Source organism: Brachyhypopomus gauderio, chromosome 10 (assembly GCF_052324685.1).
Source record: "Brachyhypopomus gauderio isolate BG-103 chromosome 10, BGAUD_0.2, whole genome shotgun sequence".
Taxonomy (NCBI): Eukaryota; Metazoa; Chordata; class Actinopteri; order Gymnotiformes; family Hypopomidae; genus Brachyhypopomus; species Brachyhypopomus gauderio.
The window spans coordinates 453,382-523,199 of NC_135220.1; the positions used below are offsets into that span (position 1 = coordinate 453,382).

The 69,818-nt window shown below is 43.4% G+C and overlaps 5 protein-coding genes across 14 annotated transcripts; 3 read left to right on the forward strand and 2 right to left on the reverse strand.

Annotated features, from left to right (window-relative positions):
* The first annotated feature begins 3,568 nt into the window (after positions 1-3,568).
* myt1a (myelin transcription factor 1a) lies at positions 3,569-18,194 on the forward strand. 8 transcript variants are annotated; one of them, XM_077018426.1, is made up of 23 exons: positions 3,569-3,632; positions 7,944-8,035; positions 8,674-8,728; positions 8,964-8,994; positions 9,142-9,204; positions 9,323-9,546; positions 9,649-10,611; positions 10,823-10,957; positions 11,042-11,132; positions 11,253-11,372; positions 11,541-11,755; positions 11,919-12,109; positions 12,284-12,508; positions 12,723-12,880; positions 12,980-13,042; positions 13,481-13,549; positions 14,037-14,099; positions 15,057-15,140; positions 15,282-15,503; positions 15,870-15,961; positions 16,051-16,154; positions 16,311-16,454; positions 16,784-18,194. In XM_077018426.1, the coding sequence occupies exons 1-23, from the start codon at positions 3,608-3,610 to the stop codon at positions 16,925-16,927; spliced, it is 3,573 nt and encodes a 1,190-aa protein (XP_076874541.1). In that variant the 5' UTR covers positions 3,569-3,607; the 3' UTR covers positions 16,928-18,194. The 8 variants fall into 8 exon arrangements, with proteins under 8 accessions (XP_076874541.1, XP_076874542.1, XP_076874548.1 ...); XM_077018427.1 differs by having other exon boundaries at positions 16,787-18,194; XM_077018433.1 differs by having other exon boundaries at positions 12,401-12,508.
* Positions 18,195-18,698: 504 nt separating this feature from the next.
* On the forward strand, positions 18,699-23,258 carry pcmtd2a (protein-L-isoaspartate (D-aspartate) O-methyltransferase domain containing 2a). Of its 2 annotated transcripts, none has more exons than XM_077018436.1 (6): positions 18,699-18,986; positions 19,519-19,705; positions 20,168-20,270; positions 20,368-20,539; positions 20,813-20,936; positions 21,097-23,258. In XM_077018436.1, the coding sequence occupies exons 2-6, from the start codon at positions 19,531-19,533 to the stop codon at positions 21,522-21,524; spliced, it is 1,002 nt and encodes a 333-aa protein (XP_076874551.1). In that variant the 5' UTR covers positions 18,699-18,986; positions 19,519-19,530; the 3' UTR covers positions 21,525-23,258. The 2 variants fall into 2 exon arrangements, with proteins under 2 accessions (XP_076874551.1, XP_076874550.1); XM_077018435.1 differs by having other exon boundaries at positions 18,700-18,986; positions 19,519-19,837.
* Positions 23,259-23,707: 449 nt separating this feature from the next.
* On the reverse strand, positions 23,708-38,315 carry asxl1 (ASXL transcriptional regulator 1). Of its 2 annotated transcripts, XM_077018438.1 has the most exons (13): positions 37,458-38,315; positions 33,563-33,645; positions 33,398-33,400; positions 33,094-33,211; positions 32,836-32,998; positions 31,885-31,958; positions 31,028-31,112; positions 30,130-30,249; positions 29,134-29,300; positions 28,884-28,980; positions 28,558-28,663; positions 27,550-28,471; positions 23,708-27,443 (listed from the first exon to the last, which is right to left on the reverse strand). In XM_077018438.1, exons 1-13 carry the CDS (start codon positions 37,512-37,514, stop codon positions 24,372-24,374), a joined length of 5,067 nt encoding a protein of 1,688 aa, XP_076874553.1. In that variant the 5' UTR covers positions 37,515-38,315; the 3' UTR covers positions 23,708-24,371. The 2 variants fall into 2 exon arrangements, with proteins under 2 accessions (XP_076874553.1, XP_076874554.1); XM_077018439.1 differs by lacking the exon at positions 30,130-30,249 and having other exon boundaries at positions 37,458-37,723.
* Positions 38,316-38,769: 454 nt separating this feature from the next.
* thap3 (THAP domain containing, apoptosis associated protein 3) lies at positions 38,770-40,567 on the forward strand. Its single transcript, XM_077018437.1, has 4 exons — positions 38,770-39,049; positions 39,174-39,369; positions 39,458-39,649; positions 39,735-40,567. Exons 1-4 carry the CDS (start codon positions 38,976-38,978, stop codon positions 40,071-40,073), a joined length of 801 nt encoding a protein of 266 aa, XP_076874552.1. The 5' UTR covers positions 38,770-38,975; the 3' UTR covers positions 40,074-40,567.
* A 1-nt stretch (position 40,568) lies between these two features.
* dnajc11a (DnaJ (Hsp40) homolog, subfamily C, member 11a) lies at positions 40,569-47,835 on the reverse strand. The gene is made up of 16 exons (XM_077018434.1): positions 47,693-47,835; positions 46,537-46,666; positions 46,301-46,374; positions 46,006-46,107; positions 45,794-45,922; positions 45,482-45,604; positions 45,331-45,404; positions 44,406-44,595; positions 43,669-43,754; positions 43,429-43,545; positions 43,182-43,337; positions 42,677-42,746; positions 42,420-42,477; positions 42,198-42,340; positions 41,916-42,045; positions 40,569-41,776 (listed from the first exon to the last, which is right to left on the reverse strand). Exons 1-16 carry the CDS (start codon positions 47,762-47,764, stop codon positions 41,751-41,753), a joined length of 1,680 nt encoding a protein of 559 aa, XP_076874549.1. The 5' UTR covers positions 47,765-47,835; the 3' UTR covers positions 40,569-41,750.
* Positions 47,836-69,818: the final 21,983 nt, after the last annotated feature.

Consider the following 69,818-nt stretch of genomic DNA (forward strand, 5'->3'; position numbering starts at 1 on the left):
ATGTTCACAACAAGACGTCTGTGGTTGACGCCTGCAACATCTCTCCAATTTACTCTTTAGAGCAGCTGTGAATTAGGTCCTTATAGATTTTGATGGATATACTTTCTATACCACTAAGATCTGAGACAATTTGCATACAGATGCTTAGCCAATCTGACTATGGACCTGAAAGGGGGGGGGAGGAGAGATGCAGTCGGGCAGGGGAGACTTGCTGACTAGCCCATATATTCAACCCATAGTTCATAGCATGATGGCGACCTCATTCTCCTCACTGGGAAGGCACAGGTGCCATCTCAATAACCAGGGTTATTTTGGAGGGGTGAATGGGGCAGAAGGACGTTTCGAGTATGTCACTCAGTGCCCCGGTCTTCTCAAACTACCATTAAACCCAGTTAGGATCATTAGATTTAAAGGTGGTGGCAATCCAGTATTATGTAATTGCAAAGCTAAGACTTACCGCAGATGGGGTGAGTGGCGAGAGGCGTGGGTGTTGTTGGGGTGAAGTTATTCATCATACCGGGGGGTAAATTGGCTAATCAAGCCCTGACTTGTGTCCAGAAAGTGAGCGTGTTTAATTAATGGAGAGGGCTGGGGGGAGGGGGGGGGGTGTATGAGCAGGTGGAGGAGAGGCGAGATGAAGGGAGATTGTCTCGTGGAAAGAGAGCAGGCAGGAGGGGCACGGACGTCTGAAAGGAGCTGCTCGACTGCCTCTACAGCCACTTTTGTGTTATTCTCTCAGTGAGACAAGAAAACCTGTACTTTAGGACATCTGCTAAGCTGATTTTCCCAGAGCTTAGCAGCTCAAAGGGCTTATCACCAAAATGACGGCCATTTTCTTGGCATGGTAGTAGTTCAGAAAGTTTTTTTTTCTCCTTTCTGTTTTTTTTATAGATTCTGCAAGTTCATATGGAGTGTTTCGTCTTCCAAGAGCAATCAAGATGTCTGTGCCACCAATTGTGTGAATATGCTTCCAAAAAAAAAGACATCTGTTACTTTTTCTCATGTAAAGTTTCTCATGTAAAGTTTCACTGCACATTCAGAATGGTTCACTTTGAAATATTGTATACATAAATGAATAGTAATATTTTTTTTGCAGTCAATAAATTTGGATGTTTATCATAATTTGAATCAAACTGAACAAACTGTCAAACTGCTGAGTGAAGTATATATATATATATATATATATATATATATATATATATATATATATATATATATATATATATGCAATTTCCTTCGGTATCAATAAAGTGTTTTATATATATATATATATATATATATATATATATATATATATATATATATATATATATATATATATAGATAGATAGATAGATAGATAGATAGATAGATAGATAGATAGATAGATAGATATAGATATACTAAGAAAGATATACTAGAACTATTAGGACAAAAAAGTTTTAAAGTTTTCCTTTTCTCCGCCCCTCCCCCACAATTTTCTCACACAGCTCTCTTAAAAAGAGACTAGCTGCATTCGCCCAATATCACCCTCCAGGGTGACAGCTGTGCCAAGAAGTGCTTTTTCACACACACACACGCACGCACACACACACACACACACACACACACACACACACACACACACACACACACACACACACACACACACACACACACACACACACACACACACACACAGAGATCATTAATGGAGCCTCTCACTCAGTGGCCTGGAAATCGGCCTCTTAGCTCCGCCCCAAAGTGTGGGCAGCCTTTGTTATTGTAATGGAGCTATGGGGTGCTACATGTATGTGTGTGTGTGTGTGTGTGTGTGTGTGTGTGTGTGTGTGTGTGTGTGTGTGTGTGTGTGTGTGTGTGTGTAAGAGAGAGATGCAGAGAGAGAAAGTGTGGAGTTTGGGGATTGGGCCTGTCCTCCTCCCATAGTCTGGGCTTTTGAGTGGAATGACTCTACATTTCTGTGGAGTTCAGCTGCCATATTGTTTTGCACTAAAGAAGCATATAAACGTAACAAACAAAAAGAAAAAAACAAAAATTTACTGAAACTTTATTTAAACGTGTATCATGTACACAACTCTAAATCAGACAATTAGCTTGCCAAGTTTTTTTTTTTTTTTTTTTTACATGATTACTTTGAAAACTCTTGCAAAACACAGTAGATTTTGATGAAAACATTGCATGGGAAAAATAAATATTTTTCATTCAGTCCTTGTTTGCTTGAACCTAATTGTTTATATCTGCATAAACAAAGGAATGGCAAAGCAGATTTCTCAGCCCCACGTCTTCACACTCTCATCTCCAAAAGTCTTTTTAAAGCAGGCTCTGAAAGCCTTGTACCATTTCCACAGGCCTGGTGTCCACCAAGTGTGGACGCCTTAATACGCGCCCCCTGGCTCCTTCCATACATCCTTCAGTCCCCCTCCTTACTATGGCAACAGCAGGAGGGGGGGGGTACCCCAGCATCATTATCAACATGGCCATCTGTCATGGGGAGCTCAGAGTCTAGCTCATGGTTTACATGGGCCATGGCAGTACCTCTGCACTGGCCTAAAGAACCAATGTATGGAGGGAGGAAAGGAGAGAAAGAGAAAGCACAGGTCACAACTAAAGGGGAAAAGAGAGAGAGTGATGGATCCACTAAAGTTGCTTGAAATTGAAAGTCTCATGGAATTGCTTATTGCTTGATTGGTTGATTATCTGAGTGATAGTGAAGTCTTGTGACATAAGATGTAACAAAAGGGACCCATGAAACAACCATCCAGGTCTTGATTATCCATTTTGCCTTTACTCTAGCAACTCATCCTGTATCCTGTGTATGTACACAACCCCTTTGTTTTACACAAATGTTTGTGTAAATATATATATATATATATATATATATATATATATATATATATATATATATATATATATATATATATATATATATATATATAGAGAGAGAGAGAGAGAGAGAGAGAGAGAGAGAGAGAGTTTCCAGAGAAACAGGATATTTCAGACAGAGGTCCATCAGTTGTGGAAGTGAACCTCTGTCCAAAACTGAGTACACTGGCCTTTGTTTTACACAAATATTTGTACAATATATATACACATGTAGCCTACATTAATATACTTGAGTATATTTTACTTTACTTATATTTAGTAACTAGTAACTTATATATAGTATACATATATTTGAGTATATGTACCTAAATTATTAGATTATTGTTAGATATTATAGACAATAACAAAATGCATAGTGGAGTGAAAGAAAAACATTGCTTAAAAATATATTTATATACTGTTGAAAATATACTGTTGAAACTTAAAACTGTTCTCCACAAGTATTCGAATGGAGTTCTGATAAAAGGGAAGTAGTTTCCTTCGCCGTATGACATGCAGGGAACAGGACTTCTCTTTTGTTTCCATTCTCAATGGGTATTGTCTAGGGACCACTCGAACTGAAGACCGCTCTGATAGGCTTACCGCGGGGACTAAAACGACGCAGGCTGCATCTGATTGGTGAAAGGCAAAGCTCGCGGAGAAGACCGCCCACTCAAGCAAGTTTTCTTCCAAGTTACTTTCTGTGTTATGAAGCAAAGTTCCAGAGTTTGAAAGCTGTGTGTGGCGCAACGGAATCACAGCAAACATGAAGCTGTGTAGAACTTTTCTTGGTGAGTACGACCGGTTAACGTTGATCAAAGATAGTTCCACTGTATTATAGCGTCTATTTTCCTATGCAATACTTTGTTATGATCTTATCATGTTTTTGGAAACGTGTGACGATTTGTTAAGGCATCCTGCATCTATTCAGCTTGTGTAAATAATCAGTGAACTAGTGATTTTTGATAACAGGTCATTATTTGGCTAACCGTTTTATTAGTGATCGTTTTATTATAGTAAAACACATTAAGAAGACAATCATAAAATGTAATCGTTTTACAGCTTTTTAGTGGGACAAAAACTAAATAAATAGGTTAGTTTCGTATGCCGTTAACCTACAACGGGCCATACAGCTTGAGTGCTGGCCGAGGGGATCTCTTTGTGCTCTCAAAAGTTTAAAAACTCAAATCCCCGTCCAGACAGTTTGCAGACAAAGGAAACTTTTGTTTCCAAAGGGATTTGTGTTCTCAACTCTGTGGGGACTTCGGGCTGCAGTACAGACCCATTAAAAGTTTGTGTGAGGGAGGGACTTAGTCAGATCGGTCCATCTGTCCATGGGGGTGTGAGGTGGGGGTTGGCTCTCGTCGCCTTATTCACTCAGCTGGCCCGTATGTAATATTTATACACATTGCCTGGCCCGTGGAAACAGACTGCGAAGATAATTGTATGCTGGAGCAACGATGCTGTCCATCTGTACTGAGGTTTAAGATGAGACTGGTGTGAACAAAGTTCCAGCTGGTAACCGAAGAACTTCGGTCTCATTAAATATGCAGAAACTCTTGCAGAGTTTCTATCGTCACGTGAACAAAAAGTATAGAATAGTTCAGTCAGATCATATATATCATATAGATTATATATATTATAGATAGATCATATAGATTATATATATACACTGTATATTATATATAATATGGTAATATCCCCCGAGTTTCACGCTTATCTTTTAAACTTAGTTTTTTCCATTTAGTTTATTGAATAAGAAATCATAAAGTATATGTAACTAGTACAAACCCTGCAGTTAAATGTATTTAAACATTGCAAAACGAGAATCGTTTATTTTACAATGCAAGAGAACAAGAGAAGACATAATTTATTCCCGTTAAAAACATATTACCTAAAATCGTGCAACACTGAGAGCAACATACTTGATGGTTATAGTGGTCACAGAGATCATATAACTTGTCAACCAAAAAAGCTTATTTAATAAAATATGTTAATACAGTGGCCATAAAATTTCAACATATTTAATAATATTGAATCTTAAACGTCATATACTTTGGATATTTTATGAAATATAATTATTTGTTTTGTGGAGTGTAATTATTTGTTTTTAAGTTTGTTTTAAAAGTTGTGATATTCACATACCCATGTCGCGGAAAAACAGTTAATGCCCGGTTGTAAGCTAATGCATGGGCTTCATAGAAGGCAGCTGCGACAAAGTGTTCCTGTCCATGGTACTGAAATTTGTTATAGCGCTGTCTAGAGTGCTGAACCTCGAACACCGCTCACGGCCGAACGGCTAACAATACTTCAAATAATAACGTAAACGTGTGGCTGACGGTTAGCTTAACCGGCCAGTAGATCGCAGGATGTAATTATTGTTTATGCATTTTTTTTATTTAAAAAAGCTGAGATGTATTAGAATTTTGAGAGACGTTTGTGTACGGGAGGGGGTCTGTCGAAGGCCCATCCCTTCTGGTATTGTACATTTACTATGATGATGTCACAGCATAGGGTAGAGGAGGGGTGAACAATGGGCCTGTGGTAAAGGTAAGTTCATATTATTTTCGCCGACGAACGTTATGTAGAAATATTTTGACGAGTACGTGGTGACATTCAAACGTCATATAAATATACACGACCGGGTTCCTAACATGAAGAGGTTTGTGACTAGTCCTGGTCGGATTATTTAAGGTTTTCAACGGTTAGGAAAGGGTTTAATCTAAAGGCGAAGGGTACCGTGCCGAAGTTACAGCTACGAAGAGCAAGAGGCCGCTTGCATCTCTCCGAAAATACGTCGTCAGTGGGGATACGAAGCTTATGGTATTTTCTCTGCTAGCTTTTACCTTGCATTTTGGTTGTTAATAGCACAGTGTCCAAAAGAGTTTGTGCTAACGTTTTATATCGGTTAACCAATCGAATATCCATTGTACTCGGTTATTGTCGTCGGTATATGGTCGCCGGGTTCGTAATCTTTTACCGAGGCATGTTTCGACCTGCTTTCGTCCTTCCTAATTTTATCTTTCAGTTATTTGGTGGAGAGGTTGACATACGTAATTCTTTTATTAGCTAAATAAAAATACACCTCTAGTAACCACTAGCCTTCGGTATAATAGCGTTTGTTTTGTTCGAAAAGCTCATCAACTTTATAGATGTATATATGATTGGACTAGCCGTGCTACCCCCTTTTTTATATGCATAGCTATTTCGGTCAAATGTTTTGTCGTTTTCTGTGTGCTAGTTTGAAGGAGATAGGCCTGTGCTACCGTAAGCGATCTCTAAATGAATGCGCCCATGACGTAGGCTAGCCTACTTCATAGTGGAAGTTTAATATGCAACCCAAACACGACTGACAACACATTCTGTGGAAGTTTGTTCGGCATAATTTAAGGCCACGTTATTTAAATCTGCCTATGTTGTAGTCTATGTCTCTGAATGTATATTAGAAGTACTGGTAATGCGAGATTAACAGCTAAACTAAGCGCTTTGAGTTGTAGTTTTACATTGTGCGCGTAGCCCAGTTTTCCAGGAACATAAGCAGTCCGCGTCACCAGCCGTTTACTGGGGCATACACGCACCAGTGGTCTTTCATGGTTTTTTTCCAGGGTTAATCTGACCGTTTTTGTAGTTATCAGAAGTATCAGTTTGCCTTTTTCATTGTCTAGTGTTATGGTATGGTTTGGTATTTTAAGCCCTCCAGATGTTCCGTCTTGGTTTTCGTGCAAGTCTCGAGCGCCAAGAGCACTTCTTCTTAAACGAAATAAACCCCGATTTCTACACTGCATGCGCATGGAGACCTATCATGTCCCAAATGTTCTCGGTATTCTGGGATATAAAGCGGTTATCATAAAGACGAGGTTTATTTTACGACAGGCGCGCACCCTCATGCAGTGTTAGTCATGGAGGGGGTTTGCGGCTCCACTGATTGAAGTCATTTGAAGGCGTGGTATTCTGGAGAAGAGAGGTTACGCACAGCATCATAATGCTCTTATTCTAAGTCAAGGGATTGTGAGACAAAAGAAAAGCGCTATATCTAAAATTCAACAGAATATTTTACAGCATATTTAGAGATGGCGACCGAGCTGGTGCAGAAAAACGTCGATTTGAGAATCCTTGTTTATCCTTGTCAAACTTGTTACAAGTGAACGGCGCATCCCCTTATCATCGACACTGTTTTGGGACCGATACAACAGTGTTTTCTTTTCATATTTTCATGAAGCAGCTATACGATGGTTTATGGGTGTTAACTGTAACGTTTATATATCTCATTAATGTAATTTAGTCACGTGGGGGATTTTTGCAACTATTTACCCATTTTCTTCTATTACACCGCATTTTCATGTATCAAAGTATTCATAAACAACAGTACAAGTAATGTGAAGAGTAATGTGAAAGATATTCATGTGAAGAACCGTAACGTTGGGTGTTGTGTTTGTGGTGTGTTGCGCCGTATTTGTCGCGTTTCTCTGGGGAACCCCCTCCACGCCCGAGACGTGAGAGTAAAGAGCACCAGGTGCCACTGGAAACGTAATCAGAACACACGTAGTAATGGGCGAATGAAGCAGCTGTGTCGCGGTCGCATCCCGGTTCATTCACAACATATAATCGACACCAGATCCATGAAGGCACGCACACACTGACATACGATGATGTACTGTTTAAAGGCCTTATAAAGAACTTTAGCATCTCTTTCCCCAGAGAGTTGTCTAATGCCTGTTCCCTGATCAGTCACTCATGTTCATTTAAGAAATATGTTGCCTGTTGTGTCATTACATGTCTGAATAAGTTTTTTGTTGTTGCTGTGATAGTGACAGTTAAAATATCCCTGTTGTAATGGTCAAATATTATACCAAATAAAGAGTCCTATTTATATTGTATTCCTGTTGCAATGGTCAAATATTATACCAGATAAAGAGTGCTATTTATATTTAACTTGCACATGTACAGTGGAAATGTTGATATGTAAAGTGCTCTGTTTATATGACTTGGCTCTGAAATGCTGACGCGTTCTGCTAAAGCTGCTTTGATATCTGGCACAGTGTTTCCTAGGCTGAAGAAGTGTCATAGGGTGTTATTATTTCCCTGTCCCTCTCCTCCAATAGAAAATGAGTTCCATGGACAGCTGCTGAGTCAGAAGTGGACAAGAGGGGACAGAGTCAGCAGCTGGGAGAGCAAGAGAAGCAGGAGAATCAAAGTGAGATATCGGAGTTTCACTGAATCGTGCATGAAAAGTGCCACACAAATATACCAGCCTTGCCTTGACACGCGTGTGTGTGTGCACAGGCGGGTGTGTGTTTGCACATTTGGAATAGCTTCATTATGAGTGTAGGTCTTTTCTACATTTCACCATGAGAGCTATCATACAGTGAACAACCTTGAGGTTTTTTTTTTATTGCTCCCATATGAAGAGCAATTCCACCCCCTCCCCAAATCCTTTGCACAGTTCTGTCTGTCTGTCTCAAATCTACGCTTCTCGTACTTTGCTTAAGTACTTTTTCTTTCATTTCTCACACACCTCCTCCGAAGCCTCTCAGCAGGTCATGGTTTGCATGTCAAAAGAACTGCCTGGAAATCTGTTATTGATTCTGCTGTATCAAAGGGTTTAACGGGTATAAGGTTCCAGTAATATCATACCCTACTCAGCACTGAGATCCATTAGCTGTATTATTGTCATGAAGTAGGATGGAATAAAAAAATCATGCCTCGACATTTAGGGCAAAAAAATATTATTTTAGTACTGGACAAAGAGAACAAAACAGATAGAAAGACAAAATGAGAAAGACAAGTTCCATATAAGAACTCTGTGCATGTGTGTTTGTGTGAACTGTGCAGATGAGCCAGGAACCAGAGGAGAAACGAACGCGGACACGTTCGAAAGGCATCCGAGGTGAGAGGAGTTCACCATATGCAGTTCAGCGTGGCTAAACCAAAGACGCATTCTGCTCTGTCTGACCTATTTATGTGAGATCTGCAAGTTGCTATTTTTATAAGACAAATCTGTGTTCAGCTGTGTTCTTTGCCAGGGATCCATAAGCCCAGAGATTTTGTGATGTAGCTATACTGGTAATGTTTTTACTGAAAGTAAAATATAAAGAACCGTTCCAATTCTCTCTCTGTCTCAGTTCCGCTTGAACTTGTGGGACAAGAATACAGGTCTGATTTTTATCATTTATAGCTTTCATATTACTCTACACTGAACAAATAACAACATAAAAACCTATATCAAATATTAGCCAAATGCCACAATTATTCAATTAAAAACGAATAAATTAACTAAACTTCTATTTTCTATATTTTCAGTTGTCCAACCCCTGGGTGTGATGGTCTCGGTCATGTCAGCGGAAAATATGCTAGACACCGAAGGTAACGATATGCACAATGCCTTCTTCCTCAGTGTCAGTTTAGACTGTTAAATATTGCTTGCATACCAGTGAAAGGAACAAATGGTTTTGAGTTTTTTTTTTTCTTTTGAACTCAACAGTGCTTTGGGTTGCCCATTGGCCAAGAAACGGAAACTCCAGGAGGCAGAAGAGAACCAGTCAGCCTCTAAGAAAAAGCCCAATCCACTTAAACTAGCGATGGACGATGGGTTCAATGCAGATAGTGACACAAACAGTGAGACTGAACCAAAGGATCAGGCAGCCGAGTCTGATGAGGACACAGCGGACAAAGAGGAAGAACCTGAGAAGGTTGAACAAAAATCAGGTATGATGCATTAGTTTGTGCCAAACTATTCAGTAAACCATGAACATATATTAGTCTTCCTATGGTCCTACATTTGTGAGCTCACATGTATTGATTTCTCAGTGGAATGTTCACAAGAGGAAACAGAAGATAAAAGTGCAGCGTTTGAAGACATTCCTACTCCAGCACCTGAGGAGGAAATTAAAAAAGAAGAGGTTGAGACTGAAGCCACGCCTATCCAACAAGTCACTGTGGAGACAGAGAGTGAGGAGGGCCTTCAAGTTGCTGCTGAGATCCAAGCTGGGGAGGATGAAGAGACAGAAGTAGGAGAGGAAATGACAGAAGAAGAGAGAATGACTCAGCAGCTAAAAGCTAGCGATGAGCCCGTGCAAATAGCCGAGGAAGATGTAGAGGAAGATGAGGACCAGGATGAGGAGGATGAGACACAATGCCCGAGTCAGAAGAACAACTCAGACCACCAGTACTTCAGCGGAGACTTCAACAAAATCCAGGCCAAAGACGCTGAGGAAAGGGCAAACAATCAGGAGGACGAGGTTGATGATGAAGAGGAGGAAGAGGAGGAAGAGGAGCAGGCCCTTGAGGAGCCTGTACATTCCCCTAACACCCTGGCCACCAGTTCCCCAGTTCCGGTATTAGAACCAGACACTATGATAATTGACAATGAAAAGCCAGACACTCCCTTAACTGAGGAGGAGGAAGAAGATGACGAGGACGATGAAGATGAAGAAGATGAGCGAGAGGAAGTACCTGGCAAAGCCTCGCCCACAGTGGTCATCGAGCTACACTCTGAAGAGGAAGATGAGGAAGAGGACGAGGGTGAGGAGGAGGTGGAGGAGGAGGAAGAGGAGGCAGACAGCATGTCCCACAGGTCAGAAGTCACAGACGAGTCAGAGACGTACGACATGACGCGGGGGAACCTGGGCCTGCTGGAGCAGGCCATCGCTCTGAAGGCCGAGCAGACGGCACGCAGCTCGGAGGAGAGCCGTTCCCCGGAGCAGCACAGCTACCACAGCCCGGACGAGAAGAGCGGCAAAGACGCATCACGCAGGGGATATTATGGTAAAGGTACCTAGAATAAACGTCATGGTCCTGTTCTATAATGTCACTGTATACATTCAGTACGGTCAGGCATTTGAAACGTCACGAAATATATTTAAGTCTTTTCAAGTCATGGAAATTAAATAGACAGCGATAGCGTTCGGACGTTATGTCTGCACCAGAAAACCTGATGTGTTGTTTGTGCTGCTACTTCCTTCCGGCACCGCTGTGATAACAGAGGGTTCCAGATCAGAGAAGAAAGAAGTGAAGTGTCCCACCCCAGGGTGTGACGGAACAGGTCATGTGACCGGACTGTACCCTCACCACCGGAGCCTTTCTGGGTGCCCACATAAGGACAGGGTCCCACCTGAAAGTGAGAACCGTCTTCACCATAAATACAAAATATCACTTTTAATTTTCATGCTGTCTCTGACCCTTTTTTTCTTGATCTTTTTAGTACTGGCCATGCATGAGAATGTGTTGAAATGTCCGACGCCCGGCTGTAACGGTCAAGGCCACGTTAACAGTAACCGCAACACTCACCGCAGGTACTGATCCCCTGTCTTTTAGTAAACTAACACACAGCCATGAAGCCATGGCTCGCTCGGCACATTTTGATGAGTCAGAGAGCGTCCTTCACGCGGTGTGTTCATGTGTTGTCGTTTCAGTTTGTCGGGCTGCCCAATCGCTGCTGCAGGGAAACACACCAAGAACTACGAGAAGCCCCCGCAAGCTCAGGCCTCAGTCAGCGAGTCGGTCGGAGGTTCTAATTCAGACAGAGTACTCAGGTGTGCCGTCAACGATCCGTTCAGATGATTCCACGTGCAATCCGACGTTTAAAAGATTCACGGTTCAATTCGAAACGCAAATGAAATCAATGAAATATTTTAAATAATAAATGCTTTCGCTACATTTTTGCGCTCACCCAGATGCTACCCTCTCTTTCTCGCCTTTAGGCCCATGTGTTTTGTCAAGCAGCTGGAGATCCCTCCGTACGGTAGCTACAGGCCCAATGTTGTTCCAGCCACCCCTCGAGCCAACCTGGCTAAGGAGCTGGAGAAGTACTCCAAGGTGTCCTTCGATTATGCAAGCTTTGACGTGCAGGTGTTTGGCAAGCGTATGCTCGCCCCAAAGATGCCCACCAGCGAAACCTCACCAAAAGCCTTCAAACGTAAGCTGCCTCTACACCTTTTTTGTCCCTTTTGTCACATATTCAGACTGAGTGGACTAAAAGCGCTTGTTTTTTTTTTTGCGGTGCATTATTTTAGATACATTTCTAGATTTATGTGCATCCATAGTGTTTTCTCGGTTAACAGTAAAATCATTCCCCAAAGCTTCTTCCCCGAGCCAGAGCCTGTCTGGTGGCTACGCCAAAAGCAGTTCCTCGTCCACGTCCAGCGGGTACGACTACTCCCATGATGCTGAAGCTGCTCACATGGCCGCCACCGCCATCCTTAACCTGTCCACGCGCTGCTGGGAGAGGCCAGAGAATCTCAGCACCAAGCATCCGGATCAGGCCACCAAGGTGTGCACTCCAAGCAGGGCTACAGTATGCCCTATAAGAACCACAGATGCTGCATTAGTATCATGTTAACTGGAGCAGTCATGGCTTTTCATATCATTTCTGTTAGGAAAAAAGAGTAAGCGTCAGTCAGCGTTTCTGTAAGGACTCTTTATGTTTGATCTTCGTCATCTTCAGGAATCAGATATTGAGGTTGATGAGAACGGCACACTGGACCTCAGCATGAAAAAACCCAAGAACGAAGGTGTGAGGTCACCTGACCCCTCTTCCTCCTCTTCATCTTCTTCACAACAGCAAGGCGTCACCTCACCTCACTCGAGCCACGCCTACAAAGTAGAGGAGTGGGAGGGGCCTCTTGACTATACCAAGACAAGCCGACAGAAAGAGGAGGAGCCTGAGGAGGTTATTATTCTTCAACTATCTTTACTAACGCTACATGTGTAAGTTATACTGTGGACCTTGTGAGTTCAGAAAACAACATCCATGTTTTTTTTTCTCTTGGTGATTAGAGAATTTTTAATGCTTCATTCAGCATTCAAATATAAATAGGGAATGTGCAGAACAAGGTTTATGTTATGAGTTGGTTTTCCTCACTTTCTTGCTTAATGGTTCACAGGTGGATTACACCACACAGTCCTATGCTTCGTCTGATGGGGAGGACGACGATGTCTCACAAGACAATCTGGAAGACAGGAAGTACCCTGGTGAGGTCACGACCTCCAGTTTCAAGGTCAAGCTCCCAACAACCAAGGATGCCAAGAAAGAACTCCTGCTGTATGCCCTCTCTTTACGATCAGAACATAATAGAAAATAATGTAGCATCACGGGAATGTTAATACAATAATTAACATGTTCATCCTCCAATCTGTCCAGATGTCCCACTCCAGGATGTGATGGCAGTGGTCACATAACAGGAAACTATGCATCTCACCGCAGGTACAGCACACTATAACTCAAACCTATAACTATAACTCAAACCTATAACTATAACTCAAACCCCCTACTGGTCCTACACCTATTGTCCTTTTAATAGGTGCCTTATTTCCCCAGTCCAACCTTTCTTCATCTCTGCTCTTTGCAGCACTATGTATTCATTTAACATATACCATGATTATTAATTCTGTTGATTACTACTTCACTAACACTACCCATAACAATCGCACCAGCTTTACACATTCAAACACATTATATCAGTCCACACAATCCTTCACCGTTCTTATCCAAAGCTGTCAGTGGAAACAAACACACATCTGTCCACAGAATCATAGGAGATATGCAGGAGCAGCCCAGTGGGAGATATTTTCCTCTTCTGTCTTGCACTCAAATTTCTCCTGTCACTTTTCTCTCTTCCTCTGCTTTGCTTCCTTCTTTCAGTCTCTCTGGGTGTCCTCTTGCTGATAAAAGTCTTCGGACCCTCATGGCTGCCCACACTGGTGAACTCAAGTATGTCTGTGTGCTAACTTCCCCTCTAATCAGTCATCTCCGCACTGGCTTTACCCCTCGACTACACTTGAAATCACTGTTACTCCTGAGTTCTGCTGTCGATATGAACTAAAAAGGATACTGCACTCTACCCAGTACTCTACCATGTACTGCTCTTTCTTTTCTGAGTACAAACTTCATAACTTCATAACAACTGCAATGTCCTGCTCACTACTGTTTCTGATCATTCTGCTCCCCTTTTTTAAAAACAATTAAGTGCACATCAAAGAGATGTATCATACAATCTTAATTTCATAAAGATTAGACTAGACTATAAACTAGACTAAACTATGAACTGGGACCCAAAGAGGAGCCATAGTAAGCTATGGATGGTGTACAGAGTAATGAACTTGTTAACTCTGTTGTGTTTAATTGCATTTTGCATTACCCACAATGCCTATGTTAAGGGAGTGTTATGAATTTGATGACCTTTAACTTTGACCTCCAGATGTCCCACACCAGGATGTGACGGGTCAGGACACATTACAGGAAACTACGCATCTCACCGAAGGTATGCTGGTCTCATCAGTCTAACTGTATTCTGTAGTTGAATGGATAAGATTGTATCAGAAGGAATCGTATTGTATTTGAGAGAATGTTCTGATATTCTGCATTAGAATTCCCTATTAGTAACATGAAATCCTCCAAGACATTTTTCCTTACTTTCAAGTGCCATTTAACTGACTTGACCAATAACCAGTGATGGCTTAGTTACCTTGAAAATGTAATCCGATACCTGATTACTGATTACTCCTTTAAAAAGTAACTTTGTTACGTTACTAATTACTTGATTTTAAAAGTAACTACGTTAGATTACAATTACTTTAATAGTTACATTCAGCAGCAAAATTAATTTTTCCAATACTCACTTTATTGGAAGTGCATGTTTAACAGTAACAATGTATCTCCTGACATTAAGTTTGTGTAGCTGCGTGGTATTATTTGTAAATTTATTTGTAAACGTAATACAAGCGAACTGTTCAGTCAGACGGCTACTTGTTATGAAACGAAATACAATTACAATTTCAAGCATTCTTAAGTAGGCTACGTTAGCCAAAATTCTAGCACTTTTCAAACCTGGAACACAATGCAACATTTAAAATTTTCAGGTAAATGTTCCTTCCCCTGTTTTTGAGGGGTGTTTCTTTATACTACCACATATCGTTACGGGAGGACACTGCACAGAATGACGTGAACGCGCTCGCGCTCTCACAGGTTCACGCGCAGCGTGCGGAGTCGAGCGCTATACGGTCAGACGCAAACGTAGAACTGAGCCAAGAAGAAAGCAAAAATACATATTTTTGTACACACAGTTACTTGAACAAGTTACTTTAATCTGATTACTGAACTGTAAATAGTAACTCGTTATATTACTCGTAATTGAAAAAAGTGGTAAGATTAGAGTAACACGTTACTAAGTAACGCGTTACTGACATCACTGCCAATAACCCTTTCCTGTTGTGGGCAGTTTGTCCGGTTGCCCTCGTGCCAAGAAGGGTGGAGTGAAAACAACCCCCACCAAGGATGATAAGGAAGATTCAGAGCTGATTAAGTAAGTTTTTGAAATGAACACCTGCCTTTCAACTTTACACACTTAAACACATATCCTCTGCCCTCCACATCACTTTATTACTGTATTGATGTGCTTCAGCTCAGCTTTACTGACCTTGAGTTCACGTTTGCCTTTACTCAGGTGCCCGGTACCTGGCTGTGACAGTCTGGGTCATATTAGTGGGAAATATGCCACCCACCGCAGTGCATACGGCTGTCCATTGGCTGCACGTAGGCAGAAGGAGGGGCTGTTGAATGGCACGCCCTTCTCCTGGAAGTCCTTCAAGACAGATGGCCCCACTTGCCCCACCCCGGGGTGTGATGGCTCAGGTCATGCTAATGGAAGCTTCCTCACCCACCGCAGGTACAGCCCAGGAAGAATAGGGTCTAATGGACCACCTGACAGGCCTGCATTGGGCAAAGGGAACAGACCGAAGGTAGAGAGTGAACGGAGCGTGTGGGCTCAATCATGACTTCAGTCTTAAGTAATGTGCAGTTGCAAAAGGGAAGCTGAACTGTTTCATCGCTGTTTCATCGAGTTCAACGCTGGAAGTGATATAGATTGTAAGGATGTTAATCATATAATCTGCATTTTAATGTAAGTATAAAACAGGTCTGATCAGTGGAGAAGGAGCCTTTAAGGAACGAGTCATTTCAGCAGGTCCCAAGGCTGTTTCAGGGAACCAAAGTACGGTGCAGGCTTTAACCTCCTTCTGTCCTCTGTCCACAGCCTCTCAGGTTGTCCTAGAGCTTCTGCTAACAAGAAAAGAGCAAGGCTCCCCGGAGATGATTACGTGAGCAAGAAATTCAGGGCAAGTGATGGTAAGAGGAGATAACTGGGAATTTGAGATAACTGGCATTTTTTCAATTGCCACTCACAAATATTGATCGTGCATTTCCTTTTCACCCAGTTCTTGATAATGATGAAGACATAAAGCAGCTGAACAAAGAGATCTGTGATCTCAATGAGTCCAACTCGGAGATAGAGGCGGACGTAGCCAACTTACACACACAGGTCAGTCGCATGTGCTGCGTGTGGGCCATCGTCACCTGTGACGGCATGCTGGAATGCCCCGTCTGTATCTGCCACCAATCCAGGCATGGCCGATAGGAGAAAATCTGGCACATAGGTTTCTAAATCTCAGACTATGGTTCTGATGCTTATCTACAGATCTCATCAATGGAGAAGAATCTGAAGAGCATGGAGGAGGAAAATAAACTAATTGAAGAGAAAAATGAGGCTCTGTTCATGGAGTTATCTGGCCTGAGTCAGGCACTTATTCGTAGCTTGGCCAACATCCGACTCCCACAGATGGTGAGTAAACTAGCTAGCTACAGTACAATGCATCGTCTAATGCCAGTTACACTACCTACAACACAGAGATGTCCCACACTTTTCTCTGTATACTCTACATCTACGAAGTCCATCTTTTGTGGTTTATAGGGTATTTGAGAATCGTGCAGTATAGGATCTTTTCTCCTTCACTAAGTAACACGTTCGTTTCATCATGCGTAATGCAATTTCCCGTACAAAAAGCACAAAACAAACCATTTCTCAGGGTGGCAGAAAATAAAAACCAAAAAATGCAGCACTCGGAGGTGAACAACCTTTCTTTCTAATTTTACCTCTTTTGTTCATTGCAGCAGGAGCCCATCAGTGAGCAGAATTTCGATACCTATGTGGACACTCTGACCCATATGTTCACCGACAAAGAGTGCTATCAGAACCCTGCGAACCGGGCCCTGCTGGAATCCATCAACCAGGCTGTGAAAGGCATTGAGGTGTAAACACAAGAGCGTACAGCAACAAAAAAAAAAAAAGGAATTAAAAAGGAAAACAAACACAAAAAAAGAAGAAAAAAAGGAGGGGGGATGTCAAACAGACAGTGGAAAAGAGTGTGACAACCGTTTGACACTGTGGGTTGTTCAACAGACCAACAATACTTATGTACTGTTAAAGGACATTCAGGTTTTGTATATGACAGATGAAGACCAGTGTGAGAGGTCCAGTGGACAGAAGGACTGAATAAAAATATCCAGACCTGCTGCTTTAGCATTTTGATTACAACAAAAGGCCCCAGCGTGCCGCAAAACGATACTGGGCCAGACCTTCGAAACGATACTGGGCACAGACCTTTGGCTTATTTTTGGAGATCACCTCTTATTAGTGAACAGTTCACACCTGTCCTGATCTGCCTTTCTAACTCTTCTCAGCGAACAGAGGTTGTCATGAACAAGCTGTGAGACTGATGCGTGTGCGTGTGTGCGTGTGTGCGTGTGTGCGTGTGTGTGTGTGTGTGTGTGTGTGTGTGTGTGTGTGTGTGTGTGTGTGTGTGTGACAGTCTATGTCTGAAGGTACTTTCAGAATTCTTGACGCCCCCTCTTGGTTAGAATGCAGCACTGCTATTGTTTGTACCCTGTGTGATGATGTTGTCTCACATTTGGTGAATATTTGTTCGAGTCCCATTTAGAAATGGTCATAGTATTTGAAAACATAGATATTGCACTTCCAAATAGTTTGTAGTTTCATTATCATATTGTTATTATAATTATTACTATTTAAATTCGTTCCTTGATATGTAAGTTTTAATTTATTTATTCATGTCTTGGTGTTCATTTTGTTTATTTATTCATCAGTGTCTATTTAATAACATATTTATTTTACACAACTAAATTCTATAAGCAGCTTTTTAACAGTCAATATAAGGAGAATAGTTGCCCTCTGTGTTAAGAAAGGTGGCAATATTTTAAAATATCCACAGCAAGTGTTTTATAACCTTCCTATTTATTTTAAAGACAGGGATTTTTAATCTCTTTTTTAAGTGCAAATATTTTCTATCAATTTTTATATTATTTTCTAATATTCTCATTTATTTAATGAGTTTTGTTTTCCATAAAAGTATTTTGACACCCTCCACAGTGAAGTGGGTTGAACAGATACAGTATGATGTATTTATTATTTATTTAATATTTAAGTACAAATTGAATGGAGATCTTGTTGCAATATTTATTTTGTAAATGTATCCGTGTTAGTGACTGCTGCATATGGATAGACTTTGCCCGTCTGTTGGTGATAAAATAAAATGAAATTCTATCACCTATATCGTGTCACTATACATTAATAATCATACATCTGTTATTAATTTGCAAGTAAATACTACTCAGGCAGACTCATTAGCAAATGGGGTAAAAAATGGATTGCCATTTTTGTAATAATGTTAATAATGATACATATTCTCAATTTTTAGCTGACATCTACTGGTTGCAATGAGGAAGTTGCCTATTTTATTATTTTCAATGCGTTTGTATCTAATACATAACCTTAAAAGACTGGCTAAAATGATATTTTAGTAAATGTACTGGCCCTTTGTGATCCTAAACCTTTATTTTGTACTTTTTCTGTTCTTTTCATCAGAGGTAATCTAGGAATGCTAATACTATATATCAACAGCTTTGGCGAGTTATCTTAACGTTAATAACGCATGAACCTACATAGACGCTCTAGGATGAATACTTACGACTTCTAACCAAGTGTGCGTGCCTCACAGTTTCTGTTTGCGTGACGTCAGTCAGTCAGCTGGTCAATGTTTACATCCAGAATTGTGGCCACTCGTATTGAATGTTGATGGGAAGATATCCGACAGGGTAAAAACAATGGAGACCATTAACAAAACATACAACGGCTGTTAACACCATCGCTATTACTTCAGATAAGTGGCCAGAGGCTGAGTTGCCGGTGTGTTGCTCGTGACGAGTTTCTTTGTTTGCGAAGGAGATCAAATTAAGCACAGTGCCCATCTTTTGCGAAGACCTTTATTTCCAGCAAAATCGACTGTTTGCATCAAAGGTGAGTCGAAAATGGCATGAAATGTATAAATATCAGCATCAGCTATTTTCACCTACATGTAGCCTAGTGCCATATTGTTATCTGGGTTAAATTATTATCTACACAACTTCCAATTTAAAGCGATATAAAATGGTTTCAAACAGCATGTATGGAGAGAGGTTCGTGTTCATTTGATTTAGTGTGTGATTGGGGACGTATAGCCACGATGCGACCTACACAAGATGCTTTTGTTATCGAATGTCGCAGCTGCATTTTGAGCGCGCGAGAGGATTGGTGGGAATATTCCTCAGTTCTAGAGTCTCTGGGGAAGTTTAGGCTTTCGAGCGTCGCAGCACCACCATCCGATAGCCTACTGAAACTGTACTGTTGTCCTGTGAATATTATAACCTGATGCTGCCATGTTGATCTTATTGTATTCCCAACACACAGTCGTTGCACGCATTGAGAGCCAGACAAAGAATATAGGACTAGTGACTTTACACGGTGACTTTTCCGCTATGGGGGTTGAATAACTCCTTGTGTTCTTCCTCAGCAAATAGTTACAATGGGTGGAGCTGTGAGTGCAGGGGAGGACAATGATGAGTTGATTGACAACCTGAAGGAGGCCCAGTACATTCGTTCGGAGCTCGTGGAATGTGCTTTCAGGGCCATTGACCGCGCGGACTACTACCTAGAAGAGTTTCGGGACAGCGCCTACAAGGACCTGGCCTGGAGACATGGTAACATCCACCTCTCTGCACCTTGTATCTATTCTGAGGTGATGGAGGCTCTGGATCTTCACCCTGGTCTCTCCTTCCTGAACCTGGGCAGTGGAACAGGCTACTTGAGCACCATGGTGGGCCTCATATTAGGTAAATCAGAGTTGCAACAATGCAGTTAATCTTTTAAAGAATTAATTGGAAACCTGTGCTGATGAAATATTGACGAACATATAAGCCAATTTAGGTAAAGGCCTATTAACTGCTGGGGAAATGCCTAAATGTAAATCTAGATTTTTTTAGAACAAAGTTTTCTGTTTGTACCTATTCCTGTTAACAGTGGTGGTAAAAATGTTAAAAAGCTAATTGAAATCAACAGGTAAAGAGGCAATTATAGAGGTAAAGGAAAATGGCATTTTTTTCATAGATAGGATGTTTCTGTTGGTCAGTAAGTAAATGTTGAGCCATCTGTTTTGTTTGCAGGTCCATTTGGTGTGAATCATGGCATTGAACTACATGCTGATGTCATTGATTATGCTTATCAGAAGCTGGATTGCTTTATCAAGACCAGTGACAGCTTTGACAGGTCTTGTCCGCATGTGATGACTTGGTATAGCAAATATAGAGTAAGGACAGGACAGACAATGTGGCTTCACTTATATCATTGATCTTCCATGCATCAGGTTTGAGTTCTGTGAGCCGTCGTTTGTAATGGGGAACTGTCTGGAGATTGGTGCGGAGAGCAGGCAGTACGACAGGGTGTACTGCGGTGCAGGCGTTCAGAGGGAGCACGAAGACTACATGAAGAACCTCTTGAAAGTCGGGGGCATTTTGGTGCTGCCCTTAGAGGAAAAGGTGAGCAAGATGTCTTTCCAGTGGACCTGCCATGTCGTCTAGTGGCGGGGCTGCGCTCAATCTGCTGGGCTCCTAGAACACCCGAGTGTGTCTTTCATGTAGTGATGGCAACAGAACCGGCTTCATCCTGGTCACAAATTTATTGTGAATAGTAATTATCCGGCAAAATGTCACAATGATCTTTATTCTTTGTCCAGATTAATCCTGAAGGGTTTCACACACTTGTTTTCATGTACTTACAAAAATCGTTCACAGTTTTCTCTTTTCTCACAGCTTACTAAAATTACTCGCACTGGGTATAACGCATGGGAGACAAAGAAGATTATCGCTGTGTCTTTTGCACCCTTAGTGCTTCCAAAACACCGAGAGAATGGCAAACCCAGAACAGTTCCTCTACGTAAGTAGGCTTTAATAGAAGTTCACATTTATATGGACATTTGTTTATGTATAGAAGTACTAATAGCTTACAGAAAATGAAACACTCCCGAGATATTTTTTACTCACCTCCTGCTGATGTCTGACTAGATCCTTTGGTCAATATGTTTCGTGTTGTACAGCTGCTATGTTTGAGGTGCGAAGCCTCCAGGATTTGGCTCGCATCTCCATCCGGCAGACTCTGAAGAAGTCAGTGTCTGGATTGTGGCCCCTGCCAAGGAGGGTGGGATTCAGAGGGAGGTCTCGCATGAAACAGAGACGGGAACACCGTGACTCAACCCTACTGACCAACCGCTATGTGTTCATGAGCCGCCTTATCCCCGGACCTTTGAATGACAACAACCATCCAGGGACGGACGACGAAGAGGAGGACTGCCGGGGAGTTTGTGAAAGAGAGGAAGACGAGGTAGAAGATGACCAAGATGGGAGGAGGAAGGAGGATAGAGTCCTGCTAACTGAGGCTCCTGTTAACCTCCTGAGGGAGAGGATCCTTAGCCTGCCTCTTCCAGAGCCTCTCAAGATGTACCTTCTTTACTACAGAGAAAAGTAAGCCATCAACTTGCCCAGTTCAGTCATAAACTGGCCACCAGTACCCATGGCATCAACAGCCCCACCCCTGTGGACTACTCCAGCCCTGTCAGCAAAAATCTGCACAAGTCTACTTTATAATGGTTGAATAATCAGTTTCTGGGAATTTGCTGACAAGCACAAATGGCTCCCTCAATCATAACATATAGACCCATTCTTATATGTAAAATGGTAATTGCAAAATCTCCTCTTTTACTGAACTATTAAAGCTCTTAATGAATTTGATAAGGAAAAAACAGGTTTTCACACAGTGCTCAAGACATCCACTATTCTCTTTGTTAATAAACATAGTTCTTGGTTTGGGATGGCTTAAGACGGTTCCCAATTGGAGTTTTAGTTCTTGTGTAGTTAATTTCAAAAGATTTGACAATTGAACAGTTCAGTCAGTACAAAACAAAAAACAAAACAGTACCTGATGCCATTTAGAATCTGATTTTCCATTTGAATAAAATGAAGATTTTAAGTGAAAAAAATTCAAAATGATAAAAACACGTTGAACCTGGTGCTTTACATTATGAAAAGCCTATGCATACAGAGGTATTGCTTAAACATCTGTTCAGTTCCCGCCAAACACTAATTCACTAACTCCAGAAAAAGCGGCTTATTGAACACCTTACCATTTGATATGTTCATGTGTTTCTCACTGCCAGCTAACCTTTATTAAACAATATGGTATCCTAAGTTACCATCACGGTAACGGGGCACAGAGAATCATCTATTTTAGCTGTAGTTTTTGATCTCCAGTCCTTTAATAGGGGGGACACAGAGCATACACTGGACTGGTCAGTTCTTTTTGTTCCAAAAGTGGTATTACTATGATATAAATGGAGCCTGCTGGGATCTCACAGGGCTCTTGCTCTTCTGCTGTCTTGTACAGACTGATCCATTAAATGAAAAAGCAGATAAAAGGGGGGAAAAAAAAAGCAGTGTCGTTCGAGTGTGTGAAAGGTGCAAATACTTCAGTGGCATTAACGCTCAAGTCTTGTCTTTAATGGTGGGGAAAACATTCTGGAGTTGGGATCTTCTCAGTGGTTCTTTCAAGGGAAGTGCCGGGGTTTCATACACGGTTCAAAGGAATTGATTTTTTAAAATATATACATATTAATTCATTTTCCAATTCACTTTGTTTTGGCTTAGTGTGCACCATGTTTAGTATCACAGGGCACAAACTTGTATCCGGAGGACATGCTTAGATGTTTTAATGTACTTATAAGTATTTCAAAATCTTTGAATACCATTATTAGCCTTCTTTGAGGCATCATCAAAAAGGGTCAAAACAGTTTGGCACACTGTTGCTGTTTCTGGGACAGAAAATGCTCATTCTGTGCAAATCTGACATGGAAATCGCGTGTCAAAGGGTTTTACATGCTTCTACTTATACTGATCCACTACCTGTGAAACCCCCAGCAAATTATTTGAGGAATTGGTTCACACTGAACTGCAGGGACCTATTTCAAGACTGGGTGCCAAATGTAGCAATGACCAGAGCTAAACAAAGACTCGCATCTGCAAATATGCCATATTCAAAATGTGCCCATGTTGTGACAATGGAAGAAACCTGCCTTTAAAGAGCTGTGTTCTAGAATATATAGGTCTATGACTATTGATGTAAAATCAAGTTTTAAAATGGTCAAAATAAATTAAAAAATAAATGTATACATGTGGTAGGTTCATTCAATAAAATGTTCTAACATTACCTTAAGCTTCTTAATTGTAATTTAACAGTGATCAATACAAATCAGTATACATCAACACTTGAAGAAACATGTAGCAAGGTGGTAAGATGGGGACGTTCTGAGATATGCCCATACATGCACAAATGTTCCTGTGATTAGCTAGTTACTGCACTCATGTGTTGAGTGGGGACCAGCAAGAATAAACTCCTCCATTGTGAAGCAGTGTTTATGCTACGTAACTGCAACTTTACATCTAGCAGCTTGATATTTTCCTTAATTTAACCACGTTACCTTCGTGCACAGGGGTCAGGAAAGTTAAAATAAGACATCATGCTGACGTCCCAGATTTATGAATCTGTCGAAAGTGGACATTTCTAAAGAAATCAATATTTTAAAACACCAGCAGATTTTACTATCACTTAACAGAACAAAAATTGAACAAAACAAACAAAAAAAAGCTAAGAGGGAATGCTCTTTGTCAGCTTTATTAGATGAGAATACTGTGCTTAACCGCCAAGTACAGACTAGACTTCACTTTGGATAAGAAAAGAAAAAGAAAAAAAAAAGGAAGCACTTACAAAATAACAAAAAGTAATTTGCTTATTTAATGATTTAAAAAAATATTTCTTTGCAAGACAAGACACACAAAATAACTTTACACTCTCTCTTTGCAGAGAAGAAAGTGAGAAAAACGCAAACATGAATGCCACCATTTTCACACTGAACTGATGACTGGCGTCATGTAGATGAGGTAAATGTTTTGTGAAAAAAAATTATAAAGAAAAAGGCACAATCTACAATCAACCGTGCCATGTAAATTCACTTAATACCAATAATAATAATAATAATAATAACAACAATAATACACATCATAACACCATCATAACAGCAATAGAAAAAATATGAAGAAAAAATACAGACTGAATTTAATCTTGCAGGGCATTTTCCAGCCCTATTGTTTTGCCTTGACCATCACCAAAAACATGGCCTGTATTCACACCAAGAGTCCTTCCTCCTTTGCTCACTTGAGTCCAAAAGTTAATCTGGTTTCTGACCACAGGTAAGAGAACAGAAAGTCTTGCAGAGGCCAAAGGGTTGAACTTTCAGGCCCAGTTTGGAGGTGCTGCAACACACTATCTGACAACCAGACAAGAAACACACAGTTTGGAGGGGCCGATGCAGTCGTCGTGACAGAAGGCACCGCACCCCTGGCACATGATCATAGCCTTGAGACGGCAGGAACACTTCAGGGCCACGTCCTCCGTGGCACTGTCGGCGAACGCCTGGATGCTGATGGCGGTGCTTTGGCCTCCCGCGCCCCCTATGCGTGGCCGCAGCTGAAGCACGCTATCCGCTATGCTGCGGGAAAAGCCGCTACCGTCCACCACGGACACGTTAGCCGTGTAGCTAAAGCCGGACGAGGCCCCTCCAGAGCCCCCGCTCAGGACCCCTGCGCTCTGCTGCAGTTTGGGCAACTTCCCGTACAGATGATAGGGGAGAGACGAGGCAGAGGAGGGGGAGGAGGAGACCGGGGACGCCGAGGAGTCCGGGTGGCGGCTGTACGGATTTTTGCCTTGTTCCTTCTTTGCCATTCTGACGAGCGACATTTCCATGTTGAGAAGCCCTTCCATTGCCCCTCCACTCCCTGCACCCGTCATGTAACTGTCCACGGAGCTCGGGGGCTCTTTTTTGGTTACTACAACGACCGAACTATTGCCACCCATAGGAGCCTGTGAATTTTTGGTGACAGCTTGCTGGCAGGAGGGGCGCAAGGAGACCTCGTTTTTCACAGCAGCCGCAAGAGAGAGTTGCTGCTGGTAGGATTGAGGTTGGGGCGGCTGTGGTTTGGATGGGCGCCAGTTGATCTTTACAGTAGGTACAACTTCGGAGGGACAAAGGTCACCGTGTGGGGGAGAGGGGGCGTCGGGTGTGGTTCGGCACGCGGGCTGGGGGAGGTTGGTCGGAGGCTGCTGAAAACCTCCTGCTGACCTCTCTGGAGTTTCACCCCTGCAAGGCTGAGGTGTGGAGTGCTCTTTGATAACAGCCGAGTCCGAGGTCGGAACGCTCTGAGAGTTGTCCAACGGATGCCTGGAAATGGAGGAAGTGGAGGGGAGGGAGGTAATGACGGGCACCGCACCAGGCGGCACAGCGGACCCCGATGGTTGAGGAACGAATTGCTGGACCACTGTTCCTCGAGAGCTGGCCTCCTCAAACAAGCAGGCCATTCGAGACTGAGCAGCGCCGGTTGGGCTGGGACCATAATTCCGTCCAGGACCGGGGGACACCCGAGCAGAAGGGGCTTTGTGCTGGAACTCTGGACCAACAGGTTCTGTAGAGCCCGCCGTCTCAGCAGGGGCTCTGAAACGGGGAGCCAGGCTCCTGGGTGGTCCTCCCGGCTGTCGGCTTGACGGCACGGCTAACGATGTCCCTGGGAGCCGATTTATCTCTAGCTTACTTACTGAGTGTGGCTGGGGTAGGACTTTCTCCAACGGCAGACTGCCTTGAAGAAGCTGGGTGACCAGAGGATTGTTAGCTTCTACTGAGGACACAGGCCGAGCTGAACCTTGACTTCTCTTGACAGTAGGTACTTGGGAGGCGTTTTTCAACCCAGAATCGTCATCTGCTGGAATAAATGACTTCCCACCATTGCTGTTCTCATTTAGACCGTGTGTCCTGCTTTGGTCCTTTTCTCCCTGTTTGAGGTATGGCTGCCCGTGTGCCAGGGTCAGGGAACCGGAGTTCTGCTCCTGGGCATGGTTTGTGCCATGGCTGTGCATTGTGTGCTGCTTTTGTGGCTGAATTACTGGCTGGTTTGGCATACCATTTGGGAAACGCGCCTGAATAACTGTCTGGCCATGGGCAGGGTTACAGACACGGGCTTGGATCACTGGCTGCTGGTGCTGGGAAGGGCTCAAAGTGCATGAGGTAAGTCGACTTGGTATCTGAATGACAGGCTGACTCTGGGACTTCATATTCTGAGCCTGCAGTCCATTATGGTCCATCGCCCTATGCCAGTCCACTGGCTCATCCTCTTGGTTTTCGTTCTCAAAGTCTGATGCCGTCTCTGTGGAGTCACTGTGCATCCCAGAATCATCCTCCCTGGTGTGTTCTGGTAGAGAGGGGAGAGAACTTTCATAGCCTGCTCCATATTTACAACGACCCTCAACCTCTTCAGACTTATGTTCCTGCAATATTGTCTCCCTAACGGCTCTCTCCTCTGATCCCTCCACCAAACCATTGCGGGCTGTAACGAGTGTCTCTTTGGGGCCTTTAACATCTGAGCCATGCTGGATCACACCAGTAGTGGCAGAACGATGCTCATTTTGATTCTGTTCACCTTCCCAAGACTGAGACGATGCAGCCAAGGTTCTGATCACATCCACACCCTGAGCACCAAACCTAGGCAGCGAATCGGGTATGGATGTGGGAACTAGATTAACTGCTTCACTGGCCACAGTCACATCATTGGCAGACACCACTACACCGTCACTAGAATCTGCGTCTTCACCCCTGACTTCTTGATGACTGCCTACGGACTCAGGCTCACTTGGAGTAGGCACTGGAGTGTCTGACGTCTGCTCAGAGGCTTTATCGCTGGAGCAGGCAGCCACCTCCTCCACTCCGCAGATCTCCTCCACCGGGTCCTGGGAGGCTGGGCTGTCCGTCTCGGGTGGCGACGGAATAGGGGTTTTGGGGGACTCGGACGGGAGCACTGATGGGTTGGAGGAAACCGAGGACGGGGACGGTACCGTCTGCGGAGTGGAGGCGTCAGCCTTTTCTGGACTTCCTACAGAGGACAACTGTAGTTGTGCTCCAGACGAATGAGAGCTCGCAGGCGATTCCTGTTCCTCCACATCAACTCTTCCTCCTCCTCCTCCTCGTCTTCCTCCTCCTCCTCCTCCTCCTCCTCCAGGTTCAACGGGGCCCGGGTGCTCTCTCGAACGCCGCCCGCTGGTGCGATCCGGTACCCCAGTACCACCCCCCGGGCCGCCCCCCCCAGGCCCTGCCCCGTCCCCAGCGGCTGCAACAGCAGCAGCGGCTTCCCGCTGGGCACGGGCTTGCTGGGCGCGGGCCTTGATGTCCGCCAGGGTGCGCGCCCCTGTCCCGCTGCGCCGCGACCCCTCGCTGGGGGGCACGATGCGGGGACAGATTTGGTACGTTGGCGGCCCTTTGACCCAGGGCGGTTTGATCCGGGAGAGCTGAATCTGGGGGGGAAAAGATTAGAGAGAGATTAAAGACCATAAACATGTTTCACCATATTTTTAGTGAGTTGTAACAGAATCTCTGGCAAGGCCGAAAAGACAGTCATACCCGGATTGGCGGGACCTTGGGTTCCTCTGTTGTAGGTTGTGGCTTTTCTGAGTGCACACAGTCAACTGTGTTACGAAAGGACTGACGCTCGTCCAGCCGCGCCCGTTTCTCGGGAAAGCTGGTGAAGGCCTGGGACTCGTCGGGCCTCCTCTTCTGCTCTTTGAGCTGGATGGCAGGACTGGAAGTCGCAGGACTAGCTGCCGGGCTACTCTCCCTGCTGCTGGCCCCGGTGCCCGCTGTGCCCGTGGTGATGACCGAGGCCCCGTCATCGAGGGTGTCTGTGGCAACAGCGGCGGTCGAGGACGAGGAGGAGGTGGACGAGGAGGAATCGGAACTCGCGGCGAAGGTCCCTGGCCTGTCGGATGCGGAGGAGGGAGACGAGGAAGGAGAGGATGAAGACGACGTCGAGGAAGACGACGACGACGGGGACGAGGTGGACGCGACGGGGGGCTCGGGGACTGGGGACAGCAGGCGGTCGGAGGCATCCGGTTCGTCGCAGGTGGAGCTGGAGGAAGCAGGAGCAGGAGTGGATATGGGCACGGGGGAGGGAGGAGCCTCTGGACAAGTGGTTTCTGCGGGGGCTTCCGGTTCAGAATCTGCCGGAAGAACGATCTCTCCCTGAACCGCGGCGGTCTCTGGGACGGGCGAGGAAGCCGCGGTGGCTGCTTGTGACGAGGCCTGGTCCTCAGCCTGCTCCGTTGGTGCCCCGGCCGCAGGAGTGCTCTTGCAGAGTGGTCGGCGTGCCCTGCGTCTCAGATCAGCGCGTGATCGTCTCCTGATACGACCCTCTCTCCGCCTTCTTCCAACACTTCTCCTCTTGGGTGTGGCTACGGCGGTGGACTCTGCTCCCAGGACGGATCCAGCTACGTCTCCGGCATCGCTCACTGTGAGTTTCAGTGACTCCTCGTGACTCAAGCCAGACCTACAGGGGAAGGCAAGGAGAACATCAAGTTGCAAGGAGTTTATTAAACCCACTGTGATCAAGTTAAATGAGTCATGAGATCTTACTTTTGGCCATGGTACTCCTCAAAAAACTTCTCCTTCCATGCCTCCATCTTCTTTTCTTTCTCCATCTCTTGTCTGAAACGAACTTGCATCTCATGTGTGAATTCACCTAAGATGGAGGAAAAATATTTACATACAACTTCTAACCCTTGACACCTAGAAAACGCCCCAAAACATTTCCCAGTATAAACGTAGAAATATCTTCTTAAAAACTGATTAGCCTTTGATGGTCTTTTCTCTTTCTTTAAAGCAAGCCCATTTGAAATGGTTAACTGATGGGAAGTGTACCTAAAAAAAGCACCATGTTCCTGTATGAAGGTGACCCTCACCTTCAGCAAGCCTTTCTTTCCAGCTCTGAGAGGCATGAGTGAAGAACTCGTTATTCAGCGCCGAGCTGCTGAGCCGAGCAAGGCCGTCTGGGCCGACCTGTGCATTGAAAAGGCAGACGGGATGAAACGATGACAGAAACAAGTGAATACATAGCAAACATTTCAGGTCTGGACAAAAAAAAAAAAAAACTGGGCGCTTGTTCCCCAGCACCGGCAGCATGGGGTGGGTGGAGGTGTGCACAAGACGCACCTGCCTGTCCACCTCGGGGAGGAGCTGGAGGAGCTGCTGCTGGGAGTGAGAGGGGAACGCCGCAAAGGTGCGCGTGTTGATCAGGGCGCGGATGTTGGTGTTGACCAGGATGGAGCCGGGGGTCTCAAAGTCGACCTCCACCCCACCCCGACTCCTCTTCATGGGCCCTGTAAAATCCCCCAAACGCGGCGTCAGCGCACACGCAAGTGCTACCCATCACAGCTCAAAGCCACGTGAGCCTCGCGAGGCTGCTCGTCTTGCAGTGCCCTTTTCTTAACACAGCGCGTCTGTTGCAGAAGCAACTGGCTGCAGAAATATTCCACGGATCGGAAATATTCTGTCTATTCAAAAATTGGTGGCTGTGACTCAATGAGCATTGATGGGTCCAGATCTGTGATAAACAGTGTTTAATACTGAGGTTTCAGCAAGGGCTGTATTGTATTACAATAAGACTTCATTTGTAGTCAGAACCAAAATTGTAGCATTTATATAACATTGCAGAAAGCACAAGAGAGCAGCCAGATCATGCCCTGCATTCAATATGCAGCCAACATAACTGAGTTCAATTAGCATCACACAGGGCAGACAAGCCCAAAACCTCAGTCTGCACGGTTTCAGTGATTACTGACTCCAACATGTCTGAGAACATCTGAAACAAATTCAAATGTCAAAAATAATAACAACAACAACGAAAACAATGAAACAAAAAAAGAAACTTAAAGCATTTGCTGAGAATCACGATTTTAAATGCCGCCCATCAAGCAGTTATAAAGGAATGATAACAGCGAGGTCACGTTGGGAGTGGAAAACTCTCATTTGGGGGATCATTCGCTTCGGTTTTAGCAGCTTATCATTTGGGCCCACGAAGCACCCTGAAAGCAGGACTGAACGTAGGGCCTCATCACTTGCATGGACGGGACAGGTAAGCGAACTGGTGGGAAAGGCGTACAAGTTCATCGACTGATAAACGGGTCCCGGGGGTCTCATCCTCTGTACCTGAACGGAGGCCACGCATGCTCTTGAAGTGCTGGGGGCGTTTCCAGCCCAGCTCGGAGCGGGCACGGAGGGTGGGGCCTGGACCCCCCCTAGACCCTTCCCTGCGCCTGTCTGCAGCTCCTGGGGGGGACAGGTGGGGGAGGAGGGAGGATGGTGAGACTCTGCGAATGAGGGAGTGTGGTGGGAGGGGCAGGACAGGTAGAGGAGCCAGTGACACTGAAGAGGCTGGAGCGGCAGGCAAAAAAAAAAATAATAATAATTTACTAAAATTTCAAAATAAAAGTTCTGGCTAGTGAATGCGCGCACACAGCCACAAGGGCATATGTCCCAGGCATGGGGGGAGAGAGAGAGAGCGAGCAAGAGGGAGAGCGAGCAAGAGGGAGAGCGAGACAGAGAGACAGAGAGACAGAGAGAGAGAGAGAGAGAGGGCCAGAAAGGGTGAGCAGTTATCTGAGTGTGGGTGCAAATGCAAAGCAGAGGGGTCAGATATCCACAGGGCCTAGAGCAGAGCTGACTACCAGAAACACTGGTCTCACACAGAGGTAACTGAGAGCAAGCTACAACAAAACTAAAAACAAAAAAAAAAAAAAAAAAAAAAAAAACAAACAAAAAAATTCAGAGCCTTCTGGGAAGATGCTTATATTTTTTTAGTGATAACTGAGAGACAGAGGAGGCTGCCAACAGGACAGGACTGTGGAGAAACTGCCCTGAGAGAAGGTTGCAGTGTAAATGATTAAAGAGTGTCAGTGCATTAAATTACAAACACTGTCAGGCCAGTCAGACAGAGAGCATCCACGATCAGAGGGAGTGGGTAAACAAACCACTGCAGAGTGAAAAAAGGTGGGAGGAAATGGAGCAAAAGAGGAGGAGGAGGAGGAGGAAGAGGGGGGACAGTAACCTGATGGGACGTGTTCGCCGTTGACCTTGAGTGGAGTAAGAACCACACGAGGCATCATCACAGCTTTCTTCCTCTGCCTCCCTGACTGTAAGAGAGAGGAGGAGAAAGAGAGAAATTCATGAGCGCCACACACAGACACACACACAGACACACACATGCATTTACAGAAAAGGAAGAAAATGATTTTAAAAAAAGGAATTCATTAAATAAATGAATGGTCTTTGTGAGGTTAATGGAAATGAATTTGATGCATGACAAGAAATGAAGAATCTTTTCAGGTCATTGAGAATTCTTTGCTCAATGTGCAATTACTGCAAATGCATATGCCCAGAATTTTATATAAAAAGTCAGAGCTTTTGTGATAAGTTTTTAAAATTACTATTATTATAATATCTCAAAGTGAACACCGAGTCAAGTTGAACCAAACCTACTTTAAAATAGCAAATAAGCTCTCTCTCCACTTTCACAACAATCTAGTTAATGAGATAAGGTCATAACAACAACAACAACAACAGGTGTGGTTCTCTACTAATGATTAATGATAAACAAGATCTATCCCATAATACTGTCTGCCAAGACGTTAATTACTGGGGTTTGTCATCAACGCTGGCATGCAAACCCAATGGACGTTAGAAGACACCTATTGCACAAGGGACTTTGGGAACGCGATGGGGGCAAAAGAAAATAAACATATCAAAATGTTCTTTTGGGTTCTCTGATGGGTACAGAGAGGCTGCGATTGAGAACAATGTCCATGGGTGGAGATGGAGGTGTAGTCGTGTGGACATCCTGCATGTGCTGCAAACTGATGGCGGCTGGTAAGGAACGGCGTTAGGTGGGCTAAGGCACTGGAGTACCTGGGAGGATCGACTCAGGCGGCTCTGGGGTTCTGTGGAGCAGGAGGCACTGGAGGAGGTCTCGTCCACCGAGGCTGCAAAGGGGAGCAAAACCAGCAGAGACGCCGTTTTGGGGTTGTTGTTATTATTATTTTCTTTTCTGATCATGTTCTGTAGAACAGCCGACAGCAAAAACGCGTATCATCGTATAAAATGAGCCTGCTGTGTGCGGTGTGGTGTGCTTCTGAACTGTAATGGTGAACCTTAAGACAATGCAACACGCTGCCACCTTGAACAGCAGTTAAAGTATCGAACGAGGAAAAAAATGGCATAAAAAGAGGAAAAGAAAGGCCAAGCCCACAGACTCTGTGTGATCCCCTGCACATGGGGCATGGATCTAGACTTACAGAAGCTAAACATGCGGTAGCCATAGACAAATTGTCCTAAGCGGTGTTATGTCCTCAACATGCAGACAGTGTACCTGAAAATTAATTAATTTTTATGGACAAACATAGTGAGTGGTAACTAACACTTAGATGTCTTTCTTTTTGTTTGGCCAAGTGTGTGTATACAATGCAAAACACTTCCATAATTAGCTGTAATTGTGCTCGCTAAAAGGCAGTCTCTTATGCACACGCACACTGCTAGGTCACTGCTAGATGTCATGTGCTGCTGCAGTATCCATGGCAACACACACATCCTCAGGAAAAAAAAAATAAAAATAATCAATTTTTTCCCTGGCATCCTGTGTTCTCAGAGCCCAAGGCATTTGATGTTCATCGCCATTTGACTTGTTCGTTTTCCACTGTATTTCGGATGTTTCTACTGTGTTTTTGTGTTAGACGTGCCCATTACCCATTCACACACTGCTCAAGTGGCTAAATGAAGCAACGGAAGAAAACATAAAATGCTAATTTTAAAAAAGGCTCTTGCTGAATAATAAATTAAGCGATCGGTGAAAGGATTACACACCATCATTCTCGCCACTCGCTGCGGCCGTCTCTGTGGAGTCACAGCTCTCTTGCTCCGCCCCCTCTGCCGCTCCGACGGAGGCTGCCGTGGAAGATGTGGGCGTGGCTGCCTGGTCGGGGGCGTCGCCCGCCGAAGGGCTCTTCGTCCACTGAAGGGCATTTTTCTGTGCGAGGAAAGACATGAATGACCGGGGAGGCGGAGTCAGAAAGACCGAATCTCCATGGCTGCTACGTGCGAAGGGACTGAGGGCGTCTTTACCTTTAGGGTGAAGAGACTCATCCTTCCTGGCAGCTTGAAAAATATGCTGTTTTTGACTCTGTCTCCTCGCACCTGGGAGTGTAACATGGTGACCAGGCAGGCCAGTGGGGCAGTGCCACTGTGTGTGTGTGTGTGTAAGGGACAGAGAGAGAGAGAGAGAGAGAGAGAGAGAGAGAGAGAGAGAGAGAGAGAGAGAGAGAGAGAGAGAGAGAGAACGAACCACTTTAAGATGGATAGAGCAGTAAGCAAAGTAAGCACAGAACAGTTTATTGGGCATTATGTTTTATTAACCACAGTCACTTACCTTCTGCTTGTGAGGAAGCACACCCACAAAATGTTGGGATGGAGCATGCCAAGAGAGAGGGGGCGGGGACAGAATTTTGATGTGTTTAATATGCAATTCTGGAACACAGCAAGCATTTTGACAATTTCTAAAGACTCTGCATTTGGACGGGCAACAAGGACAGACCTCATTTCTTTGAGTCCTTTGGTCTGGATGACGTGGAGGATCTGTTTAGGAGTCATTGGGGCATCAGAGAAGTTCTCAAGAACCTTTGAGGGGAGAAAGAGACGGGAGATGAAGAACAACACTTCACCGGTGGACCAACACATACTTATCCTAACCACATGTGTGAACTCTAGATATAAAACGTGGTTCTTGTTGGCATAGGCAACTGGTCAACATGGTATTCCTCCAACAGACATCTTGCTTTCGGTGTTGTGCCGCTCGGAGTCTGGGATTAGTGGGTCTCAACACAATCACGCACATCGTTGCTCTCAACACTGGAACTATATTCTGCTGTTTTCTAGAGTAACTGCGTTAAGTACATTCCAACCCACAACATCTACACCGTCCCATGTGCGGCACAACTCTAGGAAGCAAACGTCAGGCACACTGCACGGAAAATTGTGAAATTGTTTCTCAAATTGTCGAGTCACAAACCACGTGACAATTATTTCTCTCATTACATGGCTAGTAACATTAAGATGCTCACGGCACATGGTTTTCCTATTGCAAACAATTCTTTCTGGCCTAAGGCCTGTTTATTTATACATATGGGGGGAAAAAAGAAAAAAACTCTCAGCCTGGTAGTTACGATGGGGAACGTTACAGAATAATCCTGGTGTTGTATTGGAGCCAAGGACACTGCAATGGAAAGTGCTTGTGTGGAACATGTAGACAGATACATACAGGACCGCCCACGCATACATATAGAGAGCATGCCAGCAACGGCATCTACGAGAGACGAGAACACAGCAGAGAAGGAAATAGTAATTCTTAGATTCCTCCTCCTTAGATTCACCCAGACAAAAAAAAAAAAAAAAAAAAAAAAAACTCCCAGTACATTTAACGCACATGTAGCGCCCATATACATTCAGATAGTCTAGACATTAGACGCCACAGCAAAGAAGGGCATTAATGTAATGTACGGTAGTGGTAAATGTATTGCACAATGAGGCATTTTGGGGTTTTGGCAAGTCTTTTTCTCCATTTTGTTAAATGGTAGCATCAACCATTAAAGGCACAATAAACAAAGTACTTAATAAACAAAATTGGCAAGCCAGGTCATCCAAAAACATTTGGAGGTGTCTCATGAGTGATGAGATACAAGGCATCAAAACCAAAAATTAAAACCGCAAAAATCTCATAAAATCTTCCCAAATCGCAGACAGACGCTGAAGTCCCAGGCGTTTAGGGCAGGACTAAATGGCTTGTTTTCGAGGAAGGCCGCAGTGCCTCTGAAGTGCCGCCTGCTCCCACAAACATGCCTTTCAATTTTAGCATAAAAATAGGGGGGGGGGGTGCCCCACCCAGATCCTGCCATGCCTCGACAAACACACATCCTGCACCCGCAGTAATGAGCACCAAATGTGCTTTGATACAGCAATAAAAGGAAAGTGCCATAGGATTCCTAAACAACAAGGGCTGGGGCTATTAACAGACCTCTGAGCCTGCTAGGTACCTTAAAGAATGGGACTATATAGATAGGACACATCAAAAATGCCAAAAAAATAAATAAAAAAATTAAAAAGCCAACAAAAGTTGATCAAAAAACAGCTGCACAGCCTTCACCAGGACACAGCTGTTCCATAAATTGTCGTTTCCCCTCCTGGCTTACTGCGCTGCTGTCTGAATTTAAATAGTTATCAGACGCTACATTTTTATAACCAATTCACATATAGATGCGATAGCCGAGCACTATACTACATGTATTCAGCATTACACCAAATCCAGTCGACCGCTGGGGTGTGTGCACGCTATATGAATTAAAATGGAATATGGCTTTGCAGGTATTAGCCCTCTCACTTCTTTTGCATACATCTATTTTTGAGCACGCACATGACCAAATCTATTTAGATATGGAAGGAAGAGTGTCTGTTCATATGTCGGCATCCGCCTGGATTTCTGGTGGGTGGGAAAATTTTTTTGCGGTGCCTGATTGACTGTCTGTGCCTCACAAACCAGCTGATACCTGCCAGCTGAACCTCAGACTTCACATGATGGGTCCCTACCTGCATGTGCTGTGCTCCATCTCTTCAAAGTGAACCACTCACACCTGACAGCTCACTAAACATACTCAACTTGATGCAAGAAACAGGAATTAAGTTGCAAGCTCTGGATTTAGCAATTAGGGAGACCAGACAGTACTGTGCATTGCATCAGCTATTTTGTGGGCCCTCAAACCCACAAAATACAGCATTGTCACTAGGGCCATGGCCTGACAAAACGTGTGGAAGTTGTTTAAGCACCAGTTCTACACCCCACCCTAGACAGTAACCCTAGAGTTGCACATGCCACCAGATAACACCGGCTGTAGCAGCATGATGTGGCTTTAGATTTCATGCTAAAGTCAGCTCCTGCCACAAATCCGAGTGGCAAAGTTGACGCTCAGTTCTGGCAGGCTGGGGTAGGGTGTACCCTCTTGGGTTGTTCAACATCAGGCACTTGTTAAAAGCACAAGATATCAGCCAGAACATGTCGATACCAAGGCTAAAGCCAGGAAAGCATGAAAGCATTCAATCAAATCAAGGAAGTTTTGTTCAGCTAAAAATTGCTCAAGTTTATGCAATATTTGATCAAATTTGTTAAGTAAGATAGGAACATACATACGTTTTTCTAACAAATGAGAGGTATAAAATGACAGCAACATTATTAACAAAAATAGCTTGCACCACTTGTCACTGACGTATCAAACATTTTGACAGCTCCCCTCCCTTTTTTAAAAATATTATTGCTTTAGTTCCTCTGTAAAGTGTCCCTGCGTTTTGAGAAAGGTGCTATAGACATGTAACATTATTATTATTATTATTCAGCCTCTGACACACGAAGCACTTCTCTGGGTCCTGATGTCATAAGGTCTTTCGAAAGTACTACAAGTTATTGCATGTAACTCGCATAGCTACATGCTTCATAGCAGCAGTGACAAAGCTTTGGGCATTACAAATGGCATGAATTAAGATTTAGGCCATGGTTCAAATAATCAGAGAATTTCCTTTGTTGAAATGTGCAACTTAATTATGTACACGTAGCTTGATTTTGCAGGAGTTTGAGGATTCTACAGCAAATAAAATCTCTTTTAAATACAACTAATTCAACCAATTCGAGTATAACCCCAAAGTGTTGAGAGGGTAAATCACTTTCATAAGCAACCGCACAATATTCAAGTTGAGGTCCAAGCAGTGGGTGCTGTTTACACATGGTAGCCAAACTGTCTACAAAGCCCAGTGCATTTAAATGACATGTACCCCATGCATTCATTCACCGTGCAAACTGATACGTATTATGATGGCTTAGTCGTAAAAACTAGATGCACCTACAAGCCGCACACGAGTGTGTGGAATTAACCGGCCTGCAGCGTTAAGCAATTAAAGGGACTTTAAACGTCGCACGGGGTGAAGCTCAAACTGTAGCGGGCACACACGTCGTTAAATGGGGGATGGATGCGGTTAACAAAGGGGGGGTTTTGGACACGAGTGTTGGGGAGGCAGGGAGGTTTGTCGGCCCGTCCCCGGCGAGACTCGCAAACAAAGGGTCAAACGAGTGGCGCTAACGGTGCTAAGCTACAAGTTGTGTTGTTTCATTCACACGTAGACTACTACTAACATCGATATATATGAATATATTACATTTATACGCATGCAATTTAAGAGATTAATCCCGATTTCATGACCCCAAACGCGATGCAAACACACACACACACACACACACGGTTGATACAAGCCCAGGTCTCTCCCCCTCTCTCCGGCTACACAAGCTTTGTCCAGTCGCTCACGGCGAAATTACCGCAAACATTTAAATAAAAAAAACATAAAAATATAAAATAAAAAATGTAAAATATGAGCGGAAGGGCGGCGGGGTTTACCATGCGAGCGGCCTCGGCCCACGTCCGCTCCTTCTTCCTCTTCTGCTTGTCCTTCATGTCCTCGGTCTCCTCTGCGGATACGCGCGTCTCTGGTGCGGCGGGCCTCGGCCGGGGGAACGAACCGCGCTTTACAAGCCCGAGAGACCTCGCCGCGCTCACGGCCACCTGCCCCGCGTCGACACCGCACGTCTCGGAACCACCACCAGCACCAGCAGCCCTCCTCCTTCTCCTCTTCGCGGGGTTCTCCTTCGCTCGGGAGCGTTCGCAAACTCAAGCCCCGCGCCTCGGCTGAGCGACGGCGGCGCGTCCGAAGCGGAACGGTCGGCGTTAGCTACGTTAGCTTACGGCGGTTAGCTACGGCGGCTAACGGCTAAAGGTAGGTGGCGCGAGCCTCTTTGTACGTCCGCGTGCCAGTGGCTGTGGCTGGTAAACACATGCGCGAGCCCCCCCGGCGGCCACGAGACACTCCTTTAGGCGTGTAACTGCAGGGAAGGGGAAAAAAACACACCACACACCCCTCCTCACTTTTGGGAGAAGGAGAAGAGAAGCACAACTGCGAGGTCAAAGGTCACACACACACTGCAGGAATGCAACACAAGACGCTCGTGCCCATCCCCCTCTTCTCTTCTCTTCTCTCTCTTCACTCGCTTCTTCCAACCAGCACCGCGGAGCAGCCCGTCTGACGTAGCACACGGGACCGGGGACCCGCCCGTTATCATGCAAACGACCACGGCGGGCGTCGTGTGTCTCACAGAATGAACTACATTTAATTAAATAATCCGATTAGTAGGTTATGGGCGTTATTTTTTTTCTCTTAAACGTAGTCATAATACAATATTTGATGCCAAGAATAGACTAAGATGCACCAACTTCCTCTTGAGCTTTCGACATTTTCAAAGTAAAGGCTCCAGGTCTCGTTGATTTGTGTGGGTCTAATTTCTTTCCCGAGTTGAGAGCTTTTTCTGATTGTGAGTGAACCATTTATAAGACCACTGGCACATATTCAAAACATTCTGAAACGGCATCGCAGGTTCATGCACATTACCAAATAATTCATATGAATGGAGCTTCTTGATTTACAGAAGCAGCTATGAAACGTAGTGAATGAGTTATAGTATAAGATATTACCTTAAGCAAAACGTCATTTAAAAAAGTAAACTATAATTAACTACTCTTAATTATGAAACCCTCTCAATAACCTGTCACGGCCATGTCGTGTTTTTGCCTCCTGAAAGCATCAGAGACTGATGTGCTAACGATACATGTTTATTAAGGGGTGAAGGCTTTTATTTTGAAATACATGTGTATTCAAAACCGGAAATAAGTACCTTCACATTACTCTATATTAGTGATGTATGCTAATGAATAATAATAATAATGAAAAAATAATCCTTACTGGTATTTGTACATTTGTATATTAGATAGTACATCATCACAGAGATAATAGAAACAATAAATTTAAAGGCATTATATTTCGACACACATACTTCAGATACGCCATCTTTGTTCGGGGCAAAAATGCCGAAAAGTTGCTCTGCGTACAACTGCACGAACAGGTACAGCAACACAAACCCAGATATTACCTTCCACAGGTAAGCAGCCTGGTTTCGGTTCAGTTCAGTTCATGGCAAAAGTAGACTTTGCGATTAGATTACAAATAATAAGTAATAAGATTGATATTTTATATCAGAAACTCATGGCGTGTTTTTCCACCAGATTCCCGTTAAGTAAGCCGTCTATTTTGAAGCAGTGGTTGGACAACATTGGACGCGACGGTTTCCACCCAAGGAAACACATGGTCATTTGTTCACTGCATTTCACGCCCGATTGTTTCAGTGGTGTCGGTAACCGCACAAACCTGCTGTGGAACGCCGTCCCAACACTTTTTACAATCCCGACTCATGATACTAAGGTAAATTGATCCTTACAATAGATGACGGACAGGCGAATGGGTTTCTCGAGGCTGTAGCTCTGAAGTGCGTTTTGTGTTTTTGGCACAGCAAAGACGCTCCAGAAAGAGACAGAAGAAATTTCATCCAGCTCTTTCTGAACTCCATGGATTTGCACCACAGTGGATGATTAGTGTCAGGGACCATAATCAAAGTGAAAACATGCAAGCACTCTCTCTTCCAACTTCAGTTGAACATCATGCAGACCTGCACGGGTTTTATCTCCACCACACAACTCCAAAGGTGAACATCTTTTATGCAGTTAAATATTTAAGGTTCGATGTTTGCATTAAATAACCACTAAATTTTCTCCTTTTACTTTCCCCAGGATTTTGATGTCAGTGACCACACTTATGCCTTAACAGATCCTTGCTCAGCAAAAGCTCATCTTCTTGATGCCTTAGAGATGAATCGGTGGCTGAGAAAGAGGTTGAAGAACAAATTTCAAGAGATTAAAGTAATCAAACGGAGATTACAAGCTGCGCAAAGACAGTTGATGACCCTTCGCTGTTGGCGTGACTTTAGTCTGATGTGGCGGCAAAGACACCTGCGGTTCTCGGTTATTAAGGACAAATTCAAAAGACCCATGGCAAACCTAAAGTGCCACAGCACACAGGTAAAGATGTTCAAGGATTCTGTGTGTGGCAGGACAGACAATGACTTCTGAATTGAAAGTCTTCACCCTTGTCATGGGTGAAGATGTAATGCATAAAGGAACCAACTATGCAGTAAGACAGGTAAACATGGGAACAATTAGGTCATTTTTGACTGATTGATATTACATATTAGTTGACTTGAGAAGCAAGTAGAGAATACTCCCAGATTCTAGACGGTATCAACTGTACATACATCACATACTTCCACAGCTTTCCCTGTTTGAAAGTTTTACATTCAAGTTTTCATGAACATGAAGTAAGGATGGATGAGGCAATTTTATACTGCAAGTAAACAGCTTTCTTTACTGCTAATGCTTGGTCTGTGCAGTCAGACAGCAAGCCACAATTAAATTGCGTGTGGGACACGTTGCAGACACCATGATGGTTCAAACCCACGTAATGTGCATTTCGTCGACCAGAAATGGACATAAGACCTTGTTCAAAACAAACAAACAAAAAAAAAAACCAATATACCCCATCATGAACAGAAGTACACAATGCACAAGTATTTGATTTCATTTTATTTCAAGGATTTATTTAAACTCCACCACTCACATAGCAAGAGGGAACTTTCTTGAAACACAGAGATGCTGTACACCAAGGTCTCTCCATGAAAGGCTTTTTAAATAGTTCACCTTTATCAGCTACATTTCCCCTAAAGTTCCCAACTATTCCAAAAACATCAGCACATTCCAGAATGACCATGGAAGCCGGATCATTTTTGTCATATGGCACTTAAAGTACTTTAATGTGACATTGTGAAAAATAAATAGTCTAGTGTGATGTAAAGGGGAAGTTGGAAGCTTGGACTGTACACCATTGTTTATTATTCATCAGTGTGGGTACTATTGAGGTCTGAGAACAAGGTAGGAGTCGAACCCTCCTTGAAGGTTGCAACTTTGCCTCACGTTTCACTGCAATTTCACATCAGTTTTTCCATCACGTAAGAATGTCAAGTTTTACCATTTAAAACTCAGCGTAAACTCAAACGTTTACTGATTTGGTCTGACCATTCAAAAATGGATCATAGCATTTCCATGCCATATTTTACTGTAACAGATTTCACATTTGACTTTAAGACTGGGATGATGAGACTGGGATTTAAAATGCAAAGGTGAGTGTTTATTCGAACAAGCCAAACAAAAACTGAATTTGACCTCAGATGCAGGTCAATCCCTGTCCAGTTCAATTATTCCATTTTGTATATTGGTGCTTACAAATTGTGATCAAAGCATAGATGCTGACAACTCCCCAGCTTTAGTGGCTTCTGTGACATGAATCTGTAGTCTATTCATCCTCTGGTGGCTGTACAGTACCGGTAAAAATTTCATTACAGGACGGATGAGCAGACACTGCCATGGCCTGGAGATGCTCCAGTCTAGTTCAAATCCTATATGCTACAACAGGGGGATACCTTCCTTTCAGTAGGAAGGGGATTTTTCAATTTTTATAAGGACAGTTTTCAATTGAACAATTTTTCTGAAGGGGTCCCCATCTTCATGCTCTGTTCCTGTGAACTTGGTTTCTAAACATGCCTCTTTGCATAACAATTAAAACAGCACAAAATCATGGGTATATATGCATATGAAGGATATTCCCTGTGGCCTGAAAGTCAAAGTCATTATAACATCCATTTCTCCTCTCTGTGAGTCCAAGCTGACCCTTCCAGCCCTGACGATAAATGGTTCCTAAGTGTCATTATCAATCCGGTGAGCTACAATGCAGAAGACAGAAACTCTAGATTACCACAGAGACTGAAACAAAACCTCCACGATGACTGACTGAAATGAAAAAGTTACACCAACACAGAGTAATGATCATGCTGAAAAGAAAAGGAGCCGTTGTACACGTACATTGTTTTGGTATCCTGAGTGCTTCTGTGTCACCAGCAACAACCTGGTGCATTACGCCTCTGAACTGATACAGCAGCTTGAGACTCTTCTCTTCGCCCACGCAGGGGTCGTAGAAGCCCGGAAGTCCACACTGAGAACATGGCAAACGGTGGGAGCTTTGAGCTTACACGGGTCCCATGAACTCGTATATACACCGGCCGTTAAAAACAAATGCAGCATTAAAAAGACGCGTTATTGGCTTAGCTAGCACGTTCCGACGTGCATCCTCTGGAGTGTGCTTACCTTTGAAGCCTCCGTGAGGATGAGTTTGGAGTCTTTCACCAGGCACTGAAGAGGAACCGTCACGTCAATGACTCTTGCTCTTTCGTGTTTCCTACTGTTGTCCGTCACAAACTTCCCGTACCAGGCATTGAGTATAATGAGGCCTGAGGAGAGAAAACATTTGGTGAAAACGATGTCCGATCCTGTAAGTCGTTGGCCGTCGGCAGCTTTCTGGCCTCCTACCCATTCTGGATTCCTCAGCTTCGATAATTCGCCGCACAGACTCCTGCATCAGCAGAACCTACAGAGAAGCACCAAATGCAAAATAAGTCTTCACCTGCATATATTGTGAAGGTACATATTTATCACTCTGACAAAATCACCAGATAGAGAACAGTGCAGCAACCACATGTCTACTCATCCTACAGAGAGGTCAGAATGGCTTTAAAGGAGTCTGCATTGTGACTGATCAGCAGTACACTGGGGCTCTGTGGACTCACAGCAGACTCCGCCTCCTGCTTCTTCTTGGCAATATCGGAGGCGGTGTTCTCCCTCTGTTTCTCCAGTTCCCTGGAGAGAAGGAACGGTTAGATGCAAGTAATTCACCACGAACTTCAACATTTTTTATCTGAATGAGCACCAAGCGTGGCTTAAAAACTACACATAAGCTGCAGGGTTATTAATGTGCAATGAAGGTAAAACCCACTATATAACCACACTGAACAAAACTAAACTGAATCCTTAGCTCAGATGAAAATAGCGAGGTTGTTTCTCACACAGTTAGGAGTCGGATTCTCCTCCACCGTGAAATAATAAGCCAAGATGCCAGTATCTTTTTTTCCCTCTTCATAATATACCTTGTACATTCATTACATTCATTGTACATTTCATTTTGTACTCAAATTCAGACACGATCAAATAATCAATACTTGTTTACAAGGTCTCACTCAAGAGACAGAAATATAAGTATGTTTTCAGGGTTGGTGGAGGTGTCGAGGGACTTACTGCTCTTTCTGGGCACGCACGTATGGCTTGATAACAAGCCTCTGGATGGCTAAGAAAAACACGAGTGGTCCGACAGTGGCATAGAACACCGCACTGGGGAGCAGCTGGTCCGTCAGATGGATTGGAAAGAAGTACGTCTGGCTGGCTCGGTTCAACCTAGACACAAACACACAAAATGCTTTCAATAAAAGAAGCAAATTCCTTAATGTTTGAAAATGTTTACAATCTGCAACACCAAACGGCATACTTGATCTTGAGGGAGACACCTTGTGGTACTCCGATGCTGACGGTAGCACCCAGAACACTGTGTCGGCTGATCTTGGTCTCGGCACCATACTCTACCACTGTGCCGAAAAACCCTGATCTGCAGGGCACACACACAACGAGTTTTTAAGCAATTAATAGTTTCATACATGAAAGCAATAATAAAACATACTGTTTAGATGGGAATGTTCAATTCAGTTGTATTCAAATGTACAGCACATACTTGACAGAGCCCTTAACCTTGGTCTGATCGTCATCTTGGAATTTGTACTGGTAACTCATCATTATGAAAGTGTGTGGGACCCCCAGCTATGACGAGGAAAGAATAGATTTTAGAAAACATTCAACATTACGAGAACAACCATGTTAAAGTTTAGCACCATTTTCATGGTCCAGCCATTTTGAAGTACATTGCTAACTTAATCTTAGGGTGCACATCCAATGTTGCTGTGATATGGATTTTAAACTGTCTTGTTAGTCGATCCCAAAGAGGCTTTGATAATATTGTACCACAGGACCGTGTGTTTGGTGGCTACTTTGCTCCAACACACCCAAACACAATCTGCACACCTTATTAGGTTCTGAGCATTGACTAACAAGAGTGCCCTGTGAGTAAATCGATGCATCTGCCAGTCAAAGAAATGCTTAAGGCTGGTGAACGGTAGATAGAGTGTTGCATGTAAACGAAGAATACAATGGAGGTGCCTGCATCGGCCGGCATGGAGACCAGACAACAGCAAAAGCATTGGTCTTTTAATTGGCTAAACACCAGTCATCAGCAAACATAATAACCGAACACGGAAGTATTCAAGAAGCATTAGATAAGCATTGTTAACCCAATCACTCCTGTGGAGAACCGCTGTACTGTTGGACGGCGTGGCAGTCCGAGTGTAGGCGATGTCTTATCTGTGGCCGGGCGGACCCGAAACTCTCCCACAACATGACATGGAGTTGACTGACCTGCACAGCAAAGGTGAAGTGGCTGGTCTTTGTGTCTCTGACAATGCTGGTGTTCATGGAGGACTGAGTACCCCAGCGCCACTGCAGGTATCCCATGGTGTTCTTATCTAGGTGGCGAGCCAGCATGGTGACCACACCCGGACGCACGCCACGCGATGAAAACTGCATCGCACACTGAGCGGTCATGAAGCTGGAAACAAGCGCGCGCGCGCACACACACACACACACACACACACACACACACACACACACACACACACAGTTTGCTCACAGTTTTGGCTCAATGGGTGAAGTTAAAATCCACAGTTTTAGTCATGTCTATTCACAAGTGTGTGTTTTTATTTGGGTTTTTAAAATTATTTTATTTTAAATACTTGCTAGACAACTCTAGAAAGTGTGAGTGCTCAAGCATCCCTGGAGACCCGCCCCCCCCACAAAACCACTTCTTAACACAGCAGAAGCGTGTCCCACAGCCTCAGGTTGAGTTTGAACCAGCTATGCCATCAGCTTCCCATGGCTTGGGAGTCCCCGAGGATCTCATTAGGAGGGAAGGGTGGCATGGTCCCTGTCTTCACTGCTTCTGTGTAATGTACCAACCCGAGTACTTAGTGTTCTCCTCCAAGTTCACTAGGGCACTTGAAAGTGTTATATGGCTGGTACTTCTATAACTTGCAGACTGTACGAGCAATAAAGGGGACATTAAGGGGGCCTTTATTATTGTCAAGTGCTGATGGTGTTGTGTGAGGGCAGGAATTTACTGGCTATAACCAAACCAAGAGGAAAATAACCACACATGGGAAGGGAGTGAACCACCCAAATCAATGGTGAGATTTGCAGGCACATTGCAAGTCGTGTTCTTGTTTGAATTTGTTTCAAATGAGGGGCGACTACCTTCAAGATACCTGGTGATGTCAGCGTTACTCACCAGCGAGGTGTCAGGTTGCGGAACATCTTCAGCCCAAGAAGAGGGCCGTGCGTGTCTCCAGCTCCTAATTCCACCTATAGATAGAAAAGTGTCTGGTACAGTCTCTACTGACATTTGTAAATTTGTATGAAATAGCAGGCAGAGTGCACACCTCCCCCCAGCCTTTTGCTGAGGTCACTCGCCGGAGTGCCACGTTAATGTTTCCACCACCGTTGCCATTGTGTGTGGAGAGGGAACCGGAAAGTATGGCTGTATCTGACGTGGTCAGAGGTGCCTGAGGAGAACACAGTGAAATGAAGAGAAAACACACATGTAATTTATGAATGGTGTAGAATATCTGGGAAAAAAAAAATCACCCACTGCACATAGTGAACAATATAATTATCACATTACTTCTCATTCTTCATGTCCAGCATGGAACCAAGTACAGGAATATGTGAATGTAATGCTGATAAATGCGTACCTCAATGGACTGAGATATATGCATCTTGTTAATCTCAATGTGGGGCAAGCCACCACCAGACATCTCCTCGTAATCTTCCTCATAGCGGTCGAAAAGGTCTGTGGCATCCACACCCACACTGATCGTCCCCTATCCACAGAGAAGAGATGGCCAGTAAGTGTGCGTCCTGACAGAAACCACACACACAACACAACATGCATAACAAATGAAACCTTAGGGTTGGTCCTCTGCTGTAGTCGTCTCTCCTCTCTCTCTCGTTGAAGACGCTCAAACTCTTCTCGGATCTCAGCTGGTGTTCTCTTCCTTTCTACTACCTGAAAGAAAGAAAAAACGTGTTGTATGTAGTACATGGAAAGCGATGCTCCATCACATAACAAAGATATTCTATGAAGTACACCCTATATTGAAATTATTGAAATAAAATTGAATTGAAATCTACCTGATGACAACAATAAAAATGAAAAATCAATCAGTATTGTTGTTTTTATCTCTCCAACCAAGACTTACCTCCCATCCCTCCACATCCAGGCCTCTTTTCCCATATATGTCATAGATAGCTCTAGACTGTGGGTCACTGAGAACTGTGCAAGGACAAAATAAATACACCAGAATCGTTTTAAAGTGTTACAGAGAAGCCCACACATCCCACTGAGCAAAAGGCAAAGTGTGTCATCGGAGAAATGGAAAAAAACCAAAACAAAGGACCAATTCTTTCATGTTTGAAGGGCCGTGCAGACTCTCACCTTCATATGCCTGGTGTACCAAGTTAAAAAGCTGCTCTGCCTGTCTCTTTAGGTCTGGATCTCGGTGTTTATCAGGGTGGTACAGCATACAAAGGCGGCGATATGATGCCTTGAGTTCCTCTTGCGTGGCCTGAAGGAACAAGTCGTGTATGTATTTTAGAATTTCAGTGTGATATAAAATTTGTGTACAAGTCCTGCTGTGATAACATATCTAGAGCAAACTTCAGATTTGAATACCTGTGCTCTAGATGATAAAATCTGTCATTCTTCCTCAAAATTCCCCTGAAGTTCAAGTTACAAAGTGGCCATTAGTGATATTTGGGGTCATTTATGAAATCTTAAAAATAAGACTATAATTATATACCTCTGTGTTTATCTAGTCTTGTCTTATATGTAGCCAAGAAGATTCACTAGTGTTTCTGAGTAAATTAGTGAAACTGAAATCTCTAAAACTTCAGATGATGCATTGTGAATGTTTAAGTTTAGGATTCATGACTTTCATTACTAATTACAATGAACCCATTTTCAGCACTTAAGCGCAAGTGTTTAACATCGATCTAATGGTATAAATGTTTACATCCTCCTAAATTCTCACACATTTGTAATCTAATCGCGGTTGATGGAGCTGCATGCCAGAAGTCGGTTCCCTTTAACGAGATTCTCCTTCATCTAAACATCATTACACGTTAATGAAAACAAAACACAACGAAGTCTCGTCGCAACTCGAACTTCCCACCGAGATATTTGTCATGTAATCTCTTCATAAAAACTAAAGATACTCGAATCAAACGTAGTGCGAGTCATCTTTACTGTAACGCCGGTGTTGAACACAGCACGGACGGTCGAGAAGGACAGCTAGCTAACTCGTCGAGCAGCTACACGGGCTACGCGACTCGTTACGTTAGCTGGCTAGTGAGCTAACGTAATGGTGATGCTAGCAGGTGATGCTAGCAGGCTAACGGCCAATGATAACAGGGTCACGCAGCTAACGGCTAACATGCTAACGCTTTAGCATCGTTAGCTCTTTACTCTCGAACTTCCCTCACATACCGGCGCCCTTCGCTTCACTGGCGACACTGTTGGGCTTTTTGCATCACGAACCACTTCAACCTCCCCAGCTGTGAAATCCCTGAACGAATAAAAGCGGCCGTCGTACCTCCCTCCGCACGTTTAACAGGGAGTAGTAATCGTCGTTGTCGATTTCATCCTCCTCCAAGGCCGCCGCCATGTTTTACAACCTTTCATCCCCGCCCGGCGGCGGATAAACGGGCCCCGATCTCCGACTCGCACCCGGGGACGGCGCGGCGGTCTAGCGCCCCCCTTCGGTTCGGATGATCGTTGTCCTTAAACTTCAAGCTGTCTATGTTTAAGTTCTAACAATTATAGGGTGTAATCTAAACAATTATAACATGGAATATTTTTTTGCATGATGGCACTCGGGAATTGTTAGTGACAAAGCTGAACAACCAGGCGTGGGCTTCGTTTATACGTGCTTTATTTTCGATAGGTAAAGTTAATAAGTCCGTTAAGCTGTCATACCTTCTTCGATAACTAAAGAGGGTAAACGTGTTTTGTTGTTTGTGTGTGTGTGTGTGTGTGTGTGTGTGTGTGTGTGTAGATATGCATCATGTTTCGTGTAACTCAAAATCTGCACAAGCACAGGATTCATTTGCAACTTTAATACGCTATTGTTTTGGGAATAAACAAAATGCTAATTTATTTCACATAGATTCACTGTGTTGAATTCACTCTTGCAGAAGGAAAACTGAGTCAGTTTCTGCAGAAGTGGGCCTAAATAAACTTAAAATTGTGGCCGTGTGCTGGCATTATTTTACTATGCAGCAATGCTGATTTCCATACGGATATGCGACCAGCAAGTCTGACGAAACGCATGAACTTGTCAATTAGGCTACATTTCTTGACTTTCCTTTCGGCAATGAAAAGGTCAGGATTTGGGGAGTGCTTACATGTTATCAATCGGCTGCAAGCAATGAGGATCATTAATGATTATATTTCACGGTCTGTTTTTGCTGCGGGCAAAGAAACATTTAATCCATTATCTATGAGCTTGGTGCTATTAAAGAATGTTCATTAATCTCTTAGTATACTAAGCCCATACCGCTTACATATTCATAAGTGCATTAACCCTAACAACGTTTTTCAAGAAAGAAGAATAGGCTACAAGTTATCACCATATAGATCCACTGACCTGGCTAAAATGATCTTAAGTTCATTTACCCTTACTATTTCCAAGTCTTTATAGTAAGCGTTCCACGTGAGATCCAAAGGGTTTATTTGTTTGAAATAACCTTACAAGGAATGATCATTCGTGCTCAAAACCTTCGTGGACGAGTTCTCTTATTTCGTGACGCGAGTATACGCCACCAGGAGCTGTCCATTCAGCACCACCACTGTGTTACAGTGCGGGGTTTGTTTATTTACTTATTCGACTTTAGGCCTGTACGTACTTTGCATAGTTTCTTATTGCGAACCACGTTATCCTCCATAAGACAACTGAAGAAAGAAGCAAAGTTTCTACCTGAACTACAACTTGACTTGAAAAGTATTTAAAATTGCTAGGGTTTTCCCGGTATTTACTTGTTAACAAAATGACGCCATGTCCTTACAATTGTCCCCAAAAGCATACATTTTAGAATTGGACTTAATGGATTTTTGCATCTTCTGTGTCATTAGTACGTTCGCAAAGCAAATCTTTATAGGTCTTCCCATCGCCCCACCATTCTAAGCCTTAAAAGAAGCATTCTCGTTCTCCGCAGTCTTCAAAGCAAAAAACACTAGTGTTAAAACTAACACACAGAACGTAAATCTGAAAATATTGTAAATCCACCGATCCCTAATGTACAGAGTAGGTGTTAATTTAACACTGGCGATTTAGCTGTGTACGTATAGTCTGACAGAACACATTTTACCCGCGAACTCATTCTAGATTGGTCGCTTATTTCTAAGGCGCGGGCTACCTAAATATTACGCCATCGCCCGATGATTACCAGAGACACTTTGAAAGGGAGGATGTTTTCATTGAACTCGCAAACCATTTTAGAATTACACGGTCAGTCATCGCCTAACAGCCAATGGTAAGTGTGCTTAGGCTGGAGTTGCCTCTGCCTCGCCAGTCCCTCCTCGTGCTGTCCTCGACGTGCACGCGCGTGGTACCCACGGTCGTGAAGAGGAGGAGGATGTGGCGCGCGGAGGGGAAATGGCTGCCGAAAACAAGCCGGAAGGTAAGAGACAAATATCGGGATTATTTTATTAGTATGACAACAGTGTGAATGGAAAAAAATTAAGAAACCGATAGAGAAGACCCACAACTCGTGAAGCAAGGAGCTTTGGGAATAATAGGGTTTGAGTATTTATCCTGACATACTGGTTATTTGTGCACGGAGACGTTACCCTAGCCAGCCGTGGTAGCTAGCCAGCAATGTGCATCATATATTTAAAAACAAGGAGACAAAACCGCGAGAATGACTGAAATATCCAACGCTGTCTTGCATGCAATTTCTCACAACGTAGCAGCCGCGTTGAAAACAAACTTAGTGACAATATGGTAGTCAACAACTAACTTCTCATTTATTTATCAATCTTCTTGGGTTGCATAAATTGTTTGTGAGTTGGTAGATGTGGAGTTCTTTACATCCCAGTTTGATTCACGCTGCGTTCACGAATCTCTTCGGCATTTCTGCATTTTGTTGACATGCAAGTCTTACGGCAGGTTTGTCGGTCCGGTCGTTTCAGCGGCTCACTAATACAGATCTTCACTTCTTATCGTCTTTATAATTGTTGTCAAAACACCAGGCTGCCACTTTCAAACCTGAGCCGGTCGTGTTGTTCCACGTTGTCTATTGCTAGTCACATATGCATGCGCGTGGACAAATAATCTAAAATGCTGAATAACATAAATATTGTAATCGATAATGCTTTGTATGCCATTTCATATTTCGCAGGTTATACTGGTGACACAAACTTGATGATAAAACAGTTAAAAAGAGAATTGTTATTTTATTTGTATTTTTATTTAGAATATTTTTAACAAAAGCAAATGTTTGATTGTAGATTTTTTTTTTCTTAGGAAAACTTCAGAAACGTATTATGTAGCTGGGGACAGATGGGGTCAAGTCAAGGGGGAGGGGAGTTCTGGCCAGCTATGCAAAATGTCTCTGGACTCAATAGCAAGATATAGAAGCAAAATCCACAATCACATCATTATGTCTGCTCTAATTTGACCTCACCTTAGCTGTACATTTGGCGGATTTGACAGTAGTTGGGTGACAAAACAAAATGATAGCGATAATGATGATTAAGCTTTTATCAGAGGTCTTGTAGAACCCATTAGCTCAGGAGTAAAATGCCTATACTGCTTTGTCAAGTTTGCAATGGGCCTGTAAATGGGCCTTGGCACGCTTTGTTCTTCTAAGTACAGTTCTGTTCGGATGAAGATGACCTCGGTCAGTATTTGTTTCGTAAAAAATAAAAAACAAAACTAATATAATAATAAATATAAAGACATGTTCTCCTTCTAGCCACAGGGTGGAGACATTGAGTTAAAAGAAACTTTACGGCGGGGAACCACATCATTTTAGTGCATATGGTTACCTAAAAATGAATATTATTGCTATGGCATTTGATCATTTACATAAATTAGATGGCGGAGAAATCAGACTGTGAGGTAGTTATAGTGTTCAGGAGGGCTGTGCCATGTTTAGAAAGGCATCAGGACCCTTACACTGGTCACAACAGACAGGCAGATGCATGTAGCGTTTACTCATATATTACTTTATTTTAGCTGCCAGATGACAAACCTAAGGCTATAAATCACTTAGGAAATAATAATGTGACACGAGGAAAGTGTGGAGGGTTTGAAGCTGTGGGGGCCCACAGGGGGGTGGTGTTGAGCTTTTTTAGTAGTCAGAGTACGTGTATGTTTTACTATGAACAGCATGTCAACCGAGACCAAGAGCATTAGAAAAAAGAGTCATCCACCTTTGTGCTAAAAACATCACAAGGCTGAGGGCTACCTAAACTGTGTTTGTTCTGAATGCGGGCAAATACATCCGGGCTTGTAATGTGTGTCACACCCATTCTTCCACGGTGCATTATGGTTGCCAGGTGCTTCGTAGAACGCCTGAGCTGAACAGGTTGAGTTATTTCTGCTGGTCTTGTGAGGAGGTCAGTGTGTGGAGGAGGTACATGTGACGAACACCTACAACTGAACGTTTCAGGCCCTGTGCTGTATAGATTTATATAGGTTAATGGCTTTGGTGTCGGATATCTTCTTCCTCACTGTGGGGTTTTAATATTCCAGGCCTACATACTCAGACCATGCAGTCTGGATGGAAGTAGATGTTAGGTCAAGTTTCATACAGTTTCTTTCTCTCTTTTCTCTCTCTCTCTCTCTCTCTCTCTCTCTCTCTCTCTCTTCTTCTTCTTCTTCTTCTTCTTCTGCTCGTTAGATTATTGTCTGTCCAGTGACCTTATGTCCTTGAGACAGTGGAGTGTTTGTGTGGGGTAGTGTTCTCCAGAGCCTCGGTGCTTTTTTGCAGATTTTTGTTGTGCATGAGGACAGGCTGTTCTTTGCTAGAGGCTGCTAGGAGAACATGAGTAATATCTGGTGTGCCCCACGGAGTGCTCCTGTCCCCCTGGTTTGACACTCTCCTCTCTTCTCCTGTTGCCCCGCTTGCACCCAGCTCTGTGGTTAATATGGGCTTTAGCAGCTTGTTGCCTAGAAGGAGACGAGACACAGAGATTTTAGACTTTTAATTATTGAGTATTTTTGTGAAACTCTAGTCTTGATGTTATTATGTTATTAATAATAGCTGAATTTAGGTGATTCGGGAATTTAGGCGTGATATGAAGTCAATAAAGAATGCACTGGATTACAACCAACTGCCTGTTTCTGCAGACACGGACAGTGGAATCTTATCAAGCTCTAAGAGTCATAAGTATAAATCATCTGTTTCCTGGCTGTGCTGTTCTGACAGACAATGACTTTCTTCGTATATCTCTCCCTGGTTGCTACTTGGTCGCTGTAAAGATCATAGTCTGATATATTGAAAGGTTATTGGCTGATCTTCATCCTCATACGTTTGTATCAGTATTAGCATTTACCCCACCAGTATTACTGATATATCTTGGGAAGGGCTTTTTACCATCTGTTGCTTTTATTTATTTGTCTAGAAGAGGCTATTCTACATCTCTACTGCCACGGCCCTAGGCTCCTCAGCCCATGCAGAGCTATAAGGAGAACCATAGACTGTGCCAACTTTATTTCACCAGGCTGAATAAAACGTAACATTCCTTTTTTCAGTGATCTACTCATAAAATGGACGAATAAAATGACATAGATTAAAATTATATAGAAGTAAATAAAGAAGAGTAATAATAAAATTAAGTAATCTAATGCTAATAACATTAGTCTATGGGAATAGAATACTACTCACAGTGTCGTTTTATTTAATTTATTCACCCACATAAAACAATGGGGCCAATGTTTATGCTAACTATCCAGTTTATGCTAGCTAACCCAGCTATTGGATGAACAGTTAATGAAGTATAAGTTTGATGTTGAAGAATCCATTCAGAAGTGAACTGGAGAAACCCTCAGACATTCTGGTGCCTGTTGCTTAAAGCAATCGCCACACGCCAACTACAAATGGAATTTTGTCTGAGGCACAAACAAACTTGAAATAACTAGATAATCATCATTGATTTACTGAGTCTACGGTGGTAAACATAATGATTGTAATAATATTTACTCATACACAGAAGAGTTTGGGATTCTTTTTTATTTTGTTAATCAGCACGAACATCAGTTTTGTACAAAAAAAAAGGCAATCAGGGAGTAAAGGAGAAAAGCTCTTTGTAATTTGTGTCAAGATTCTAAAGCTGTAGAAATTGCAAATGTACAAAAACGTTGAACATGCTGATTAACTTCAAAGTAGATTACAGAGTGCAAATCTACTGCCTAGCTTAATACACAAGAGCATTTAGACGAGTTTGGAGTGTCTGTCAACTGGCATCATACCACTATAACACACTATGACCTTATGACCCCAGTCGCCAAGTCGATTTATTCAAAAATGATGGGAATATTTGCTTAGACATTATTTCAACCAAAAAGATTCTTGCACATACTTTTGTCACAATAAAAACATTTTCTATATGATGTGATTGGAATGTTTAGATACATTTATAAATCCACTGGCTTTATAGCAGATAAAAGCCCCCCACCCCAATATAAAGTTCTTAGCTGTTGCATAGTATGTAATACATTAAAAATAAAAAAGTTTTAAATATAGTGGAGCACAAGTAATTGCTAGGTGGACAGAAAATAGAATTGTATTACCACATAATTTAAAATTCTGCTAGCTTATGTTCAGCATGCTAATTAGCTAGCTTGCTCACAAACCTGTAATCGCTGTAATTCTGGTGAGTGCAGCATCTACATTGGTTGGTGACAGAGAATTTAGATTTGAATTCTAAGGATGCAGTGGTGGGTCACAAAAGCATTAAACAATTTGACAGACATAAAAAAATTATGGTGATATTAATGTGATTATATCAAAGCTTTGCACATCTAGGAGTAGAATAAATGTGTAGTGTTTAATTTTGCATTCAGATTAGTTGTTCTAAAATAATTTATTTAGTTGATCTGAATGGCTTGATTTATTTGGTCTAGGATGACTTTTTTTTGCCTGATTTTATTGAGGAAAAATTATGAAAATATAAAAATATAGACAGATATATCATTAATCTATGACCGAGCTAAGTGTAATCTTTTCTTCAGTCTAATATCAGTGTCAGCGCTGGTTCCAAGAGTACCATATTGATTGGTCTCAAGTGAAAACCCACTCTGAAAATTTTTAGCTTTATTAACTGAATAAGGTCCACTGTGGTGGGAATAGATGGAGTCTCCGGATTGGTTGGCCAGAATGTGGGAGCAGCTCTATTCTTCATCCTGTCTTCATGTGTCCTTGCATGCTGCAGACAAGTGACTGTGTTCACTTTAAGGTTCATTGTGGTTCCCCCTAAATGTAGACATACACCATTCCTGGTCCGGTACCACTAGAACCCAGAGTTCCTCTTTCTTTATATTTGCTGCCCCCTTCAATGTTCATTAGAGGGAATATCTTGAATATTTACTTATTGCATCAGCAAAATGTAGAAAATAAAACAAAACACAGGCAAATATGGTACAGTAGGCATAAATCAGGACCTGGTTTCCAACCAAACAGATACATACATACACGAGAGAGAGAGAGAGAGAGAGAGAGAGAGAGAGAGAGAGAGAGATCCTTGATCCTAGATTCTTGAATCTCGACCACCATTAGGAATGCTTAATAGATTGATCAGAGTGAGTGTCCATATATTAATAATTTTGATTCATTGTGAACCTAGTTTACATTGGAGATTTAATGCTGTTGTAACACGTATAGTGTGAATCCTGTGTGCAGCTTTACCATATTATCAGCTGATGAAAACATCCATGCATTGTTTCTACTACAGAAAGAGATTGCTTTTGTAGTTCCACAAAGCTCTAGCCAGACCCTGGCTCACAAAATAAAACTGCGCATTTCCTCACCACAGGGGAGCAACTTAAGCCAAAGTAATTCCTTCTGGCCCTCAGCAGGTGCATGATAACGGGGTGTAGACTTGGTGGAGAGAGCAATGAAACTGGCATACTGAACTCGAAAAACTGAATTGAGCAGATTGCTTGTGAGAAGTGGTCTAGTGCGTAGACATGGACGTGCGGGGCTTGCACTGTTGTGGTCATGGGAGGGAGGCTTGGGTCCACCAGACGCCGCTAACGCTAACCTCGTTAACCACTCAGTCTGCACGCATGGGTAGAATGTTGTAAGTCTCAATGTTACGCTGTTGTGCAGCCCAAAATGTGCAGTTTTCCTAGTCTCTCTTTTTTTTCCTTCTTCTCCACTCTCTCTTTTTGCCTCCTGAAGGACTGAAGAAAATTCGTAATCCGGATCGAATGTACAGATCGGCTGTGTGTTATTCCGGCCATGCCCCTCCTAAGGGTGTCAGTGATGACACAGAGCTGAACAGTAAGAGCTGGTTATTAATATTGCATCCGTGGCATTGCCCAAAGGGGCCACTTGCTGGCTGATCTATTATTCATTCATCGATTCATTTATTTACTTCTTGATTTCATTTATCTTCCTCCTTCTCCACTGGGATTTCCTCCTCAAGCTTTATTTGACTTTTGGAAGTGTCTTCTTGACAGGAGCATGCTGTCAATATCACAAGTTTTAGCATGTACTAAGAGTCAGTGTAAACCCCATCTGACCATAAAGACCACATTATTGCCAGACTAATATTAAATGCTGCATTTCAACATTTCACCTCGTCTACCATCCATCTAAAAAAAAAAAAAAACTTTATCATGCTGTGTTTTGCAATTTAAGCAAAGCTCGGGTGCACAGAAATAGGCTAATTTGTTCAAACGTGAATGACTAGCTTATGTCAACTTTGAAATAAGTGTTTTCTTTTGAGCTTCATAAAGAAAAAAATCTTTATATCAATTACATGTTAATGTATGCTTATATCACACAGAATGACGATTAATCCAGAAGTAGCAGCGACTCTGTGCTTAATAAGCACTATAGCAGTGCTCCTACCACTCCAGCAGACTTTGTTGATCTGTGTAATTAAGTGTGTTTATGTTTGCCGTAATTTTGAGAAGGGCGTTAGATCAGCCTGATCTCTTTGCTATGCCGTTTGCTCATTATGCTTTTTCTATAGAATATATCCTCACTGCTTCAAAGCACAGTGTTTTTAATGAACACTCTCGTGCAGACCTAAAGTTAATGGCAGAAGCTGCTGTATGCAGTCACCCAGTATACATCCGTGCACATGCACACTGCGTGTGTGTGTGCTTGAGACAATATGGCATTTTCCTTCCATATCTCTCTCTCTCTCTCTCTCTCTCTCTCTCTCTCTCTCTCTCTCTCTCTCTCTCTCTCTCTGTCTCTCTCTCTCTCTCTCCGTCCCATGCTCTCACGGTCTCCTGCATGTGGCATGATGTAAGTGCTCGGTGAGTCCGTGTCTGGCGGCCCAGTTAATGTGTGGTACCTGGAGGTTTTCGTATCAGTAGGACAGAGAAAATGCGGCGTGCCCTGGCGGAAGCAGGTAAACCACTCATGTGAGTAATTGTGGAAGTAGGTATGATAAGGATAAAGGGCTTTAGTGTGGATCTTGCAGCGGCTCTTTTTGCTGTCTGGTGTGTGTTTTTGTATGTTTTTTTTGTGTGTGTGTGTGTGTGTGTGTGTGTGTGTGTGTGTGTGTGCGCGCGCGTGCACTTATATGTGTACTCTCAGGTCCTCACCTCCTCTCTCCCTGAGATGGGATTTTCATGGATGGGTAAGTTTGGCTGAGGCTGAAACACATAAGGACTCTTTTTTTCTCTTCCATTGATGCAGGCACTTCGGCTGAATTAAGGTCCCGATTTTGGGTTTCTCCAGCGTTTTGGCTTGAAGCAAACTTCTTGATATTAGAATAGAGAAAAAGATTCTCTTTATTTAGTGTAACTCACACAACATTGACCTTTTAAAAGTCACTATTACCCAGGGTTAAAACAAAGAGTGCATTGTTTCAATAATTAACTGAGGAAAGGTCAAAAGAAAGATTTCACATCGTCGTTCGGCATGTGCAGTACAGCAATGCTACTGGACTAAGGACATTCAGGATTTAAAAGGAAGGCTTAATGAAAGGCTTTATTTAAGTAAGTTCTTTTGCCCCATCAGACCTTGAAGTTCTAGTCACTGTGTTTCAAAGTAATTTTGATCACATCAGCTTTATTGTATAAGTATTTAGCCACTATTCCAATTCCTTCTAAATGCCCTTGGAGATAAAGGAGTCTTACCCTTTTAAAAGTCAAAATTTGCAGCAGATTCTTGTTGTGGACTTGTGTCTGATCATTCTTATGGTGCTGCTAGCCATCCGCACACCACAAAAACCCAACATGCCACTGCATGTGTGGGTGTAGAAACCTGGGGTGAAAGTATTGGGGAATCCTTCTTTGCCTTTGACTGACATGTGCCTAATTTGCTTTAAGGGTGAGTGTTTGTTTCGTCTTGTCATAGCGATACAATACTTCTGGCTTCTGTTCCAAACTTAAAAGCAAGGCTGTTGCATTTATTCAAGCAAAGTATTCATGTTTTCTGAAAGCCACTGCCAGTGTTGGATAAGCCTGTGATCTTACAAAGATGGTGCTAATTCAGATTCAAGTCCAGTGCTGTCTGAATTTTTTTTTAAAGCAAACGCATCTGTCAAGCAGCCCTTGGTTGATTCCAATTGCAGTTGCATGACTGCATAACATAAACATGTTGAAATTTCTGTGTGATGTAGGTGTTCATTGGGGCTCACGTGGCTCTGAGCTGGGGATGGCCGAGGAACCGCACCACTATCCACCAGAACTGATTACCTCAAGATTGTCAGCATGTGATTTAGACGGCGATTGTAACGTGTTGGAGAGGGCTGCTCTGTTATTGCAGCTCAGTCAAGGTTTTTCCCCAGTCTTCATTAGCCAGGATTCTCACAGTCTGGAGCAACTCTTTGTCTGTGTAAACTAATAGTGGTACAGGATTGGGACTCATCTTTCTCCAGGCAATTAGACCCTAATGTAATGTCTGTTAAAGGAAAAGACAGCATTGATTTTTAGTCATTGATTTAATGATGTGATGGAATTGGGCTTCCTTACACGTGATGATTTTTTCCCCCCGTTTTTCTCTGAATAATTGAGAGGAGTGTCATTTATATGACTGTGGACAGGAGAACTTTTTAGCTCTAGCATGATGGATGTATATATTGACTGGTTTGTCCTGCATGGTATCTCTGTGATCTCCATAATTTGCTTGCGCCTTTAGCATACTAAAACACCGCATGCTGTGTGTGTGTGTGTCATTTGTCTGCTCTTTCTCCTTGCTTTAAGTACAGAGCAGACATAAACAGATGATGCTTACGGCCTTGAACCTGAACTTACCATGACCAGCGTGCTATATGGGTCTATATATGGAAATAGTGTATTTTCCTTCATATGTAACCCCTGAATTTTAATTCATTGTGACAAGCTGTGTTATTTGTTCCCTTGCTCAGCTGGAAATATCAAGATTATTCGTCTTCTCTATATGTTGAGGTCTGACAACCACACCTGCGGCACTTTGATTGGGGGTGGGGGGGGGTGTTGAGAATATAGCATCTCTCTGTGATGTCCTCTGAATGTAGAACGGGGTAATTGCTGGCAAAGTTAAATTTAGCTGACTGGCCAATCTCTGGAAAGCACCAGCTTGTGCAAGAAGCGACTGGCCTGCCAGGCCTTAGTTTAAATTGAGTTCATCAGTTGAGCTGTGATAGTGGGGATCGGTGTGCAGCTAACAAATACCCCGATGGTTCCACCTCCCCAGCGAGGCAGTCGGGGGTTTTGGACGGGCAAGTTCTAGAATTTCAATGTTGAATAGGATTCAGATCTAAACAGAATATTGGAAATGTGAAGCCCAGTTATTTTATCACGTTTTGTTACATTCATAGTCTTGCATTTTTTGATGGATTGATTTTAAAAGGAGTTTCGCTACAATAGTGCCCTGATTATTATTTCAATTCATTTCTCCGGCCCTTTGGTCACAGGAGGCATGCTTTATTAGATTAGTATTGAATGGATCAATACCACAGTTGGGAGTTATTTTACACCAGCCATCTGTTCTCATGTCAGGTGACATTACTTGTGGACCACAGGGTAATGTTTTAGTCTTATGTGTTAGTCCTCATGTGCACAATTAGCATATGATCATCTAGATCTAGGTATAGGATAGAATAATTCTTTTTTTTTTACATCAGCATTAAATTGTGTTGTATATACTTTGCATAATAGAAAAAAAAATCATATCTGGACTAGGGTTTAAGCTCTGAATATAGAAGGGATTATATTCGCACCATTTAATGTGCCTGAATTGATAAAACATGCTTTTAATATTTTACAACATCCATAATAGTAATCCTGCCTGCAGGAGAAGGACATAAGAGCGTTGGAGATTGCATAGGCTGTTTGATGAATGTACATAGTTCTCCAGCATTACTGCCTCACTCCACTGAGGGAGGCGACAATTAAAAGTGAGGAGTGTCACTCACAGAGCAAAGCACACAGGCGGCGGTAAGAGAAAGTGAGTGAGGGAGCGAGAGACAGAAAAGAGAGAGAGGGAGAGAGACAAAGAGGGGGAGTTTGTGTCAGGGAAGATATTGATTTGAGATTTGTTTTAGTCAGCCCTCTCAAGTTTCATGACCTACTCTTGTCTCTAGGGTGAGGCTGGTGCAAGCTAGCATGACTGATATTGTTAAAGCTCCTGAGCGGTCTCCTTCAGGAACAGCCTCAGTGATAATCTGAGGATCAGCAGACCCCTCTGCACAGAAATAGATTTTCCTCCTCCAGCCCGGGTTCAGACGCACTCACTGGCCCCCGGAAAAGGCTCGGACTGCATGGAGAAGCTGTGGTGTTTGGGGGTCTGGCTGGGCGTGGGCTCGGCGCCATGAACGCATGGAGCCATCGGCGTGGTGGAGACTGCAAACATCTCGGGCTTTCCTGGAGGATCACAGGGAGGATCACTGACAGCAGGCACGGATGCAGCGCGTCCGAGTCTCGGACTCCCTCGCACGGTTTGTCAGGGCACGCGCGCAGGTCCGGTTTCTGCTGCTGCAGACCGCGGTGACAAGAAGGTCTGGGATTGTGGAAGGATCCGCTGAAGCTGCCCTTGTGTGAGCGTGTAGACCCAAGTGTGTGGATCCCAGATCTCGTGGCCCTGTTCTTGTCTTGGTTTTCGTAATGAAAGAGTCACCTGAGTAGTTGGCAAGCATAAGCAGAAAATCCTTCCTCGTCTCCCTTCATTTCACAGCCCTCCACTCTCCAAGACCTCTCTCTCTCTCTCTCTCTCTTTTCATCCTGCTCTCCCTCTACTGTAGCCAGTCTGTCTGTTGATCTATCTCTCTCCATTTCTCCTTTGCAGGAGACCTCTTTCACTATATCGCACGCTCTTTCTTCCTTATTCTCTCCCTGCTCTCACTTGTCTCTTACTTCCTCTCTCTCTCCCTCTCTCTCTCTTTCCCTCCCCAACATTTTCTCTCTCCTGTTCGGACAGGCAGGCTTCTTTCTAACAGATCAGGCCCGGTTCAGTAATTGGCTGGCCCGCTCAGTTCTGCACGGCACATATAAACCTCCCTCAGCCCTTTCAGCCTCCCTTGCACTTTAGGGCCTGACAACTACATTGTTTTTCCAGCGGTGGGGAGACTGAGTTATGCTAATGTCTACGGTGCCGCCGCCGTTTAGCTGGGGAAATAAAGGATGTGGTGCAGAGGCGGAGGTTGGTGCGGGCGCGGTGACACGCCTAGCCGCCCGTCCACGGGAGTGAAGTGGCGACGGGGGCCGTGACGGTTCCCGCGGTGTGGCCGGTGCCGTGTGCTACAGCTGCATCGCTTGCGTGCGCTTCTCTCCGAGCGGGCCACCGGGGCGGGTTCTCCTCCCGACTGCCTGCGTGTTCCTTTCCTTTTTGTGTGTATTTGCCATTTGTTCACACTCAGCAATTGAATTGTTTTTTTCTCCTGACACTGTAGCTCATTTCTAGTAGCCACAATAATGTAAGATAAGAGGGTGTGTGTGTGTGTGTGTGTGTGTGTGTGTGTGTGTGTGTGTGTGTGTGTACATTTAACCACATAGACACTGATGGAGACTCTTTATTAAGTCAGGCACTATCAGTGCTATGGTGAATTAACATTAGGCTCTGTTTTTGCTGCTCCTAACGCCAGGGCAATGAGCCTTCAGTTAACGTTTTATTTCCTGAAAAAGCGGCAAATCCCTAACTTTCCGAGATGCCTCTCAAGCTGTGTTCTCAGAGAAGTTACAGTGTTTTAGCAGGATGGGGAGTTTTTAATTAATGGAATTCCAATCTGAACAGAGGACGTTTTCTTTCTCTACGGGATGCACGCTAAAATTCAGAACGACAGTTTCTTACCCTGCAGTTCTACGCTCATCTACAGGGACATTAGACAAAGTCCACATGCATTTCATCCCCTCTTTCCTGTAATACCTATTAAGAGAAAGAGAAAATGTCTGTTGAAATGTCTGTACATCGACACACTTCTAAGAGACCTTTGTGTGGACCTATGCTCACACCATAAGGGTTCGTGCACTGGTCGTCCCACTCTGCAGACAACTATGGGAGACGATGATATCATTGGTGGGCGTGCCTGAGAGAATGCTGTATATAGCATTGATCAGAGGCAGACAGGCAGAGCTTAATTAGGGGCTGAGAGCGTGCCTTGGCTGGGATTGGTCCCAGCGAGCAGGGCAGTGGAGCGCCACGGCGACTACTAGTGAGGCTGTCTGATTGGTGCCCCGAGACCCCCGCCCCCTCTCACAGCTAACAAGGTTTACCTCACCACAATACCGTCTGGTTTTTACTTTTTTACCTACCTGAAACCTTCAGCAAGAAGTCATTTGCCACAATGTAATCATAAAAAGAATGCTAAGGAGGCATTAAATAATCAGGAGAAAGAGTTGTGTATCGATCTGCAATTTGTATTCAGCTGAGAAACTTTTGATATTTGGATCATAAAAACATTTACCGAGGTATAATGCGATCCGTCAGGCCTGGCGCTTGAAGACGGAGGCCTTTTTTTCTGTCTGTGGGAGTTGGGGGGTGCTGGTGTATGTTGTTTATTTATTGTGCCTTATTCGGCTCGCCCAGGGTGAGGCTGAAGCGCCTCGTTGTTATCCGCATGCAGATGCTCCGCTGAAATGTTAATTGAGCGAGGCAAATCATCCCAGATACAGTATCTGCTCCCCACTGTAAGAGCAATTTAGCTCAGCCCAAGCCCATTTCCAGAGCGCCGCTTGCAGCACTCGCTCCGCCTTATCTCATCACCTCAATGGGGGAGAACTGTGTGAGAGCCCTACGGCTGGCGCTCACCCTGGTCAGGTGGCTCAGAACCCTTCGTTAGTGCTTCGCTACAGGCTGGGATTACTTCTAACCCCCTCCTGTCTTCCCCATTCTTTTAATAGTTCCTTATAATGATCATCCTTTAAGTCTGTTTTCTCCTGAATCCTAGGCACTTATGACTTAGGCCCCTAAGAAACTTATTATTAATAGCGAATCATTAACAAAAGTCTAATGCTCATAGACAACAGGGGAGGGAGGAGTGGTTGGAAACATTAGAGCTCCCAATGTTACATAAGGGCTGGTGTAGAGAGTGAACGTTCTGTTTTTTAAAACCCCAGACAAAATGAAGAACCCCCCCCCCCCCCTCCAATCAGCCGGACTGGGCACAGGTAATAAACTGCTCAGAGAAGACAGCACACAGACCTTCAGTGAACGCTGTCGGCCTCGTTGCCGATGGTTGTGTGAAGGGACACGGGACAAGCTGAAGTTAAAGCTTCACGTCCTTGGGGAGAGCCCAGGATTAAAAACAAAATGTCATGCTAGCACATAACATGAATTAATTTTATCTTCATTATGCGTTAAGCATATAATAAAAGGCTTAGTAAATGGTGAGGCAGATGAAATTGATCAGCATTACATAAAACCTTCAGATTATGCCTTGACTTGAAGTGAGCCACATTTGATTCGTATAGTTCTGTGTATGTGCTTTGGATAAAAATTTGAGTTGGCATGGGACAGGAGAGAAAAGATGATAGGAAAAGTGTAATAGCATTTTTTCCCATTTAGAACCATATTTTTCTCAGTCTAAACAGATGACAGCGTTCTCTTTGACAAATGTCTGCAATATCACAAGCCCGACCACCTGATAAGCAGAAGTGAATGAGGAATACGCGACAGGACACTGTTACAGTTCACATGTGCTTTTGTCATCTGAGAAAGCAAACATGGTTGCTGGGATTTCTCAGAAGAACTGATATTACTTCATTGTGGTTGTCATCTTCCTCTTATTGTGTTATTTTTCATTGTGTGGATTGGATTGAAGAGAGATTGATTTAAAGAAAAGGGCCCTTATGCTATGGTAATTTCAGTTTTGCACAAATTGCCCACTGCGTAGCACAAAGCAGACCGAGTTGGAAATTGTGTAATTGGCGTCAGTAGATGTGCCTTGATAAGTCTTCAGTGATGTGAGTGGTGCTTTAGTTCACTGTGAAGAGTAAGCCCATTAGCTCAAAGAAAGCTGTAATCACACAGATTTGCAAGCAAGTTCTTAACTGCATTTGCAGCCTTTGGCATTGCCTTGAAAATTACTGTAAGTTGTTTTTTTTTACAATTATAGCTACATCAGAATCATGGTGGCGTTTCTCACTATGACTCAAATGTATTATATCATGCCGACTCACCAGTACTACACGATTCACTGTCATAGTCACAAGAATATTGCTAAAATATCATAACATGCTTACACAGTTAAAACTACGATACCAGATAATTGGACACAAAATAACAGAAGTGGTGCTCTTTTTGGCATAGACACAAGACTAGATCATGTTTGTTCTCATTTAATATCCGCAGTAGTTAGAAATTTTCTATGGTAAATGTAGGCCTAGTCCACACTAATAGTGTGGGTGTCTGACCTATTTTCAACGTGGTCCTTTGTTTACGTTATGCAGTTACGTGCAGAGTAGCAACAAACACATAGAGAAAGTGGCAAGAAAACCCACAGACAGGTTCTTTGTCTGGACAGATAAAGATGCAACTAAACATGACATTAAAATACCTCCTGCAGTATGCAGTGTGACAATGGGTTCTGCCATTTTGAAATTGCGGGAGGTCACATGACAACCTCACATCAATATTCTCTAAAAACTGCATTTTTTCCAGGTCCACACTTTAACACTAAAGCTGTATTTCCTGAATTGCCCACTTTGGTCAGGGGATTTGGAAAGGTGCATAATCAGTGGTGGGAAAAGCACTTTTAGTGTGGATGAATCGGCAAAACGCATGAAAACATGCACTTTCCAATTTACCAGTGTTAAGTCATTAGACTGAAAGAAACTTGTTTTATTAAATCTTGTATGTCGTAAGCTAACTAAGGCTAAAGTTCAGTCCCACGTGTGGCATCTATCTGCCAGTGCTAAGGGCGGCATTAGCAAGGCTACTTGAACCACTTCTGTTACTCCTCTCACTATCTTATTAAGTGGCGGTACCTGCCTCGCGTATTATTGGACCATTTTGCAGGATTGCACCGAGCGAGACGTCTCATGTTTCTGTCCTGCTAATCAACGTCTTTTGTCATCCAGATTGACGTGCCTTCATAATGTCAGTTGTTTTAATACAAGATTTGATATGCAGTTCTCTCTGCAGGACCGAACTGCATGCAATACATTATGCTCAGTTGACTGTGGCTGAATTTAAATGGTCATTGCTGTTAAAGGATTCCTAGTGCATTAATGTGCATTAACCATTATCATATTATCCTGTAATGACTACCGGTGTGTTGTTGTGCATGAACGTGTGTGAGAGTGTGTTTGTGTGTGTGTGGGTGCGAGTAAATGTGAGCGTGTGTAATATATATATATAAACTGTATGTGTGTGTGTGTGTGTGTGTGTGTGTGTGTGCATACATGTATGTGTGTGTCCTCACACTTGCTATTCCTGTGAGGCTTTTTATTGGAATTGGAAGTGAGTGTTATGTGAGTGGGTGCTGGTGAGAGACGAATGCAAAATCAGCAGACGATAGTAACAAGGTGATTATAATTGGCCCTAATTCACAGTTGTAGACGATATCATTATAATTTAGACGTTCTGCTTTAAAACAATGAAGGTAAATGGCAGTGTGCAGACTGGTCTGCTAAGCCCTTTACCCTCAGAGAGAGACACATACAGCCATGCAACAGAAAGCCTGATTTATAGCCCTGCCTTAATTGCCCTCTGAACAAACTCCCCTTTTCTTTTATCACTTGCTGGCATTTGTGCTTTTTACCCTTCTACCTTGCAGTCAGGATCAGGATGGCTTTGGACTTTATTGGGTAGTTAAAGTCTTAATAAAGCTTACTGTCATTCCTTTGAGCCTTTGAAAGTGGACTTTCTTCCAAAATCCACGAAATGTGATGCTAACTTTCCCATTTCAAATGTATGACTTGTTCGTTTTTCCCCCTCTCACTGGCTTTGGATACTATCATTATCACCATTCACTGAGATAGTAATGATTGATGATCAGAAGTAGGTATATGTTGAGGGGAGAGATATTTGTATTAGGACCGTCACTATCACTCAAACCGTGATTATATTATTATGTGATTGTATCAGCGTTGCGGTTAAGCAGTATGGAAATCTCAAGTGGCAGCCTCAGACCAGAGTTGTCATGGTGATTCGCTTTTAATAAGCTAAACGCACTGATTGTAGATCAGTGGTTACACACTGAGTTTTCGAGAGAACAGCTGTCTTTGAAGCTTTTGTGTGCTCGTGGAAGCCTGTTTTCATCCATGCTAGTGCATGTTAGCCTGTTCGTGCCAACGAAGCCCAGCGCTCATTAAAATCCTCTCATATAAAGTGCTAAAAATCTCATTCTGCGTAGCTTCTATTTTTTGCCGCATCACTGACACGTTTATTGCTCCCCCCTTTTTTGTGTCCACAGATGAACATGGACATTTGAAAATATACCTGCCCAAAAAGCTGCTTGAATGTCTACCAAAATGCTCCTCGTTGCCAAAAGAGAGACATAGGTGGAACACCAATGAGGTAAGGTCACCTCTCTCTACCATCTGCTGCCATCTTTCTTCTCCCTTATTGCTGCTGACCTTATAGAAATCATGCCTTTTTATTTTAAGCATTGCATCTGACACAATGTTTTAACAGGAGGTTTTCCAGTGGGTTTACAGTCACATCAGGCCCTGCTGCGCTATTGTTGAGTTACATGAACACAGAAGTCATGCTGCCCTTTTTGCGTTGTGAAATGTTGTTCAGTACATGGCTCAGCATACGTAGACGAGAATCGCCATTAATTGCGTGAAATTCAGGGGCTGAACAAATGGTGTTGGCATTGGGTGGATTTATTGAAATATATGGTTGTACAACTTTAATATTTCTGCTTATGTTGTTTTTTTCTGACACTTCTGCACTGTTTGTAGCTACGTCATATAACTTTGTTTAAGCCATCTGGTTCTTGACCAGTTTTATTCAGAAAGATTATGATCGATAAAAATAGACTGCGTATTATTTATGGAACGCAGTGGCATATGGGTTGAGCTGCACTACAACCTGTTAGATGTTCTTTTGGCATCTTCATAGTCTTCACTTGGTGGTGAATATGAGAACTGCCTTTACCCAGAGTGCTGGTCTTTCCCTCCTGTTTCTCGCAAGTGTTTTATGCTGAGTGTCTTTGTAGTTGTGGAAGTTGAAGCAGAACTCACTCTTGCAGACATGTAGAAGGTTGATTGAAATATCTTTCGTACCTTGAAATTTGATTTGGGAGCGGAAGAGTCAGGGTATTTCAAGTCCTCACATTAAAAATGTAAAGATGGTTTGCCATGAACTACGCCTTGTAGTGGAATTAGGACTATTCTAAAGTGCAGTCTTGTGGTTTATTTAGTTAATGTTGCAGTCAGCATGCTATTTCACATCCATCCGTGCCTCTTCGGAGCAGCTGGGCTATCTTAAAAGTGCATACGCCAATAATCTGCATATGAAAATGCATTTTAAGTGGGTTTTTTATCAAAGTCTGAAGGTATTTCACGTACAACGCATCAAACAAACAAGAAAAGATAAGAAGCCTTTTAGATTTTTGCACTGAAAATGAAAATGCACACTGTTTATGTTTGTGACTGCGTGAAGAAAAATCACAGAGGCAGTTTGCCAGTTGTCCTTGACCTGTGGGCCAGCCATTTTAAATTAGTTCATTTCTCTCAGTCTAGGTACTTTATCGTTTAATGGAAACGAGACATTGTTTTGCTTGATTTTCACATTTTATTTGTCGTTTATGTTCAGTCTGTTTGGCAGCATGGCTTCCCAACAGTGGCTAAGCAGGATACTGAAACTAAATATTGTTTTGTTGCTTAAAGCTGGAGGGTTTTTAAGTTATTGTCGTCACAAAAATTCTCTTAAGAAATTCATAAGCTGCTTGCCTACTAAAAGTGTCGCACTAATAATTGAATTGATAGCTGTGACGCATGTGTTTGCTTCAGCACCGGTGTCCTCAGAGAAAGGACCACAAAGAAGACCGTCTCGCTGTGTTTATTATATTTTTTTTGTTTTCATAATTCATAAAGGTTTTAAATGGTCCTTCTTTAATAAATGCCATTCTCGTGTGAAGGTTGTGGAAGGGAGGAACACTGGGTATACTGAGCTATACTGGGTATACTGAGCTATACTGGGTGAGCCTGTCTCACTGGAAGTCATAATGCCTGCTGCAGCCCTCTACATAACTCACATGTCACTCTCACATCAATTTCAGTCTTGCCAAGAGCCCCCAGTGACAAATCACTGACGTGGCCCTCTTAAAGGGATATTTATGAATTGAATACACTACTTTATCCCTTGGCGTATTCTTTATGGAGAGACAACCACTTTTTTTAGGGGGGGGGGGGGGGGGGGGGGGGGGTGGGGGATGCTGTCGGGTGGTGGATGAAATGAATGACAAAGCCAGAACGCAGAGAGAAAGCTCAGGACCGTGAGTGTTTGTGTATCTTGTCAGAATCGACTTCGGATGTTTTCCCACTGTGGTGGTAACCTGTACCTCGATGGTGTTTTGTTTAATATATAAGCTTTGTAATGCAAATGTGGAATTGAGGAATGTGGTTGTTGGGTTTTGTTCCCATGTAATGTGATGCAACAGCCAGGACCTCAGAAATTCAGATAATGACTTAATTCCCTTGGTGCAGAAAGCCTGTCAGTTCAGCTCAGTGGCAGCTGTCAGTGAGCAGGTATTTTACCACCACGCGGTTTATTGTCAGCCAACTGTTGACTTGATTCTGGTTATACGGGGAAGCAAAAGGAAAAGCCGTTAGTTAGCATTGAGCACGATGATGGAGCTTGTTTGACCCGGAGTGCTGTGCTCCCAGACAAAATTAATTAATGGTTTTTTTTTCTAATCTGTTTTTTTTGTCTCTGAATCTGACTGGAAAATGTCGGCAGTTGCAGAAGAGAAATGCTGGCAGCTGCATCTTTGTACAGTGTGTCAAGTCATTTGTTACAGAAACGAAATCACAACAGGCACCTCATAAAGAAGGAGAACGTGCTTCCTGCGTTAAGAGTAGTTAATCTGTTGTCAAGCGGGCCTCGGATTGACGTGGACCGTCGGCGGTGGACTCTTGGCGCGGTGCGCTACGTGGCCATGGAGGCACGCCTGATTGTTACCGGGGCGGGCAACGGGAGAGCGGGGGGGCAGGGGGTGGGGGGTGGGGGGGGGGAACATGGGGCGTTTGTGGGGGGAGTCAACCTTCCCCAAAACCAAGGGCATTTCTCTTTCATGTGCGCCAGGCAGACACCAGTGACTCGCTGATGGCAGGCTGAGAAGGATTAAGGAGTCTCTCGTTGCTGCTGATTGTGTGAGTCTTACTGAAAGTGACACCTCATTTATTCTCTGCATATTCCTCCCGCTTGCCCTGCATGCCTAATGCCACCTTGTTTTTCTCCTTGCTCAATATTAAAAAAGGTCTTCCACACCAGGACGGGCCATCGTTGTGTTTTGAACCTATGGTGCTAAAATGTAGTTTATTTACTCTATTATTCTCTTTAAATTTTTCCTTTTTGTCAGCCAGTGCTGTAAAGTTGTCTGGCGAAACGAATCGTTTTTAGTTTTTTTGTTTTTTTTTTTTTTTAGGCGTTTCATATTCTCAACCATGCGCGCAGTTATGTCACGTCACTGATCCAAACGCCCCCCCCCCCCCCCCCCCCCCCCCACACACACACACACACACACACACACACACACACACACACACACACACACACACAAAACCCAGCGCTTTTTGTTTCTCGTGCGGTTTCTCGGAGCAAATTTGTGCCAGCGCGTTGCGCCGCGCTCCATATTCATGTGGAATCTAAATGAGATCAGATTATCACTCCTGGCTCTGTGTAAACAGAGCGGAGAGGTCAAGGTGCCGGTCGGGTGCAGATGCCACGGGTGCAGACGGCCCCCCGCCTCCCCCCCGCGCTCGCTCTGACGCTTCTGGAGATGTGCGGAGGAGAGCTGTGGCCATGGAGATAGATCCACTCCTTTCCAATTTTACTAATCCCCATTTCACGTGTCTATGGGGAGAGGGTATGCAGGAATACATTTCAAGCATTTACCTTAAAATCAGGTTCACCAAATGGGATCAAGAAGCAAGAGAAAGC

Bases quoted from the DNA above. Each gene is read 5' to 3' on its own strand.
- thap3 (XM_077018437.1), top strand. From the start codon at position 38,976: ATGCCGAAAAGTTGCTCTGCGTACAACTGCACGAACAGGTACAGCAAC. The intron at 39,370-39,457 runs GTAAATTGATCC...TTTTTGGCACAG, and splicing joins TCCCGACTCATGATACTAAG to CAAAGACGCTCCAGAAAGAG. The intron at 39,650-39,734 runs GTGAACATCTTT...TACTTTCCCCAG, and splicing joins TCCACCACACAACTCCAAAG to GATTTTGATGTCAGTGACCA.
- asxl1 (XM_077018438.1), bottom strand. From the start codon at position 37,514: ATGAAGGACAAGCAGAAGAGGAAGAAGGAGCGGACGTGGGCCGAGGCC. The intron at 31,959-32,835 runs GTGTGTAATCCT...TCCCCTTTGCAG, and splicing joins AGCGAGTGGCGAGAATGATG to CCTCGGTGGACGAGACCTCC. The intron at 28,981-29,133 runs GTGCGTCTTGTG...TTCAATGCACAG, and splicing joins TCCCCGAGGTGGACAGGCAG to GTCGGCCCAGACGGCCTTGC.
- pcmtd2a (XM_077018435.1), top strand. From the start codon at position 19,531: ATGGGTGGAGCTGTGAGTGCAGGGGAGGACAATGATGAGTTGATTGAC. The intron at 19,838-20,167 runs GTAAATCAGAGT...TTTTGTTTGCAG, and splicing joins CATGGTGGGCCTCATATTAG to GTCCATTTGGTGTGAATCAT. The intron at 20,937-21,096 runs GTAAGTAGGCTT...CGTGTTGTACAG, and splicing joins ACCCAGAACAGTTCCTCTAC to CTGCTATGTTTGAGGTGCGA.
- dnajc11a (XM_077018434.1), bottom strand. From the start codon at position 47,764: ATGGCGGCGGCCTTGGAGGAGGATGAAATCGACAACGACGATTACTAC. The intron at 42,478-42,676 runs GTGAGTCCACAG...GCTTCTCTGTAG, and splicing joins AGCAGGAGGCGGAGTCTGCT to GTTCTGCTGATGCAGGAGTC. The intron at 41,777-41,915 runs GTACGTGTACAA...TCTGCATTGTAG, and splicing joins ACTCAGGATACCAAAACAAT to CTCACCGGATTGATAATGAC.
- myt1a (XM_077018426.1), top strand. From the start codon at position 3,608: ATGAAGCTGTGTAGAACTTTTCTTG. The intron at 8,036-8,673 runs GTGAGATATCGG...TGAACTGTGCAG, and splicing joins AGAGAAGCAGGAGAATCAAA to ATGAGCCAGGAACCAGAGGA. The intron at 11,373-11,540 runs GTGTGCCGTCAA...TCTCGCCTTTAG, and splicing joins AATTCAGACAGAGTACTCAG to GCCCATGTGTTTTGTCAAGC.